This window comes from Gopherus flavomarginatus, chromosome 4 (genome assembly GCF_025201925.1).
Source record: "Gopherus flavomarginatus isolate rGopFla2 chromosome 4, rGopFla2.mat.asm, whole genome shotgun sequence".
Classification (NCBI taxonomy): Eukaryota; Metazoa; Chordata; order Testudines; family Testudinidae; genus Gopherus; species Gopherus flavomarginatus.
This window is the reverse complement of record NC_066620.1, coordinates 150,063,717-150,135,805: the sequence shown is the minus strand read 5'-3', so window position 1 is coordinate 150,135,805 and position 72,089 is coordinate 150,063,717. Positions and strand designations below refer to the sequence as shown.

General features: G+C 43.6%; 1 protein-coding gene across 1 annotated transcript; it reads left to right on the top strand.

Moving 5' to 3' along the window:
- The first annotated feature begins 24,504 nt into the window (after positions 1-24,504).
- On the top strand, positions 24,505-63,289 carry HTR1E (5-hydroxytryptamine receptor 1E). Its single transcript, XM_050950171.1, has 2 exons — positions 24,505-24,791; positions 61,828-63,289. Exon 2 carries the CDS (start codon positions 62,009-62,011, stop codon positions 63,101-63,103), a length of 1,095 nt encoding a protein of 364 aa, XP_050806128.1. The 5' UTR covers positions 24,505-24,791; positions 61,828-62,008; the 3' UTR covers positions 63,104-63,289.
- The last annotated feature ends 8,800 nt before the right edge of the window (positions 63,290-72,089 follow it).

The following is a 72,089-nucleotide window of genomic DNA, read 5'->3' as shown; positions in this document are numbered from 1 at the left end:
TCCATAAGGGAGATAGGTTATCAGCTATCAAATAATTCTTAGTACTTTTATTAAATAGTCCTGAAAATTGTCTTATAAAAGCCATAAAGAACTGATCATTCATCTTCTTGTTGCTGCTAAAATTACTATAGCAAGGTGGTGGAAGATTAGTGACACCCCTAAAGCTATTGACTGGTATCAAAAAGTGTAGGTATGATGTTATTGACATGAACTGTGACCGTATAAATCATTGTTGCAACCAAGGTCCTATAGTTGTACTAAATCTTGTACACAGAGGTCAAGTAAGGTGTCTGTAGAAAGGATGTAATTTGCTGGTTATAATTATGCTGTCTGTATGATGTATCGTTTTTGTATTTGGAGTTATGAATATTGGCTATGTACTTGTATCTCAATGTGTTTGATTCTAAGTAGCCCCAGTAAAGCATTTGGTCAGCTTCTTGAGAAAGGACTATTCTCAGTAAGTGCCCAATCGAGAAACACTTACCTGGCAATGGACTTTGGGAGATACCAATCCACATCTGAGCTTCCCTGGGAACATCCAAAGTAACATGTAAACAATGGCATTGGCCTTCAAAAAGCTGAATCATTCATGGACATGCGACTTGCCCGGGTGGCTACAAACTATATCTTGTTGCTTTGGCTTTGCACAGAAGAACAAAGAGGTTTCCACCCACAAAAGAGAAAATATAAAAGGCCCTGGAAATCTCTCCATTTTGTCTTCACCTGGCTCAAGAGATAGCCTCTCCACCCCAAAGAGATGCCTGAAAGAAACTGGAACAAAGGACAGTAACTACAGGGGTGTGAGTGGTTGCTGGACCCCAGCCATAAACTATAACATTGGTCTAAAAAGAATTGGGCCCAGACTAGGAAGGACTCTAGTCTGTGAAAGAAGCTTATCTGGACATCTCTGAGGATGATATTTATCTGTATTCAGTTTCCTACTGTATTAGGCTTAGGCTAGGTCTACACTGGGTGGGGAGTCGACCTAAAATACGCAACTTCAGCTGCGCAAATAGCGTAGCTGAAGTCAGCGTATCTTAGGTCAATTTACCTGGCTGTGAGGACGACGACGAGTCAACTGCTGCCACTCCCCCATCGACTCCGCTTCCGCCTCTTATGCATGGTGGAGTTCCAGAGTTGACAGCAGAGCAATCGGGGATCAATTTTATCTCGTCTACACTAGACTCGATAAATCGATCCCCAATAGATCGATCACTAACCGCCAATCCGGTGAGTAGTATAGACATACCCTTAGACTTGCGCATTTTGTTTTATTTTGCTTGGTACTGTCTTATTTTGTTCTGTCTGTTATTACTTGGAATCACTTAAATCCTACTTTTTATATTTAATAAAACCACTATTAATTAACCCAGAGTAAGTAATTAATACCTGGGAGAGCAAACAGCGGTGCATATCTCGCTATCTGTGTTATAGAGGGCACACAATTTATGTGTTTACCCTGTATAAGCTTTATACAGAGTAAAACGGATTTATTTGGGGTTTGGCTCTCATTGGGAGCTGGATGTGCTGGAGACAGGAGTACCTGCTGAGTGGTGTTCAGTTAAAGCCTGCAGCTTTGGGGGCGTTGGTCAGACCTTGGGTCTGTGTTGCAGCAGATTAGCATATCTGGCTCAACAAGACAGGGTTCCGGAGGCCCAAACTGGCAGAGAAAATGGGCTCAAAGGTAGACTCAACACATCAGGTGACAGTGCCAAGGGGGTCTCTGTGACCGAAACCATCACAGTGGGAAACTCTGGTACTACAAAAATTAGCTCATCAAATCAGTGAAGGCAAAAAAGATGACTGTTTAGAAGTCTGATGGAACTTTTTGGTGTTGTCTGGAAGAAGTCATCACACTCCACAAAACCTCATAGTTTGAAAACTCTTTTGAATGGTTAGGAAGGGAGAAACCCCTTCAACAATATCTGAATTAAACTAAAAATTAAGATATTAAAATAAGGAAAATATATAGGGGAGAAAAGCTTGATATTGCATAGCATTCTGACAGGACAACTAAAATACAGGTTACACAACTACATGTAAGAAAAACAGAAGTTTGGACCTAAATATGGGATGAATTGACAAGACAGGAAAAAAAGGAAGAGTAAAAAATCATCAACCATAGTATGTGATCAATAGCACAAAGTTGAAGAAAGTGACTGGTAGTGGGTCTTGTCAATACAGCTTTAGGATTTTCTTAGGCCAATTTATAATTGCATATTTGTATATATACTAAGCTTATCTCCACCTAAGTTGCAAAACAAGTTTGATAAGATTTATGTTATAAAACAGATCTGTTAACAAATAAAACCTTTCAAAAAAGCAACAGTCATTCCCTATTCATTAGCATTAGGCCAAATGTTATCTGAAAGACATTTGAATTATGCTCAACCCACATTAGCAGAGTACATCATGTTGTGGAGTCAACAAGTTCTACATGCATGTCATGGGTATACAAGTAGCTATAGCTGGCAAAATTGGCGTGGGAAGTCACTAAAATGAGTCAAGGTTTTGCAGAAGTTATTTAAAAAATACAGTTCTATAGTGCTTCCCATCCCAGAGGAGTTAAACTGTGGCCTTGCTCCTACATACACTTAATCATGTGCATAAAGTTATGCACATGAGTGTCTCATTGAGCTCTCTGTGAAAGTGATCTTGCTTTTTTACTATTCCAGTTGTCTTTCATCTGCATTTTCTGTTGCTTTCAAGCTTTAAATTCAATCACAGAAAGCAGGTACTTTAGTGTTTTCAGCTTTTTAAAATTACTTTAAAAATTACACTTAAACATTTACAATTATAAGGTTTTAATCTACTGTTCTTTAGATATTCATCTATTTGTTATCTGTGCATGTGAAAGTCACTTCAGAGAATTTCTGCTACATTCTCAGAACATCACTAAACTATTAAAAAAATACTTATAGACACTTAAAAGCTATCTGTCATTTTAATGTTTTTGGAATAGATTGCAAGGTACATTTTAATATAGATCTGTTTTGGATACTATTATTCCAAGTACTGGTCCAAAAAGGTACTGCTCTAGCTTGTACTAAGATACAGAATGAATGTATTTTGATTTTTCACATTTCCTACTGACATATCAAATACTTACTTCAGCAAATGCAAGGACTTATGGGATACTTAGCATAAGTGAATGAGATTATGTTATAGGCCAGATCATTGCTACAATACTTGTGCTTAATATTATTGGTGCTTAATGCATACTAACATATATTGTAGTGCTGTCAAATTAAATTAATGGAGATATCCTATCTCCTAGAACTGGAAGGGACCTTGAAAGATCATTGAGTTCAGCTCCCTGCCTTCACTAGCAGGACCAGGTACTGATTTTGCCCCAGATTCCTAAGTGGCCCCCTCAAGGATTGAACTCACAACCCTGGATTGAGCAGGCCAATACTCAAACCACTGAGCTATCCCTCCCCCCTTGAGTGATTAAAAGAATTAATCACACTCAAACAATAATAGACTACCATTTATTTAAATATTTTTGATGTTTTCTACATTTTCAAATATATTGATTTCAATTACAACACAGAATACAAAGTGTACAGTGCTCACTATATATATGTATTGTGACAGAGTCAGGCCAGATGGCTACAGGAGAGTGCTGGAAGGCAGATATATTAACCCCAGGTTAAGTTGGTCCCCTTTCCCTGAGTAAGGTAAGAGGGAAGGTTCCAGAACAATCAGGAACTTTTTGGAAACAATTAAGGCTGACAGGCTGATTAGAACACCTGCAGCCAATCAAGAAGGTGCTAGAATCAATTAAGGCAGGCTAATCAGGGCACCTGAGGTCTAAATTAGCTATTACCACTCAAGAAATAGATCTTGGGATCATCGTGCATAGTTCTCTGAAAACATCCACTAAATGTGCAGCAGCAGTCAAAAAAGAGAACATAATGTTGGGCATCATTAAGAAAGTGATAGATAATAGGACAGAAAATATTATATTGCCTCTATATAACTCCATGGTATGCCCACATGTTGAATACTGCGTGCAGATGTGATTGTCCCATCTAAAAAAAGATGTATTGGAATTGGAAAAGGTTCAGAAAAGGGCAACAAAAATTATTAGGGGTATGGAACGGCTTCCATATGAGATGATATTAGTAAGCCTGGAACTTTTCAGCTTGGAAAAGAGATGACTAAGGGGGGATATGATTGAGGTCTATAAAATCATGACTGTTGTGGGGAAAGTAAATAAGGAAGTGTTATTTACTCATTCTCATAACACAAGAACTAATGAAATGAATAGACAAGAGGTTTAAAACAAACAAAAGAAAGTATTTTTTCACACAACACACAGTCAACTTGTGGAACTCCTTGCCAGGGGAGGTTGTGAAGGCCAAGACTGTAAGAGGGTTCAAAAAAAAACTAAATAAGTTCATGGAGCCATTCATCAATGGCTATTAGCCAGGATGGGCAGGGATGGTGTCTCTTGCCTCTGTTTGCCAAAAGCTGGGAATGGGCGACGGGATACATCATTTGATGATTACCTGTTCTGTTCATTCCCTCTGGGGCACCTGGCATTGGCCACTGTCAGAAGAGAGGCTACTAGGCTAGATGGACCTTTGGTCTGACCCAGTAAGGCTGTTCTTATGTTCTTAAAGTCCAGATATATTGCATGTACTGCTTCCCCTGAAAACTTCATATGTTCATCATATTTAGGAAGTGGGGTACACACACAAGTCAAGGAAATTATAACATTCATTAAAATTACTATGGAATGGGTAATTTAAATATTTGTAAAAGGCAATGGAAACCAACAAAACATAACAGTAATGACTCTATGAACAATGGGCAAATGTTAATGTCTCTGCACTCTTCTCAAGTATCAGAGGGGTAGCCGTGTTAGTCTGGATCTGAAAAAGCAGCAAAGAATCCTGTGGCACCTTATAGACTAACAGACGTTTTGGAGCATGAGCTTTCGTGGGTGCATGCATCTGACGAAGTGGGTATTCACCCACGAAAGCTCATGCTCCAAAACATCTGTTAATCTATAAAGTGCCATAGGATTCTTTGCTGCTTTTACAGATCCAGACTAACACGGATACCCCTCTGATACTTGACACCATGCAAGGCACTGCATTTAGCCGTATGGAGTGGAAATCCATCCACATGCATCTGACAAAGTGGGTATTCACCCACGAAAGCTCATGCTCCAAAACATCTGTTAGTCTATAAGATGCCACAGGATTCTTTGCTGCTTTTGCACTCTTCTCCTTACCCTCCCCCTGACAAGAGGGAGGAACAGCTGCGGAAAACTGTTCTTGAGTACAACTGAGGGCATCTCCTGTGTGCCGTTTGGATGCTGGGCACTTGGTGGCTTCAGGGATTCCCATGGGTTCATTGTTCCCCTCCTGAACACTTTGGGGGGGTGGTCCTCCTGAAAGGAGCTTTGAGTTCCAATGGAAGGTGGAGGAGATCCGGCAATCTATGCCAGAGAGATGTTTCTGCTAATGGTCACTCCTCTACGTATTGCTGAATGGAGGGTTTTGGTCAGCTATGAAGGTAGACTAAGCAGATTTGTACTGCCGTTGAACCTGAAGACCTCTGTTGTGCCTGGTACACCAGAAATTCACTGAAATATGCTTACAGGACTGGGAGGTCACTCAATTGGAAACTGACTATATTCTCAGCTAGCATAGAGTTTCTGTGCAAAGGGAGATGTGAACCACAAAAACAGCACACCCCAGGCCCACGGCATCACTAGACGATCATGCCCCTGTGTCTAGCAGCGGTGAAATGGACAGGGAAAGAAAGACACCCCACAACTTTATTTCCTTCCCTGATGTGTCAGTACAGCACCACAAGCCCCTCACCTCTCCACATAAAGGGACACCACACTGTGTTTATTCAGCCTCCAGACTGGAGCCTTCTCCCACTCCTGTTTCCCCTAGCTTGTGCAACAAGTCTCATTGTGGGGAGAGGCCAAGCACTAGGGGCATGGAGAATAACAATTTTATAATCTTCCAAGGGAGAAAGGACAGCTATGATTAAACTTTCCTCAGACAACCAAAGTGTTCTCTTCCCCTTCCTGGACTTAACCTAAACTCTCCATCACTACCCCTGTTCCACATGGGTCCCATTTGTAAGAGGACAGTAAGATAAGGCATGGTGGGAAGAAGCCTGAAAATGTCTAATCTTCCAAGAGACAAAAGACAGCAGGTACTAACTTTCAACAAACAACTATACGTTTTCTACAACTGTCCCATCCGCATCAGGACCTTGCCACTCACCCCTTCCACTCTCCAAATCCGCACAGCCCTGCGACCTTTGCTACCTGTCTGCTGGCTGAAAAATGCACAGACCCCGGGACACAATGATTGTTCATTAACAGTCTGTTGTATAGCTTCTGCTACAAGCATAATAGTGGTTCATGGGAAATCAATACAATCATTGATTTATAGCAGTGTCTTGCTCAGAGATCCTTTAAAGGTTGAAGCAGAGCAGGGGCTGGGGTTAAAATCAGGGATATCGTGCCAGAGCAAGAGGGAACATTAGAGAGGAGTGTGGTAGACATTGTAATGTCTGAGCCTTGGGTTCTGGTTCCTGCCAAGGCTTGGCTCCTTCTTGGATTCAGTGGAGGGGCTTCCTTAATCAACTCCTCCAGGCAGAGGTGCAGAATCATGTACTCCTCATCCTCTGGGGCTTCCTCTGCCATCCCTGCTGTCTACTCACCCTGGCCCTCATCAGCATCCCATCAGACAATGAGGCCAGCAGGACTGAGTATGGGGTCACGAGCCACTTCAGGCTCTGTACTGGGAGCCCTTGACTTCACCTGGGCCAGCTCATGGTAGAAGGGGCATGTACAACAAGCCCTTTGGGAATGACTGTTCGAGTCTTTTTCCCTCCTGTACAGGATCTTCAAGTACTTGGTGTGTTCCTGGCACTTGGCAGGCATCTGCTCAATGCCCACCTTCTTCAGCCTCCATGAAATTTCCCAGCACTGGTAAACTTTCCTGCTGCTCTGGGCAGAGTCATGGTGGATGGTGTGCTCTGACCACACATTGATCAGCACTCAGGTGTGGTTGGTGGGTCAGGTGGCTGCTCTCAGAGCCAGATCCACATTCACCTGTACTGATCAAAAGTGCAGCAGAAAGCTGTTCTGAACGGGTCAGCTCAGCTTACTACTGCCAGTGAAAATACAGGGACGGAGATCTTTATAGAGTGGATGAGGGTCAGGAAGAAGGACTAGGAAGAAAAGATTTCAGTGTGTTGTGGGACTGAAGGACTATTGAAACCCGAGACTTGATACATGCCCTTTGCCCTCAGCCACACTGCACCCTAGCAGGAGTATAGGGCGATGCCACAGCCTGAAGCATGTATTTACCCATATTCCTCTGGCATACTTACTTATTCACCTTCTACTCACCTTCAGAGATGTGCTTCTGGGGTTTGTATGTGGGTAATAGAGAGGTAATGGCACAACCTTATGCATGAATATGTGTACAGTTGCTAGTGCAGCCGTAACCAAAGATAATTGCTAATTGTTCGTCTGTTGTTGTGTTGTAAAAAAAGCTGATGTGTGGACACAACTTAACCATGCAGATCTATCAAGAGTGTCAAACTCTTTACAAGAACACTGACTTCCTATCAAGTACCACATTCTTGATAAGTTTCAAATTTCAGCTACTTTTGCTATAACACCATTTTAAAAAAAACACTTTTCCCATTGTAAAACTAATTCTTTTTTTCCCAGTATCCCATATCTCAAAAATAAAACCATCTTTGTCAGAGACCTCCACATGGAAAATGTCAGCAAAAAGTGAGTGATTCTGAAAGGCACGCGCTTGTGAAACCTGGATATTATACTGGAATCTTACCAGGGCTAGCTCCAGGGACCAGCTCAGCAAGCAGCTGCTTGGGGCAGCCAAGGGGAAGAGGTGGCATGTCGGGCTCCTTGGCAGCAATTCGACGGTGGGTCCCTCAGCCCCTCTCGGACGGAAGGACCTGCCGCCAAATTGCCACTGAAGAAGAAAGCAGCACGGTGGAGCTGGTGCTGATTGCGATCGCAACTTTTTTTTTCTGCCACTTGGGACGGCAAAAACCCTGGAGCCAGCCCTGAATCTTCTGTGTCTGACTGTAGATGACACCAGATGCTTCTAGGGAAGGTGCAAGATACCCTGAAGCAGACATTTGAGTTAATCTCCTACTGCTGAAGAATAAGATTCTGAGTAAGAGAGTAAACCTTTGGGGATCACGTAGTATATGTACCGTATGCATGCATATGGTATGTACGTGATCACGTGCACATGCATATTACATTGAAAAAGCTATATTTTTTTGTACATTATTTCTTTATCCCCTCTTCAGCGAGTGTCTTCTTTCAGAATCTTAGTTTAACTTGCTAGCTCAACATTACTCTTATTCATTTGGAAATTGTAAAGGGGTTCAGTTTTGTTGCTAAGTTACCGACTTATTTGATATGCAGTAAAGTTCCACTGGGATCTAGTAATCTTTAATAGCTAGTGACTACAGCAATTAATTACAAGGAGGCTCCCATAGATTAATCGAATGACCTTTAAACTATAATATGTTAATCTGCAAACATATATTAAGAAATTAATAAAGGCCAACAAGAAAAAGGAGGCTGGATGAGTCAGGAGATTGGTACTTGGATGAGGAATATTAGGGCTTTCAGTTAAAGGTTATGTCTATATTGCTATTTATTTGTTTCTAGTAGTGCCCACAATGTGCTAGCCACCAAAACAGATAGAAATGAGCTGGTTGTCTCAGTGCCATTTATTGTAGAACATCACATTAACAATAGTTTGGCACCCTTGTTCGTAGAGTCAAAGGACTGAATAAGTATGGAGAACAGACTAGCCTCTTGCCCCTGGAAGTTGACTCTCCTAGTTGGGGTTTAGGCACAATGACTTGCTGGAGAAGGAGCAGCAACCTTGAACACAGAAGAGGGAGTTGACTGGGAAAGGAACAATGAAAAACTAGAAAGAGAGTGTGTGTGCGTGTAAACTAGAGCCATTGTCTCTTTGCTAGATTTTACCTGCTGAGAATGAGATGGATCTAAATCAGAGGTTGTAGCCTGAAGCTCCAGAACCTCAGTGAACAAGATTAGCATAAACCCAAGTAAAGAAGACATCACATTTTCCATCCCACTCATGTCTGCCATGGATCTGCCATGGTGGAAGCCTCTAGACAATCTATACTGAATGAATGCCTGAATCCAAGCAATCTTATCTACCAAGGAGATTTCCCTTCATAGCGAGAAACACTTTACAGTGCAGCTAAAAGAAGGTGACTCAGTTTCACCACGCTGTCCAGCACCCATGTACAAATTCACCCTGCCAAGGACTGAGTGTGCATAGAAACCAAACCAGATCAGGGTATGGGTGCATTGCTAGGGCTATGTAGGAATGGTTTGCCAATACTGCCCATCTAACATGTGCCCCCCATTACACTAGTATCTGACTGCCTCATGATAACGTCTTCATTCTCACAACAACCATTTGTGGAGGGAAGTGCTGTTATCCCTATTTTACAGCTAGAGAACAGATGCACACAGACTAAGCAGCTTGTCTAACATCACACAGGAAATCTGTGGCAGAGCAAGAACATCAAACTTGGGTCTCTGCTGTCCCAGACCAACATCTTAACCACTGGTCTATTCTTCTTCTGTTTACATGTGATGAGAATGGACATCTGATTTCAGTAACTATAGCTGTCTTTCCAGCACCTTTCATAACAATTGAAATTCATTTAATCTTTAAAATTAAGAAAAGATAATTACAAGACTTAACTGATTAATGATACTTTCTTGACAGCCACTCCACCATCGCTGTGAGAAGCTCTTACCCATACATCTCTGAGTGACTTGATATCTGTTCCTTTCACTGAGATCCCATCGTCTGGATACAATGCTTCCTTGAATACTTTATTTGCTTAATATTGTTCTTTCACAATCAAGTAAGTTGTAAATTATATTATAACTATATTTTTATCATCCAGCACTTTGAGAAGTTTGGCTTGAAGGCTCTCAGTAAGTAAATGATGGATGAATCCACCTACCATCTGTAGTAAGAGGAGGCCCTGAGATATAAACCTTGGTATCAGAGGCCTGGTGTGAGGCCTAAGGCCTAAACTAAAGTAATGGCCAAGACTTTGTTAACATAAAGCAAAGTGAAGCTGTGAGCCAGAGGCAGGCCCTGCTCACAGAAGCTGGCAAGGAAAGGGCTGATGCTGCAAAAAGAGACAAAGCTAAAAGGTACTGGACACAAGATTTCAGAACATTCACATACTTGTACACTCCACACAGATAACAAGGAACAGACTAACCCATCCCAATGACAGGCGCAAAAGGGTAATACGATGGATAGAGTTGTTTTGTTCGAACCAACATGTACAAGGTGAGCGGCGGCACCTTACTACGAGAGGGGTTGTACCTTGCTGCACAGAGGGGTTGCACCTCATACGTCAGGAGTGATGTGTAACTTGTTTGTACCTGTGTATAAGAATGCATCCCTGGGGCGGTGTCTTTGTCCACCCGAGTGGGCAGTGGAAAGTCCCGCCACTGACTAAGCTGAGTCCATTGACCGGGGGCACATATTTGTAGTATGCCCTGAAATAGACTAAAAATCTACAAGGAACTATTATTGTGCTCAATACGGCAATAAACCTGGCCGACGTGCCTTCATACCTGTCATAAACAGATAGTTAAGGGTTAATAAAACAGGAGTAATTCATGTCTCTTTTGACTGTAAAGGGTTAACAAGTTCAGTAAGCCTGGCTGTCACCTGACCAGAGGACCAATCAGGGGACAGGATACTTTCAAATCTTGAGGGAGGGAAGTTTTTGTGTGTGCTGTTAGTTTTTGGTTGTTGTTCACTTTGGGGGCTCAGAGGGACCAGACATGCAACCAGGTTTCTCTCCAGTCTCTTTGATACAGTCTCTTATATGTCCAGAATAGTGAATACTAGGTAGATAAGGCGAGTTAGGCTTATGTTTGTTTTCTTTATTTGGAAATGTGTATTTGGCTGGGAAGAGTTCAAATGTGTATTTGGCTGGAAGGAGTTCAAATTTGTATTTTGCTGAAAGGATTTTAATTTGTACTTGTATACTTAGGCTGGGAGGGTACTCCCAATGTCTATAGCTGAAAGACCCTGTAACATATTCCATCTTAAATTTACAAAGATAATTTTTACTGTTTTTCCCTCTTTAATTAAAAGCTTTTCTTGTTTAAGAACCTGATTGTTTTTTTATTCTGGTGAAACCCCAGGGAACTGGTGGGGAGAAAGGAGGGAAGGGGGAGAGAAAGGTTATTTCTCTCTGTGTTAGGATTACTTTCTCTCTCACGGAGAGTCTGGGAGGGGGAGAGAGAAGGAGGGGGGAAGGTGGATTTTCCTCTCTGTTTCAAGATTCAAGCAGTTTGAATCACAGTGATCTTCCAGGGTAACCCAGGGAGGGGAAGCCTGGGAGAGACAATGGTGAGGGAAAGGGTTTACTTTCCTTGTGTTAAGATCCAGAGGGTCTGGGTCTTGGGGGTCCCCGGGCAAGGTTTTGGGGAAACCAGAGTGTACCAGGCACTGGAATTCCTGGTTGGTGGCAGCACTACAAGTACTAAGCTGGTAATTGAGCTTAGAGGAATTCATGCTGGTAGCCCATCTTTTGGACGCTAAAATTCAGAGTGGGGAATTATACCATGACATGGTGTGCAGCGTGTAGGATAGATAGATAAGATAGAATCCAAAAGCCAGTGAGGCTTTTATTTCTCTCCCTGCTAGCTATCTGCAGGCAGACTGAGGTTTGGGTTTAGAAGCAAAAGCCAGTAGGATTTTTTCTTTCTCTTTCCCTGCTAGCTGTGTGTAAAGCAGGCTAGAGGAGACTGTTTTTAAAAGCAAAGGTCTGCAAGTTTTTTGGTCTCTCCCTTCTGAGTACTCTAAAGGCAAAGGCATTAGGGTTTAACAAGGATCTTTGTTAAACAAAGGGACTCCAGCTGTGAGTCACCATACACCAGCAAAACACATTTGCAAATGAATGGGTTTTTTTCTTTCTAACTCTGTCGGGATAGCTAGGTAGAAGGAGTTAAAAGATAAAAGACTCTTTTGCTAAGCAACCCAAAGAAGGCAACAGAAAAGCAGCATTTCAGGCAGTAAACACTAGAGGGCGCCCCAACACAAGAAAGCAGAAACCATGACTACCAAGGACACCCTGAAACAGGAACGGGCAAAACTGGAGGCAGAAGAACAAATCAAAGACGCAGACCACAAGCGAGACATGGAAAAGAAACAAAAAGAACTAGAAATAAAACAAAAAGAGATGGAACCGAGAGAAAAAGAAATGGAGCTGAGAGAAAGAGAAAGAGAGGCTACCCACAGGAAAGAGCTGGAGATAAAAGAAAAAGAGAGGGAAAGAGAGAAGGAAGAGAGGGAAAGAGAGAAGGAAAGAGAGAGGGAAGAGACAGAAAAAGAGATGGAACTGAAAGAAAAAGAGATGGAGCTGAGAGAAAGAGAAAAAGAGGCTGCCCACAGGAGAGAACTGGAGAAAAGAAAGAGAGAGAAAGCATGAACTGGAATTGGCGCAGGCTAGGCAGCATGCTCCAGCCAACCCTAACTACCCTTCTCCAGTTATTGTTCCACATCCCAAGAAATTTCCCACCTACAAGGCAGGTGATGACACTGAGGCCTTCCTAGAAAATTTTGAAAGGACCTGCCATGGGTACAGCATCACTGAAGACCAGTACATGACAGAGCTGAGGCCACTGCTCAGTGGACCCCTAGCAGAGGTGGCGGCTGAAATGCCTAAGGAGAACATGAACGATTATAAACTTTTTCAAACCAAGGCCAGAATCAGAATGAGGCTAACACCTGAGCATGCCCGTCGGAGGTTCAGAGCCCTAAGGTGGAAACCAGATGTGTCATTCACCCGACACACCTACCACATTGGAAAGAATTATAATGCCTGGATATCAGGAGCCAATGTTAATTCTCTGGACGACATGCACCTCCTAATACAATTGGAGCAGTTCTTACAGGGTGTTCCTGAGGAAATAGAAAGGTACATTCTAGATGGGAAGCCCAAAACTGTAACTGAGGCGGGGGAGATTGGAGTCAGATGGGTGGAAGTGGCAGAAAAGAAAAAAGCTACTATCAGGGGAGCAAATATCACAGGAGTCACACCAACAATAAACCCTATACCCGAGGGCAACCCAAGACCCCACCTACAACCCAAGGAAAGCTGCCAACACCCTGTTCTCTCACCTCATTAATCTCCAGTAACCCACCTCGGCCCAGTGACCTGTCAGCTGGGCGATGCTTTAAGTGTAATGAACTGGGACATATAAAGGCCAACTGCCCCAAGAACCCCAACCGAGTGCAGTTCATTACATCACCATCACACCAAAGATCCCCAGGCCCAGATGCCTCTCAAATACCCTTGGAGCAAAGGGAAATTTTGAGAGTGGGCGGAAAGAAGGTTACCGCGTGGAGAGACACGGGGCACAAGTGTCAGCTATCCACCAATCCTTAATGGACCCCAAATTCATCAACCCAAAGGTCCAAGTAACAATTTACTCCTTCATGTCACAAGCTGTAGACTTGCCTACAGCTGAACTGCCTGTCCAGTACAAAGGCTGGTCAGGAATGTGGACTTCTGCAGCCAATGACAATTATTCCATCCCCATGCTACTGGGGGAAGACTTGGCCAACCAGGTAAAGCGGGCCAAGAGGGTGGGAATGGTTACACGCAGCCAAGCCAGGCAAGCCTCCAGACCCATCCCTGTTCCTGAACCGTCCACAGAGGCCCCGTTTGTGTTAGCAGAGACCCAGAGAGAGGTAGTGGACCCGGATCCCCTGCCTACGACTACAACAGCCACAGTACCTCCAGTCCCAGACTCAAACCTGGAAACGCAAGCAGCACCAGAACCATTGCCAGCACTAACGCCAGCGCTTGCAAATGCATCTTCAACCCCAACGCCAGGGGGCGCCAGCAAACCTGAACTGGCAGAAGCAGCAAACAACCATTCCCAAGAGGCTCATCCAGAGCCTGAAATACCACCTGGTGCACCAGCGGAGAGCGGTTCATCAGCCACAAAAACAACCCCATCACCTACATCGCTTCCCGAAGGACCAAGCCCAAGTCCACAGTCTAAGGAAGAACTGGTGTCTCCAGCCTCCAGGAAACAGTTCCAGACTGAGCAGGAAGCAGATGACAGCCTTCAGAAAGCTTGGGCGGCGGCACGGAGCACGCCACCACCTCTCAGCTCTTCTAACCGATCCCGGTTTGTTATAGAACAAGGGCTTTTATATAAGGAGACTCTTTCTGGTGGACACCGGGAAGACTGGCATCCACAAAAACAGTTGGTGGTTCCAACTAAGTACCAGGGGAAGCCCTTAAGCTTAGCCCATGATCATCCCAGTGGCCATGCTGGGGTGAACAGAATCAAAGACTCCCAGAGGAAAGCAGTACATACTGACTTTGATGGACTTTGCTACCCGATGGCCAGAAGCAGTAGCTCTAGGCAACACTAAGGCTAAAACTGTGTGCCAGGCCCTAATAGACATTTTTGCCAGGGTAGGTTGGCCCTCCGAAATCCTTACGGATTCAGGGACTAATTTCCTGGCCGGGACCATGAAAGAACTGTGGGAGACTCATGGGGTGAATCACTTGGTTGCCACCTCGTACCACCCATCAAACCAATTGCCTAGTCGAAAGGTTTAATGGAACTTTGGGGGCCATGATACGTAAATTAGTGAACCAACACTCCAACAACTGGGACCTAGTGTTGCAGCAGTTGCTCTTTGCCTACAGGGCTGTATCACATCCCAGTTTAGGGTTTTCATCATTTGAGCTTGTGTATGGCCACAAGGTTAAAGGGCCACTACAGTTGGTGAAGCAGCAATGGGAGGGGTTTACACCCTTTCCAGGAACTAACATTCTGGACTTTGTAAGCAACCTACAAAACACCCTCTGACATTCTTTAGCCCTCGCTAAAGAAAACCTAAAGGATGCTCAGAAAGAGCAAAAGGCCTGGTATGACAAACATACCAGAGAACATTCCTTCAAGGTAGGAGACCAGGTTATGGTCTTGAAGGCGCAACAGGCCCATAAGATGGAAGCATCATGGGAAGGGCCATTCACGGTCCAAGAGCACCTGGGAGCTTTTAACTACCTCATAGCATTTCCCAATTCCTCCCTAAAACCCAGAGTGTACCACGTTAATTCTCTCATGCCCTTTTATTCCAGAGACTTACAGGTTTGTCAGTTTACAGCTGTCATAAACAGATAGTTAAGGGTTAATGTCTCTTTTACCTGTAAAGGGTTAACAAACAGGGAACCAAACACCTGACCAGAGGACCAATCAGGAAACAAGATACTTTCAAATCTCGGTGGATGGAAGCCTTTGTTTGTGTTTTTTGGGTTTGGCTTTGTTCTCTCTGGGTCCTGGAAGGACTAGATGTGCAACCAGGTTTCTTGCCAATCTCCCTGCTACAGTCTCTTATATATTCAGAATAGTGAGTATTTAGTAAGAAAGGCGGTTATAGTCTTTTGATTGTTTTCTTATTTGCAAATGTGTATTTGGCTGGAAGTATTTTAAATTGTATTTCTGCTGAAGGAGGCTTTTTCTCCAGTTTCTATAAGCTGACAGACCCTGTAACTTTTACCATCTAAATTACAAAGATGACTTTTACCTTTTTCTTTCTTTTTTTTATTAAAAGTTTTGTTTTTAAGACTTGTTTGATTTTTTCCCCTTGTTGAGGCTCAAGGGAATTGAGTCTGTACTTAACAGGGAAGGGGAAGGGAGGGGAGAAGGGGGAATCCCTTTGTTTTAAGATTCAAGGAGTTTGAATCACGGTAATTTTCCAGGGTAACCCAGGGAGGGGAGGTCTGGGAGAGGCAACGGTGAGGAGAGGAGTTTACTTTCCTTGTGTTAAGATCCAGGGGGTCTGGGTCTTGGGGGTCCCCAGGGAAGGTTTTGGGGGGACCAGAGTGTATCAGGCACTGGAATTCCTGATTGGTGGCAGTTTATCAGATCTAAGCAGGTAATTAAGCTTAGAGGAATTCATGCTGGTACCCCAACTTTTGGACTCTAAGGTTCAGATTGGGGAAAGATACCATGACAACAGCCCAGGGAGGAGATGATGCTGAGTGGCCTGACAGTGTCTACCATGAAGGAAAAAGTGATGGTGGTGTGGAAGAGGGGAACCTCTCCATAACCCAGGAACGTCTGCAGCAGCAACAAATCAAGGAGTTGATGCACTCTCCCGTGAAAGTTTCCCAAAATCAACTGGTTAAAAATTGTCCTTACAATGTGAAGAATCTTGTAGTTGTACATAATTAGTAGCATATGTAAGGGTGCATGTGTTTATTGATCTGTTTATTCTAGAGTTCTAGGGAGAAATCACTGCCAGTGTGATTCCACACTGTCAGCGATTTGGGGGGCATGTCATAAACAGATAAGTAAGAGTTAATAGAACAGAAGTACTTCATATCTCTTTTGCCTGTAAAGGGTTAATAAGATCAGTGAGCCTGGCTGTCACCTAACCAGAGGACCAATCAGGGGACAGGATACTTTCAAATCTTCAGGGAAGGAAGTTTTTGTGTGTGCTGTTAGTTTTTGGTTGTTGTTTTCTCTGGGTTCTGAGAGTGACCAGACGTGCAACCAGGTTTCTCTCCAGTCTCCCTGATACCGGTTCTTATAGATTCAAATAGTAAGTACTAGGTGAAAAGGTGAGTTAGGCTTATGTTTGTTTTCTTTATTTGCAAATGTGTATTTGGCTGGGAGGAGTTCAAATGTGTATTTGGCTGGAAGGAGTTCAAATTTGTATTTTGCTGAAAGGATTTTAATTTGTACTTGTATACTTAGGCTGGGAGGGTATTCCCAATGTCTATAGCTGAAAGACCCTGTAACATATTCCATCTTAAATTTACAAAGATAATTTTTACTGTTTTTTCTTTCTTTAATTAAAAGCTTTTCTTGTTTAAGAACCTGATTGTTTTTTTATTCTGGTGAGACCCCAGGGGACTGCGTCTGGATTCACCAGGGAATTGGTGGGGAGAAAGGAGGGAAGGGGGAGAGAGAGGTTAATTTTCTCTCTGTGTTAGGATCACTTTCTCTCTCAGGGAGAGTCTGGGAGAGGGAGAGAGAAGGAGGGGGAAGGTGGATTTTCCTCTCTGTTTTAAGATTCAAGGAGTTTGAATCACAGTAATCTTCCAGGGTAACCCAGGGAGGAGAAGCCTGGGACAGGCAACGGTGAGGGAAAGGGTTTACTTTCCTTGTGTTAAGATCCAGAAAGACTGGGTCTTGGGGGTCCCTGGGCTAGGTTTTGTGGGGACCAGAGTGTACCAGGCACTGGAATTCCTGGTTGGTGTCAGCGCTACAAGTACTAAGCTGGTAATTGAGCTTAGAGGAATTCATGCTGGTACCCCATCTTTTGGACGCTAAGATTCAGAGTGGGGAATTATACCGTGAAACAGAGCATCAAAAAGTGAATGATTCTTGTATTCTCTTGCAGGTTGCTTGCTGAGAAGAGTCTAAAAGGATCTACTACAGCTCTCTCTTCCTGGGCACATTTCCTAGCAACCCTGAATTAACTCAATAGGGGCATATGGTAAGCACCACAAGAACCCAGTTACAGTATCCATCTACCATTACAGGCCACTTCAACGCCATCACAAAGGGACCTGCTACCTTCCTGCCTCTGTTCTGGATCCCTGAGAACAGAGCTTCAAAAGTACCTCTACATTTTCAGCTTGAGCAGACATACCCAGGGCAGCTCTGATGGAGCTAAAGCTCTCAAAACCGCGGTGTAGCCATGGTGGTATAAGGAGCAGGAGGGTCTAGCCACCCGAGGAGGATCCCGTGTGAAATCCTTGGTGCATATTTGGGTGGCTAGCCCCACCTGCTGCTGTGGCTACATTTCTACTTTTAGCATGTTAGCTCAATCAGCGCTAACATGCAGATGCCTACCTGAGCTGGGAATTGCACCTCCAAGCTCCAACACAGAGGAACCTTAGAGCAGCCAGGCTAGCTTACTGCTACCCTTGGTTGAGTGTCTGGCACCCTAGCAGGAGCACAGAGTGTCCAGCAGAGACTGACCTCGCCAGGACTGGACTTGCTTTCACCACCGCCTAGGTACATTTAACCCCCATGAAGGTTACAAGTGACGGAGCAATAAAGATTCCAATTGCCAAATGGCATTCTCAAAAGAAAACTGAGTTCATAGTTTGACCAGCTATCCCCACGGTCTGTAACTGTCACAGATTTCTCTACTTCTCCCACTCCTTCCATGCTTACTGGCCATATTTGGCTATTATTTGAGCAAGTTTCATCCCATCCATCCCTCACAGTGGAGAGAAGGCTATGGTCTCATATCTTCTGTTTGAACTAAGCATGACATTTCCAAACATTACTATGTATATAAAGAGCAGAACATCTCTAATGCTGTTTCAGCTTTCCCCTGACTTCACTTGGCAGTATACCACTGAGAGATGTTTAAATTTCAGACAATATGGGTGTGAAACAGAACAAGTTGAACCCTGGGCTGTTTATCAAAGGACAAATTCTGTCCATAGCTACAAAAATGTTGTTCCCCCTGATGTCAATAGGAATTGCACGAGTACCCATCGGCTGACTACCATCCTAAAGTGTTGTTCTAAAACACTTTGACAATTTAATCCTTTATATCCATCAAAACATGATAATTTCATCACAAATTCAGGTACATCAACTTGAAACAGATCCTGTAATGAAATGGTAGAAAAAACAATGGGTAAGCAAGGTTAAGCGGAAATGTCTAGACACATACAAGTAATAAGAAATTGATCAAACTACAAATACAACAGGGGTGAAATAAATTAAAATAGCTCCAAATCATTTTTTAGAAAACTGGACAGGCACAAAAAAATATGCTGAGTAAAACAAAGCAGGCATTACTCATTTGTTCAATTACAAAGTAAAGGGGCATTTTTGTTCCAGGTACAGTTTTTATTCTTATCAAACATGAATACAAAGTTATTTTCTTATAAAAAAACTTATTATTTTTGTAGCTATTATAAGTATAGCTATGTTACCTAATGTTCTTATTAATTTGATCTTTCCTATCTACTTTTTTAAAAATTATAGCAGATGCTAGTCCAGGAAGGGGTCTAACAATGTTGTTTAGGTGCTTTAGCCTGGTTTACACACTGACTCTAGAAATCTTGTTTAGTCTGTGCTAGAACACATTTTTTTAAAAAATGGGTCATATTCTCAAATACATATCAGCTTCCACTGATTTCACTTCAGCTGAGCACAATTCAGCCTCTGAGTCCTGTTTCTGTTCTTCACTCTTCACTCACTCACTCTGCCACTCTTCACTCACTCACCCTTCAACTGAACTGTTGTTTTTGCCAGTGATATCATTCCCTACCTAGACACACCCTATCTGGAGGATTAGGAACAGCGGCATAGATACTAAGTTTAGGGCTTGGCTACACTTGAGAGTTGCAGCACTGTAAACCCACCACCAGCGCTGCAACTTACTCACTGTCCGCACTTGGAAGGCACATACAGCGCTGCATCTCCCTGGCTGCAGTGCTGGCCATACTCCTGCTCTGCCTCGGGTATAAGGATTGCAGCGCTGGTGATGCAGCGCTGCTCCACAAGTGTGGCCACCAAAAGCGCTGTAATTGGCCTCCGGGGTATTCGGAGGTATCCCAGAATGCCTGTTCAGCCACTCTGCTCATCAGTTCGCACTCTACTGTCCTGGTCTCAGGTGACCCGCCCTTTAAATGCCCCGGGAATTTTAAAAATCCCCTTCCTGTTTGCTCAGCCAGGTGTGGAGTGCAATCAATCAGTGAATCTTTCCAGGTGATCATGCCTCCACGCGCCAAACAAGCCCCAGCATGGAGCAATGGTGAGTTGATGGACCTCATCAGTGTTTGGGGGGAGGAAGCTGTGCAATCACAGCTGCGCTCCAGCCGTAGGAATTACGATACCTATGGGCAGATCTCAAAGGCCATGCTGGAAAGGGGCCATGACCGGGACGCGGTGCAGTGCAGGGTTAAAGTAAAGGAGCTGCGGAGTGCCTATTGCAAAGCCCGCAAGGGAAACCGCCGCTCGGGTGCTGCCCCCACGACCTGCCGTTTTTACAAGGAGCTGGACGCGATACTTGGGGGTGACCCCACTGCCAATCCAAAGACCACGATGGACAGTTCAGAGCGGGGAAAGGAGAGGGAGGGAGAGAGGGAGAGGGGGGAGGAAACCAAGAGTGAGGGTACTGGTGTGGGGGGAGACACCCCAGAGTCCCAAGAGGCATGCAGCCAGGCGCTCTTCTCAAGCCAGGAGGAAGGTAGCCAGTCACAACAGCTGGAACTTGTTGGTGAAGGAGAAACAGAGGAGCGGGTCCCCGGTAAGCAGCTTTTATTTTCAGGATGGAAATGTTTCGGGAGAGGAGGGAGGGTTATGGCTGCACGCATGCACGCATAGATGTGGAATAGCCCATTGATGTGGTCTATCACGTTGCGGTAATCGGCCTCGGTAATCTCTTCAAAAGTTTCTGTCAGAGCGTGGGCAATGCGCTTGTGCAAGATTATAGGGAGAGCCACTGTGGTCCTTGTCCCAGTCAGGCTAACGCGTCCGCGCCACTGTGCCGCAAGGGGTGGGGGGACCATTGCTGCACACAGGCAAGCTGCATAGGGGCCAGGGCGGAATCCGCATTGCTGTAGAAGACCCTCCCGCTCTTCCCAGGTGACCCCGCAGCAGCGAGATATCTTCCAGGATTAACTCCTGTGGAAAATGTTGGGATAGTGTTCAGTGTAGGTCCCCCTGCAGCACTTTGCTTTCCTCAATGCAATGAAACCCCAGTACAGCCCTGACCCAATCAGTCCCCCTTCCCAGGTGACCCGCAGCAGCGAGATATCTTCCAGGATTAATTAACTCCTGCACTCATTCCCCGTTACTCACCATTTCTTCGCTGCTGTGTGTTCTCTGTGCTCTGGTTGGTACGTGGAAAGTATGCTAAAGTGATACTGTAAACTCCTTCACTGTGATTATACACAATGGTGCCTCTCTGTTAAATGTTTCAATTTTTGTCTTTCTAATAACAGTGTCCTTGAATACCCCACTGGCTGGATCAGAGACTGCTGAAAGGCTACAAAACCTGAGAAAGAAGCCACGGAAAAGCAAAGAAGATATGGTGAAAGCAGTTATGAATCAGTCTGCCAGAGAGAGTAAAAAACTCCAGGAGTGAAGGGAAAAAATGCAGCACTGGAGGGAAAGAGAAAGGCAGTAGCTAAGAAGAAAAGCACCAAGCAGCTGATAAGCATCCCGGCGCGCCAAACGGACTGTATCCAGTCACTCGTAGCCATGCAGGCAGAGCACTACCGTGCGCCCCACCCCCACCTCCGAGTCCCAAAGCTCTTTCCCTTGTGCCCCAATGTCAGCTCAAAACTCCCTTCTCCAGCATCCAGGTTATTACCACCAGCAGCTGCTCCCAACACCTGTACGTTCACCTACCAGCCCTGAGAACTACAACCCTTACCCAATGCACTCAACCCCCATCACCATGCAGCATTTTCATCCTGAAGTGCAGCAGTCATTGCACAGCACTCCAGGCAGGACATATTCAAACCTCTGACTGTACAGTTCACCACCCCACCCCCCTGCCCTTTTAATTATTTTCTTTTCAACAAATGAATTCGTGGCTTTCAAGACAGTGTTCTTCATTGCAGAAAGTGTAAGATACCGTAGCCCAGTAAAAAAAACAGGCACTGCAAATCATTGTAACCACTGCACTTCACTCCTGTGCAAGGCACCAAACATTACTGTTGGCTTTCAGCCTCAAATTCCTCCCTCAAGGCATCCCTAATCCTTGTAGCCCTGTGCTGGGCCTCTCTAGTAGCCCTGCTCTCTGGCTGTGCAAATTCAGTCTCCAGGCGTTGAACCTCGGAGGTCCATTCCTGACTGAATGTTTCACCCTTCCCTTCACAAATATTATGGAGGGTACAGCACGCGGATATAACAGCAGGGATGCTGCTTTCCCCCAAGTCTAGCTTCCCATAAAGAGAATGCCAGCGCCCTTTTAAACGGCCAAAAACACACTCCACAGTCATTCTGCACCGACTCAGCCTATAGTTGAACCGATCCTTGCTCCTGTCAAGCTTCCCTGTATACGGTTTCATGAGCCAAGGCATTAACGGATAAGCGGGGTCTCCAAGGATCACAGTGGGCATTTCGATGTCCTCTACTGTGATCTTCTGGTCTGGGAAAAAAGTCCCGGCCTGCAGCTTCCTGAACAGGCTACTGTTCCGAAAGGTGCATGCATCATGCACCTTTCCAGGCCAGCCTGTGTAAATGTCAATGAAATGCCCACGGTGATCCACAAGCGCCTGGAGAACCATAGAGAAATACCCCTTCCGATTAATGTACTCAGATGCTAGGTGGGTGGTGTCAGAATAGGAATATGCGTCCCATCTGTTGCCCCTCCACCGTTAGGGAAACCCATTTGTGCAAAGCATCCAGAATGTCCTGCATGTTCCCCAGAGTCACCGTTCTTAGCAGGATGCGATTAATGGCCCTGCAAACTTGCATCAACATGATTTCAACGGTCGACTTTCCCACTCCAAACTGGTTCGCAACCAATCGATAGCTGTCTGGAGTTGCCATCTTCCAGATTGCAATAGCCACCCGCTTCTCCACTGACAGGGAAGCTCTCAATCTCGTGTCCTTGCGCGGCAGGGTGGGGGCGAGCTCCTCACACAGTCCCATGAAAGTGGCTTTCCTCATCCGAAAGTTCTGCAGCCACTGCTCGTCATCCCAGGCTTCCATGATGATGTGATCCCACCACTCAGTGCTTGTTTCCCGAGCCCAAAAGCGGCGTTCCGCGGTGCTGAGCATTTCCGTTAATGCCAAAAGCAATTTATTGTCACGCGCATCAGGTGATTCGATATCATCGTCGGACTCCTCACTGTCATTTTGGAGCTGAAGGAATAGCTCAACTGCCAACCGTGATGTGCTGGCGACACTCATCAGCAAAGTCCTCAGCAGCTCGGGCTCCATTTCCCACAGAAATCATGCTGCACAGAAACCGTTGGGAGACTCACAATGGCGCCAAATGTGGACAGAAAAACAGTGACTGCTGGGATGTGAAGCGATGCACCACGGGGCATTGGGATAGGAAGCAGAATGACCCGCACCCTTCCGTCCCCTTCCCACAACCCACGGCGCCAAAATGGGATGAGGTGCTCTGTGGGATAGCTGCCCACAATGCCCCACTCCCAACAGCGCTGCAAATGCTGCAAATGTGGCCACACTGCAGCGCTTTCCCTACACAGCTGTAGGAAGACAGCTGTAACTCCAAGAGCTGTACAGCTGTAAATGTTGCCATACCCTGAGTCCTGTTTCTGCTCTTCACTCTTCACTCACTCACTCTGCCAACCCTTCAACTGAACTGTTTTTGCCAGTGACATCATTCCCTACCTAGACACGACCTGTCTGGAGGATTCGGAACAGCAGCATAGATACTAAGTTTAGATGGGAAAACTGGGGAGCATGCAGCCAAAAATCAGCTGAATTTGCAGGATACAGGTGCCAAATCAAAGTTTCTAGGATGTGTCAGGGTCCAGTTTTCTGTTTCTTTTGTTTAATAGTAAAAGCAACACTTGTTCTCATTTTGATGGTTCCCAATTTACAGTTTCCGGGTTTAGGACCAAAATTTGGCAGGATCCAGATGCCAGAGCCGAGTTCTTGTAGTACTGCTGTGAGGAGGGGGTCCAAGTTTTTAAGAGGCAGTAGGAATGGCTAGAGACAGTCTGTGGCTTAGGCATGCCAATTTGCGGGAGGGAGTCAAAATCTAGCAGGACCCAGATAATGCATTTGTGTGCAGCTCATGTAGCTGGACCAAGAGTGGCTAAACTCGTTCCCCGTTGAAGCAGTGGATTTGGGGAGAGGGGATCCCCAAAGTGGTCAGGATCCTGCTGTCACTCAACCATGGATTTGCATAGGGGGACTGGAGTTGTTGGGTGCACTCAGAGCAGCTGGGCTGTTACTGACTTAAGCAATGGAATTGGGGGGGCTGGGGTAGGGGCTGGCAGGACCCTGCTTTTATCTTCTCCTCCAACCAAAAACCTGCCTCCCTGTCTGCGCTGCTCAAAGATTCAAGCGGGAGCTTTGCATTCTCTGCCCTGGGCAGCTCGGCTCTGTGCAGGCATCAGCGATTAACCCGGGACCGGCCCTGCCGCTCTCCTCCCACCCGTATTGGACGGGAAGCGCTGCCCCCTAGTGCCCACGGTGGGACTGGCAGCAGCCGGTACAGGCTGCCCTGGCAGAGTTCTCCTCGCAGCCTGAGCAGCTAGAGAGAAGTCAGACCAGCAGCGCCCCAGCTCGCTGCTCCTCTCCTCGCTGGCACTCACATACCCGCACTACCTCTCCCTTTCCTCCTCCCGCTCCTTTGCCTTTTTGCGCCCCTCGGTCCCCTCCCCTTTGGCAGCTGGCTCCCTTTTCCAGCAGAGACTGGGATCAGATTACACTGCGGTTCCTGGACCCATTGCTACTTCCCAAGTGGATGTAAAAGGCTTCCAAAAACCTAACTCGCTATAGGAAGCTCCATCAGCTGCTGGGCTGCACCCGCTGCTGCTGCAATGCCCCGCTCCTAGGGCTGCTACAGAACTAGAAGATCCTGGGAGGTTCTGCTTGGAGGTATCTGGCTTTGGGAGACTTCAGCTGAAATCAGCAAGGAGAGGACATGTCACTTTAACAGCAAAACAAATCGTGGGGTTGTGATGAAAGCAGCGCGACTCAAGCCAGCGGGAGCCTTGAAGAGCCTTGGTTTTCGAAGGTGAGTAACACGCAGGGTGTGTAATATTAAGCAGGTTACTGTAAAAAAATGTCTCTCGGATCGTGGCTTAAACAGTTAATACAGCAGCACTGTGTAATCAGGCAGCGTTGGGGGGTGTGCTGATTGTCTGACAGCTGGAGAGCCTTCAGCACAAGACATTTCACTTGCTATAAAGTTCCTTATGTTCTTAGCCTTATGCTTTGATTTGTGAGGCGGGATTCGTGGAATTAATGTGGCATCTAAAACTCAACCGAGAAAATGCTACTGAAAGTGTGAAAGCTCCTCACTGGCAGGGGGGGAGGCTCCATGAGCTAATAGGTTTTGTCCTTTCCATCTCCAAAGTCGGTGGTCCTGTGAGATGGGAGGTGTGAGGAGACTGCACTTCGATCATGCTGAATTTGTAACACCCGTAGCCGAAAAGAGTCGGCTAACTCCAAGTTAAGGGGAACACTGAGATCCTCTTAATTGAGTCACCCAGCCATGAAGCAATGGAATGTCATGTCAGTTTTACCTTGCAAGAACACTCAAGGGCACATGTGTTAAGGACGGCTTGCCAGCCTGGATAATTATAGTTGAACAGCGCCACTGTCATCTTGCTGCATTTTGAGAGAATGGTTAGAAGATTGTTGAATATAAGGTTGCTAGAAGTTGTAAAAATAATGTGTTGGATCCGTATTTAGAAAGAGAACAATGAATAACTATATCTGAATTCTAAACTAACACATGCATTTCTCACATTGTACTCATACTATATATTTATCGAATATAGTTTATACATAGGGTTTCAGAGACAACATAGACACTTCTGTATGGAATGGGCACAAAACTAGATAATAGCTAAAAGTAATACAAGGTGGAAAGACACACAAAAAGTCCTGCATATTGAATTTTGCTCCAAGCAGTACAAATGGCTTTATTATTCTCACCAAGGGGTTCGGAACGAGACATCAGGAGAGGATAATAATGGCATAGCTAATGGCCACCCCTTTGAAAGCACTGTGAAATTCTCTAGCTTTGCATCCATTCAGCTGCTGCAAAATACTACTTTGGTCACAAACTACAGGGGACAAGCCATCAGTCCACAGTTAGCCAGCAGGCTGCATTGCAATTTCCTTTGAGCTGTTTTTATTCCATTTTGTTTTCCAGTGGTGGCTTGCCTATTCTTATACCTAGATGAAGTGATTATTCAATATGAAAAATAAGTGGCAGTTTTCCTTTAATTGAGCATCCCTACCAGCATAGGGGCCAAGACAACAAAAGTGAAATAGCTGAATGGTGTGCCGCAGGTGAAAATACTGATACCATTGCTCTAAGTACACCTCTACCTCGATATAACACTGTCCTCAGGAGCCAAAAAATCTTACCGTGTTATAGGTGAAACTGCATTATATCGAACTTGATTTGATCCGCCAGGGCACGCAGCCCCGCCTCCCCAGAGCGCTGCTTTACCGCATTATATCCAAATTCCTGTTATATCGGCTAGTGTTATATCAGGGTAGACATGTACTTTCTGAGCCCTATCATCCACTTGAGCCATGAAGGAATATGTAGATGAAGAATGACATGCAAAAATGGTCCAAAATCTGTTAAGTCCAAAGGCCCAAAATGAACATCATCCCCCACTTCCTCAGACACTCTGGGGATCATTTCATGGTAGCACAGAATGGGGCAGAAGGGAATCTATGGATTTAGTGGGACATGGATATATACGGCAGAATCTGGACTGGCAACTATTTGTTTTACATTCAATATTGCCACTCCTGTATTCACAAATCATGAGTCAGACTCCAAAAATCATGAGTTTTTTAAGGTAAAATACATTTTGGTTTCTTTTTATTCACCTTCTGGTTTTTGAGCCCCTAGGGTTCACATTTTCAATCTTTTCTGACACATTTTAAAAAGAAAGCTGAGATTATCATGTAGTCACATGACTCCAGGAGCTGGGGCTTTAAAAAAAAACCACATATCACAAGACTGACAATGAAATCATGAGAACTGGCAACACTACACATCATCCTATGACAAATCCACAGAGAAATACTTCATGCCTCAATATGTATCTTAGTACATGCTTAACATTAAGCACGTGCTTAAGTCCCATTGACCTCAGTAGGTCTGCTCATGTGCCTGAAGTTGAGCATACACTTAAGTGCTTTGCCTAACCAGGTCCTGAATCCTAATCCTATAAGCATTAATTTCTACTCCACACATTCAGAAGCTCTTGACAAACTAAAGACCAGGCACATATGGGACAGTATTGCCAGCCTGGCTGCATACAGAGCAGTACTGACCGAGGTTCTAGGAACTGTCATGAAGCAGCAAACCATCAACATAGACACTGGATTTTCCTTGCAGATCTTAGGACACATGAGGGTGTGGAGGACCATGCTCCTGACCGCTCCCTGGGAAGGAAAACATTATCTCCATCCCCACTACTACAGGATTTCTTGCTGTCAACAAGCAAAGCCAGTAAATTGTCTCCTGCAGTTTTTCCTACATGATCTATCCCAGGAGATCTCTTATTTTGTAAAATTAATCTTCACTGTATACAAATACCAGTCATAAATTAATGTCAACAATCTAAATACCTGACAGCTAATTTTAAAGGGACACTGTAGTGGGGCAGACTGCCCCACTCCCTGGGAGGATGGGCTGTGGCAGGCCAGGGAGCGTGCACAGCCCGGGAGCCAATCAGAAAAGGGCTTATGGGGAGCCAATCAGGGCCCAGATTGGAGGGAACCAATCAGGGCCAGGCTCACCCATATATAAAGGCTGCCCAGAGCAGGAGTGGTCAGTCTGTCCCAGGCCTTTGACAGGGGGAGGTCAGTCTCCAAGGGGGAGACTAGCACGCAGGGCAGGGCAGGGCAGGGCAGGGCAGGGCAGGGCACGGCAGGGCCGGCTCGGCTCGGCTCGGCTCGGCTCGGCTCGGCTCGAGCCCATAGCTGCCAGGCTGCAGGCCCTGAAGAGAAGGGCCTAGTGGGTGCAAGGGGCCATAGGGGAAGCGGCCCAGGGGAGCAGACAGAGGAGGGGAAAGAAAGAGGACAGCGAGGCTGATGCCAGAGGGTCCCTGGGCTCGGACCCAGAGTAGAGGGTGGGCCTGGGTCCTTCCCCCTTCCTCCTTGCAGTACACCCAGCCATTAGCTGTAGGGAGTGGCCATTATAGACTATGCCCAATCCCTGACAAGAGGGATTAGACTTTGGGGTGTGTGGTTGCACATGGTGGCTGGAGTGGAGGACTGCTGATCACTGATCTCCGGAAGGGGGTCCCGATGGACTAAGGGACACTGCCAGAGGGCAGTGGCCTTAAAGAGGACGCTGCTGAGCAAGGAGCAATGCGGGTCCAGCAACAGCAGTGGAGAGCAGAGGGCAGAACAATGGATGGGACACCACCAGGAGGGGGCGCTCCACTGGAATTGAGCTAATTCCTGAAATCACCAGCAGAAGGTGCTGTGGGTGGTGAGTCCCAACCTGTTTAGACACTATCAAAGCTGACAGGTCCAAAAGGTAACATTTATTTCTAAATCTCCTGATTCTGAAAAGGAAGCTATGAGCCCCTCTAAAATTAAAATTGGAACATTATTAAGCTGACTTCTATTTTCCACTCACCAACAATATATCTGGGATCCAGAATATATCTGTGATCCCTTTCAAGTCTCACCCCACTTTTCCCAGCTGCTCTGTTTTGGGGAGTGGACAAGATATTAAAAATCAGAAATACTGCTGACTGAAACAAAAAAATCTAATTTAAAGCATTTCACAGAGTTAAAAAAAAATCCAAGTTAGAAATAAAAGCAGTTCAGCCATATAGAAATGTCATCTGTATAAAAATTCCCCTCTTAGAAGGGATTTGGACATTTTAAATGGTCAAGATACTCACTGAAACAAATTCACTATTGGAATTAGTGTGTGCAACTTTTTCATTCAGGGACCACATCTTCTTAATGTCTGTAAGGGTCTCACACACCTTTGGGTACTTGTAACAGGATAGTCTTCTGCTGTCCTACCCTGTTAACACATGTCAGAAGAAACCTGCATAAAGCTGTCGAAATGTTGATGACTGACTTGTGGCAAGTGCAGCTCCATCCTCTCACAGAGAAGAGGAAGTCCCAGATGGAAATCCTAGGGCCAGCTCAGAGAGGAAGTTCAGGCTGAGGTTTATATTGTGTTATTATTCTTGCATTCCCGATGAAGCAGCCAAAATCCAGGAAGGGAGCAAGTTCAGACACTGACTCGGGACAGACTAGGGACTCAGTCCATTCACAGCAGTATATTAATAACAAGAAATATTTTATTATGCCAATAGTGAATTTGGCCAACTACGTCCCTCCTACCCACTTCACAGCTGCCATATGTGATTCTAGGTTTGCTCCTGCATGCTTGTGCATTCAGAATGTCCACTGGAGCCAATAAGTATTTTGGCAGCTCTAAAAATACTGAGGCAAACTATTAATGTATCTTTAAAGGCAGCTCTAAAAATACTAGATTGAATTATTAGTGCATCACTGGAAGAGGAATATGCTATTGCTAATTATATCTTCCCTAACTCTAATTGCTTAGCTTTCCTTACGTAGCTACTTTTATAGATCTAATGGTAAGATTATTAACTTGGCTTTTTTAATACACTGTACATCTTTTCTTATTTGGGGAGTTTAGATGTATGTGGGCCCAAGCTCCTTCAGGTCTATTCAGATTTGAAGATCTTGTTGCACACACTTTCATTGACAAGCTCATTTTCCCTGGATTGCGAAGATCTGATACAAACTACATGTCCTGACAATTAATAGGCCAATATACATCCCTCGCATGTACCTTCACTGACCTGATATATTTTAGACCAGGTGACATCAATCCTGCCTCCCCCTGCCCTACATCTGTGAGCATAGAGGCCCACAACCACTTCTTGTTCCACTGAGCAACATGATGTTGAGATTCAAAACAGGGAGCCCACAAACCCTCTTTTTCACAGAGTGCCAGAGGGTTTGCATGTACTCATGTACTTATAGGGAACTAGAAAGGAAGGTAAGTGGAAGAAGTAGGAGGGGCCAGCACACCTGTGATTGTGGCATTGCAGTTTATACTCCAAACCCTATTGTAAAGAGAGTTTAAAATGAGTTTATCTCATTTTTTTAACGTGCAATGCAGCTTCATTTTACCTGTTCTCCTTTGGTTTCTAGTGAAATGCATGTTCTAACCAGCTATTTTATACGAGGTTCCTGTAAGATTAAGAGCCAAGGTAAAATATTCCTATCAGAGCTAGACTTGTAGCCAAGAGTCTTCTCAGCAACACTGTAGCAGGGAATGATTTTAATACAAGGGTGGCATTTACAGTAAAAAAATTTCCATAATTTCATATCTGAGCTTTTGTTTTGCAGCTAGGCACACAATGGGCATTATACTAGGAAAACCAAAAGATATTAAGATGTCACCTTAAAACCATTATATATTGTGTGCATGTGATATCTGTTCTTAAAGAAAGGCTGTGTATATTTAACCCCAAGCAGATGTCGCTACCAAAGCCCGTCTTCAGTCTATTATATATGTTCTCTTGGAAATTGAATTTTACATTGATAAGCACTACCGTCAATAAGCAAATCATGCAAGTAATTTTTATTTTGGGCATCTTAAGCAGATAGTGCATAAGCTGTCAGTGCAAGAAAGTCATATTTTATGTATTGGCCTTTGAAGAACCTTACTAGCTAGTACAGCTATAGCAACAAGTTTTCATTCTGGGCTAGATACTAGATACTATCTTAAGCTATTGGCAGGAAGAAGAAAGCTTCTATGTACGTTATGGCTATATATGTATCACAGGATAAATTAATGCAGCATGAACTTTAAAGTGATGCTGAAAATGTATAGGCTTAAAGTTTCATTTACTTTGGAATTGCTAGAGTCTGATAGGGAAAGGCCACTGGATTTTAGGGGTCAGTTGATTTCAAAAGAGATTTGGGATGTGCAAGGAATGCAGGATTGGACCCTAAATAGCTAGGGCCAGATTCTCCCAGGATCCATGGAAGCCTAAGTCCATTATTTTGGAGGCTCTGTATGCTGGCAGCCTCCTCTTTCCCAGCAGTGTAGATCCATTAAGCCATGCTGCCAAGAACTCCTCCTTAGCTGTGATGGCTCTGAGGGACCAGAAGAGAACTCAATGGAAAAGCTAATACAGCCTTCTGCCTGAAAGAACATGAAGCTGGAGGTGGGACAATGTGCATGTCCCCTCTCCTCTGACCTGACTCTACCCCTTTCTCTGATGGAGCCTGAACCTTACCGAAAGCTGTCTGCAGGGAGTGAGGGGGATGAGAGGAGGAGTGGATGGGACCTTAGCAGCCTCTTCTGCAGAGAGGAGGCAGGGTACACACATAGAGGACCCCTTCCTGCAGAGATCAGAATGAGCACAAAAGTGCTGCTTTCATGGATTTCCATGCCATTTCAGAGAAGCTGCCAAAACTGCCACTAGATTTAGGGGGGAGGCCTTAAACACACTTCTTTGTACCCCTTCTTCTAGCTCCTTAGCAGTTCAATGCTATTCACTGCAGAATTTAGACAGGCATTTTCACAAGTTTCTCCGAAGTGCTCGCTCTTCTGAAAATGGGTTATCCAGCTATTCAGAGCTACTGTAGGACTGGTAGTTAACAGTTCTCCCTCAGGAAGTGATGTCTGGAGGAGACCACAAACAGGTAGGAGCCTCCAGAGGAGCAGTGGAGGGCACAACTACCAGCTGCAGAGGGCACTTCTCCAAAAACAGCTCTGTAATCACCTCCCATTGCTCAGTGGGGCAGGGAGAAACAAGGCCACTTTTTCCCACTACCCAGACACCCCCACGAGTTCACTGAGCAGTGCTGGCAGCACCTTCCTTGTGCTCAGGTTGTTCATGCTATGGGTGACCATGACAATAGCCCACTCAGGCCAGCATCAGCTAAGGCACTTGATACTTCAGTCAAGGTAAGGTGGGCTCCACTACTTCTTGTCAATAGTTGGCTTTTTGACATGATCATGGAATTCAACTAAAACCTCCCTCACTGAAACAGTGGGAAGCACTCCTTGTAAACAGGTACCCATAAGAAATGACCAGAATTAATTCCCTTTCCTGTGGCCACACTCTCTCCTTAAAACCCATTGTAACATAGTCCCATGACCTGTGAATGCTAACTCCAATTCGTATGCTAGTTTTTGCTCTAGAAATATTGCCACTGTTTCCCTTAACTCCCACCAGGAGAGAAACAAACACTGAAAACACAGACACTTGAGAGATGAATGGAATCATTCAGGTGCTGAAGTGATGACAAAATGAAGACTTGTTCCTAACCACAAAAACAAACAAAAAAACCCAACTAATGAGCAGTTTTCAGATGTTCCATTTGGTAGCAGCATTAGTATCAATTATCCTCCTTTGGTAATATTACATCCTTTAAGGTTCAGTAATGTTGTCATTTCTAAATACTAATCTGACAAGCAAAGGCCTCTTCAAAAGCACTGTCTTACTGCATCAATTTCTAACATTTTAGGCTGTCAATTACTGACTGATATGTCGTACAGACTTCAGCACCTGACAATTCCACTAATCTCAAGTGTCTGTATGTCAACAATTTCTCTTTTGGTGGGAGTCTGGGATAAAAGCAACAATGTTTCCAGAGCTAAAAGGTATCATAAAGTCCTCAGGTCAGAGGAACATGTCAAAGTGTGCCGGGTAAACTGTCATGTTGAGTTTTAAGGAGCAAGCATAGCTGCAGGCAATTTAATTCATTTTCAGTAAGGAATTAACACTGCATCTGCATCAACACTGCTACTGCTTCAGGTCAGAGCCACTGTTCTAAACAATGAACTGCCATCCTCTGTATTTCCAAAGGTGTAAGATTGTCATTTCGGTATACTATGGTGCAAAGCTTGCTGGCTTTATAAGATCTGAGTTGTAATCCTAGCACAAACTTCTTTGGACATTTAACAAGACGTAACACTTTCTGGGTCATTTGGTTTTCCCTTTGCCGAAACAGGCTCTTGCCAGCTTCTTCATGGTGCCCTTCATGGTATGAGCTCACAACTTCTGATGCCCTTGATCAGGTATTAAAACCCTTGCTTCGCTTCTGATTCAGCCTCTTCTGAGCTCCAAGTTCAGTTCCTTAATGGATCCTCACAACTGAATTGTGCCCAGTTTAATAGCCTCCAGCTGAGATTTACAAGCTGACTAGAGGTTTAGACACAAACGTGTCTAAATCTCTGAAATGGCTTTGAAAATCCAGTCTCCACACGCAACTCTAGTGATTTTAAATAAATTCATAGAATGACAGGACTGGAAGGGACCTTGAGAGGTCATCTAGTCCAGTCCTCTGCACTCATGGCATAAAATAAAAGCAGATTTTTAGTGGCACATTGCAGATGAGAACAGGAACAGAACAAAATGAAGTCTGAGTAAACATAACTATATTTACTCAGTGGGTCTTTATGTAGCCCTCTCCTGGAGCAGCCCTCCTCTCCAAGCTTGGTAGTCTACTTGCTCCTTTGTGGCTCTGTGCCCCATCCTGGCAGCAGTGGGCTTTGGGCTCATTGTTCTCCTGAGGCTGATGGCAGGTGTTACTATTTGCTTACTGGCAATTGGAACTAAACAGGATTTTTAGTGTGTGCTGCCTCCATCTAGTGGCCAGATTTACAAAGGTATTTATGTGCCTGAAGAGACTGTACATAGATTCCTGGTGGGATTTTCAAAAGTGCCCAAATGAGATAGGCACTCAACTCCCATTGATTTCAATGGGAGTTAGGCACCTTAACTACTTAGGTGATTTTCTAAATCCCTACAGGCACCATCTGCAGGTCTAGGCATCTAAATATCTTTGTAAATCTGGCCCTTTCTTCTGTCTCAGGCAACTGAGCAGACAGATCTTTGAGGCCTTTCTCTTCTTTGGTATCTCCAAAGTACCAGGCACTACACTACTACCCCTTACTCAGATGAAAATATGGAGGCTAAATTATGTTGCTCCTATTGAAATTAACCATTTATTTCAATGGGAGCAGAATCAGGTTGACGATAAGCACTTTTGAATCTCCCACCAAATGGGTATAATGTGCATCATCTTAAAATTCACTCCACCTACGCGCTCCTTCTAAATGACTTGTGATGGACAGCACCAGTGCAGATTGCCAGTTCTTAAGCCAAATAATGCCCTGCTGTACGATGCAGTACAGAGCCTGTATGGGTTCTGTGGTTAATGGAATTGAAAAACTGTGCTACCTGGTAAAGTTCTCAGGACTGTATAACATATATTTTAAAAGGTTACAAAATCCTGCATTTTTGCAGAAAGTCTGGATGATTGAAAGCCTAGCAGGCTGGCACTGTAATCCTGCAGGAGACATACATCTGATGTAACATCATCGTCACATGATGTCTACAAAACCTGTAGGAGAGCACTTCAACCTCCCTGGCCACACTATAGCAGACCTTAAGGTGGCCATCCTGCAGCAAAAAAACTTCAGGACCAGACTTCAAAGAGAAACTGCTGAGCTTCAGTTCATCTGCAAATTTGACACCATCAGCTCAGGATTGAACAAAGACTGTGAATGGCTTGCCAATTACAGAACCAGTTTCTCCTCTCTTGGTTTTCACACCTCAACTGCTAGAACAGGGCCTCATCCTCCCTGATTGAACTGACCTCGTTATCTCTAGCTTGCTTGCTAGCACACATATATATACCTGCCCCTGGATATTTCCATTACATGCATCTGAGGAAGTGGGTATTCACCCACGAAAGCTCATGCTCCAAAACCTCTGTTAGTCTATAAGGTGCCACAGGATTCTTTGCTGCTTTTATCATCGTCACACTACATGTCGGAGTCATTCAAAGTGTGAGCTGCTGCTACACAATGGTCTTGAATGGCACAGAAAGAAATAGAAAGATGCATTTAAAATCAATTACGTGCTGAATGCCCCTTCTGATCTGGAGCATCCAGAATGTAATTTTGAGCTTGGTAAGGTTTGTGCGGGGGAGTTACTGAAACATTTTCAGGTCACCTTTAAGAGGCTGAAATACCCTGCAATTTACTTTACAAGCTTTTCAGAGTAATCTGCGTCTCCTTTATCCTGTCACACCGATCATTTGGTGTGATGATGGGCAATGGAAAAATGTCAGATGCTCCCAATAAAAACCAGTTTTCATGTGATGTACAAAGATGAAATTCAATTCATTTAAGATGCAATTCAAAATACCTATTGAAAAATAAGTTCAGGGTGTCTGATCATCGGGAATCTACCAGTACATCTCCTGAAAGACATACAAACAAGATTGTAAGGTGTTTGGGGAAGGGATCATTTTTTTGTGTCTTTATGCAACACATTTCCTTGCTGAATGAGTAGTTCCATTGACCACCTGGAATTACCTGCACACTAAAAGTTGAGTACCTGCTTAAGTGCTTGCTGAATTGGGGCCACAGTGTAGCAAAGCTCTGACCCAAAACTCAGTGAAGTCAGGGGGAGTCTTTCCATTGACATCTATGGGCTTTGGACCAGAGTCCAAGAGAATATATTAGGGCAGGAGTTGGCAACCTGCAGCACGCGTGCCAAAGGCAGCACGCTGCTGCCAGCCGGGGTCCCAGCAGCCGCCCCCACTCAGCCTGCTGCTAGCCTGAGTGAACGGAACCCCAGGCCAGCAGCGGGCTGAGCGGGGCCAGCAGCCAGGAACCCAGCTGGCAGGAGCCAGCAGATGGAACATTACACCCAGGTAGGGAAGGCTGTGCGTCCCCAAACAGCCTGCCCCCTATCTTCCCCCTCTCACTTCCCAGCCCCTGATTGCCCCCCTCAGAACCCTTCACCCATCCAATCCCCCCCTGCTCCTTGTCCCCTGACCGGCCCCTTCTCGGAGCCTCCATCCCTATCCTCCCCTCTGGCACCCCACCTCCCCCATCCAAGCCCCCCCTCTCCCTGTCCCAACTGCCCTGACCCCTATCCACAGGCCCCCCGGGACTCCCACACCTATCCAACCACCTATGTTCCCTGTCCCCTTACCATGCCACTCAGAGCATCAGGACTGGCAGCCATAAGTAGTCACTGTAAGTAGCACATTCCTATGGGGAGCAACTTAATACACTACAGTGATGCTGTATCCAATGTACTGTGGTTTTCAACAGTGTTGCTGTGGACGTTCGTTGCATTTTTTCCTACAGTTACAATTGGGATGCTAGATACCAGTTGTTTTAGATCACCTTCAATGGAGATTTAATATAAGGTTTGGAACAACACCCATTAATGTAATACAACATAGGAATGGCCAAAGCTATGGCGAGACATAATAAAATGAGAATCTGAGCAGTGTAATGGCAAAATTTGTTCTCTTTTATGTTTTGTCCCTGTACTAATTTCCCAAGTGCAACTGCACTGATAATTTTTGCTTTGATTGAGGAGAGGTATCATTCACTCACAAGATAAGAGAGCAGACAGGAAAATCCAACAGGCACTTGAATGAATCACAAAAAGGAAACCTTTCAGAATGATGTAGTCATTGATGACACCACAGTTCACGTACACAGAAACAAGAAAATATGCTTTAGGAGGTTCTCAAACTGTGGTCCGCAGACACGAGCTCCATTCAGGTGATCTGCGGATAGTTCCCTCTAAGGTGCGTGCCTGGGAGGAGGCACCCAAGAGAATGAAGAGCCACCCACCTAATTAGTGGAACCACGCAAGTGTGGCTCCACTAATTAGGTCCCTGGGGAAAACACACATGTAAGGTGAGGCGGTGGCCTTGGGGGGCATAGGTGGTAGGTGCGAGGGGACAGTGGGGTGAGAAGAGGGGGTGGGGGAAATGTAGGATGTGCAGGGCTGTGACAGCCAGAGAAAAAGGCACCTTTCCCCAGGTCCAGAGCTGCAGCTGCCGGGGAGAGACAGCCCTCATTCCCAGCCCCAGCTTGGGGGCTGCCACGGGTGGGGGAAAGAGGGAGAGACCCTCCTACTTCCCAGCCCCGGGGCTGCCATGGCAGGGGAGAGACCTGCCTCATTCCCAGCTCCATCTTGAGGGCTTCCATGGCTGGGGAGAAAGGGGGAGACCCCTGTTCTCCTGACTCAGCCATCCACTCAGATCATGCTTAGTCCCACCCCAATGGGGGTAAACAAAGAGTCCACTAAACTAAACTCAACAAAACATAACTTTTCACCCCTAGCCAGACTCACTCCTCTGCTGTCTATTCATCCGTTCCCAGGCTCTGCAGGATTGTCCTCCTGCTCTTGCACAGAGCAACACCTCTCAGGGCTTTCTCCCAGGTGGCCCAGCTTCAAATTCAGCAGTCCTTCTTCTCCCCCTGGTGTCAGCGTCACTTTTCCCAATGGCCAGTAGGGGAATCCACCCCCTTCCTCTCCTCTGGGTGGCCTGTGGTGAACAGCTAAGGTCTGCTCCCCCTGACTTCTCACTGCTTCCCTGGACTTCTTCCTATCTTGGCTTTCTTTCAGGCCCTTTCCCACAGCTCCTCCCAGGGCTTACTGTACCTCTGCCTCTCTCTAGGCCTTTCCTCCACTCTGTAGCAGTCAAGGAGGAACGGAACAGAACTTCACTTTACTTCTCTCCCTGAAGCCCCCTTTTCATCAAGGCTTCCTTCCCTTATGTTCACCACTCAGCTCCTCCCCCAGCTGGGCACTGTCTTCACTTGGGTCTGGCCCATCCTCCAGATACACGCACGTGCCTTCATTAAGCTCTCTAGCTCCAGCTAAGCCTTTTAGTGCCACTGTGCAGTATATACTCCTCATACACCAGTACATCTGTAGCAGCTGGAATTCACACCTTAAGTTAAGCTGAAAGAACTACTCAGTGTAGACAAGGCAAAACACTTGGTTTCAAAATAAGACAGGGATGGGGGCAGTCAATTTGAGAACTCAGCAACTTATATATTTTCTCATGTGACAGTGACTGTAATGATTATTTCTCTGTAAGCTCAGAGGCGAGCATATGAACTGAGACACACACCCTGAGCTTGTAGTGTATACATAACCATAGAGGGCACTGCAGAACCTCTCATATCCATTTTCCCATGTAAGCTAATCAGTTATTACAAGTACCATACAAAATAGTCCTAAAACTTCAGCCTGGTTAATCCATGTTAGTCCAATCAATATTTCCCCAGTGGTGTGTCCCATAGCCTACTATTATGTGACTAACATAATCAAAGACCCTCTGCCACCCTTGCATATAAGAATTCTGTGCAGGGGAGTGGCAAGAGCTACCCAGCAAGGGAGAGGAGGACAGCAAATAGGGAGGGATTAGAGAAGCACAGAGTGAGGTGATCTTATCTCTGCATTTCCTGAGCCTTGTGGATTTACAACTTTAGTGCTGTAGATTGCAGGATTGATTTCAGTGCTGGAGTGGGTGTCTGGCACCGAAGGCACTCTATGTTCCAGGGCAACTTTTCTACACCCCAAAGCCTTTTTATTCCTATTCCTGAGCTCTACCCAGGGCCGACTCCAGCGTCTGTGCTGCGCTGGTGCCTGGAGCCGGCCCTGGCTTTACCTTTTCAAGGGTTACCCAATTTACACCAGTATTGCAACCAAGTTTCAGCTATTGTATGTTGGAAAGTAATATTGTGTGAAAGCGGGTCTGTCTCAGCAACAGCTAAGTGCACTCAGGATTTTTATTGCAGTAAGTAGCATCCAACAATAAACAAATGTATTTGCTTGTTTACTGGTATGCTCATTATTATTATAGCATGTAACAACTACACTGCATATAGTTTCTCAGTATTTTACTTACTAGGCTTATGGCAAAAGGTGATTGAAGCAGGGGTTTCAAACATGCTTTTTAGAATGACATGTCTGTGAAAAGGACTGTGTAAAAATGGTAGCTTCTTACTCCAACCCATCTGCACCCTGAGGGTATTCCAAGGGATATGTGTAAACTTTTGAAAACAAAATAAATGTTTGTTTTTAATTCTTCTTGCATTGCAGAGATAACATAGCTAAGAGAGAATGTGCTGGATTCTTGCCCTTCTTATTCATCAATAGAATTGTTTTCTCAATTCTAATCAGTTACACCTGTGTAAACCCACTGCTGGCAAACAGGGTTGTACAGGTGTCACTGAGAGCACACTGATGTATGATTTTCAGATCCCAGGTACAGTTTGCTGGGTAGATAGTAAGAAAAAACCTCTGCCTGTGAGCTGAGCACATTTGATATGGAAATCAGTGAAAGACAAATATAGCACCTGGGGTGCCACTCTTATCAGTTAGTCAAATAGAAAATTGAGGCACAAAATTATCCAGAAAAAAAAAGTCAACATTTGCAATAAATTATTCAGCTGGCTCTTATCATTATAGTTACTTTCCAGAGCAAGAGTACTCTTTCAGTGTTTAAAAAACTGAATGAAAGTAATGTATTTCTATCAGTTTAGAAATCTAAATAATCACCTGATGCCCATCTCGTGCTCTTATAAAATTTAAAATTCACATCATATACAAAACATAATATATGTAGGTAAGAATGAATCATACAGACACTCTGCAGGGGTGTGATTTCTAAGGCACACTAAGGTGTTGTGCATTAATTGGTCTGTGCAGACCCTGCCGGTGTGCTTCAATGTTGTGCTGTTTAAACCACAACTACGTTAAAGCTTTACTGCGCACCAGCAGGGTCTGCACAAACCAATCAAGGCACAACTCATTTGTGTGCTTTAGAACTCAGACCCCAATAAAGCACATTACCTCAAGCATTAAGGCAACCCCACTATTATGACATTCTCATTCTTTTTAGTGCCACTATTTATTTTCTGTATTCTTTTGTTTTTCAGTATTAAATACATTGTTAAATCAGAGTCAATATTGCCAGTTGTTTATTTACTTCAGGAATAGCCCAGGTTGCTATTATGGAAGTCTTGGATTTGTAGAAAAAACATTTCTCTCTGTTCTAAATCCCTTTATATGTGGTTCTACACAGATGGGGTGAGATCCTGTGCTGTACCTCTAAGAAGCACAGCACGAAACTTGCACCCCCAGAGGCGGGGCGGCTCCAGGCACCAACAGGCCAAGCACATGTCTGGGGCGGCAAGCCACGGGGGGCACTCGGCTGGTCGCCGTGAGGGCGGCAGGCAGATTGCCTTCGGCAGCATGCCTGCAGAGGGTCTGCTGGTCCTGCGGCTTCGGCGCACCTCCCGCAGGCGTGCCGCTGAATCAGCGGGACCGGGGACCTTCCGCAGGCAAGCCGCCGAGGGCAGCCTGCCTGCCATGCTTAGGGCGCCAAAATACCTAGAGCCGCCCCTGCCCAGAGGAATAGGCCACAGTGGCTTTAAGCCCCCTTGCAGCCTCCTGATCCTGGGCTGTTCTGTCGAGTGGCCCCCTGTGAAACTTAAGACAGCCCTGTGGGCCAGGGTAAGTTACAGCAGCTGCTCCAGGACTGGCTATTAGGCAACAACGTTGTCCAGAATGTCCACAGTGCTACATGCTGCTCTCCAGTCCCCAACATTCCCCCCCATACCAGGGCTTGCAAAGGGCTCCTCATAAGACAGCTTTATCATTGTCTTCTAGAGTGTATCTGCCAGGAGAATTTTCCCCTAGCTGGAATTTGGAGCTTTAAGGACCCTTTGCATGGCTCCAGCCCCTTTACCCAGCATAACCAAATGCATAATGATGCATTTCTAACCATCGGGAGAGTGAAGTCTTCCAGGAGGAGCAGTGCAGGCACAAAATCTAACTGGCTTCGAACCTGAGCTTGATAAGTTTATGGAGGGGATGGGCTGATGAGATTGCCTGCAATGCCGTGTAGCTGATCTGAGACTGCCAGCAGCAAATATCTCCTACCACTGGTGATGGGTCACTAGATGGGGAGAGCTCCGAGTTACTACAGAGAATTCTTTCCCAGGTGTCTGGCTGGGGGGTCTTGCTCACATGCTCAGGGTCTAACTGATCACCATAATTGGGGTTTAGAAGGTATTTCCCCCCAGGTCAGATTGGCAGAGACATGCAGGTTTTTTGCCTTCCTCTGTGGCGTGGGGCACAGGTCACTTGCAGGTTTAAACTAGTGTAAATGGTGGAGTCTCTGTAAGGTGAAGTCTTTAACTTTAGTAACTCAGCCAGAGGTCAGGGATCTATTGCAGGAGTGGCTGGGTGAGGTTCTGTGGCGTGCAACGTGCAGGAGTTCAGAAAATATGATCCTTTCTGACCTTAAAGTCTATGAGTCTAAAGGGGGTGGAGTGGGGGGTGAGGATCTCACCCTTACTTATCATGGCTCTGATCCTGCAAACATTTGTGCATGTGTTCACAGTTAAATATTTGCATAAATATTTGCAGCGTCAGAGCCTATATGGATGCATGATAAAGTTAAGTGGAGTTAATCCAGATATACACAAGTTAAGTGATATTAGTATCGGGCCCAAAGCGTCTGCTAGTAACTTACCCTGTCCAGAGGGCTTGCCCAAAGCCTATTATTACCACAGGAGACCCACTTAAGCCCCAATATGAGGATGTAACACTTGCTCTAAAACCAAAAACAACTTCAGTATATGGAACATTGCATCCATGGCAGTATGCCATTCAACTTTTAGTATTACAATACTCGGTGTTGCCATTCTCATCATTTTCTTGTGAGTTTTGCAATATTTGTTGTCTTTTTTTAAAGCCATAGCACCTCAAGTCATAATTTTGTGGGACTCTGATAGGGTGACCAGATGTCCCGATTTTATAGGGACAGTCCCGATTTTGGGGTCTTTTTCTTATATAGGCTCCTATTACCCCCACTCCCGTCCCAATTTTTCACACTTGCTGTCTGGTCACCCTAGGCTCTGAGCTTTCATTTTTTTAAAAAAAGTAAGTTTCTAGCCTTTGTGGCTGTGGAAAAAACAGGAACCAAGTGCCCCTCCAGGCTCAGAACCCGGAAGGCAATGAAGAATCCAACCTGTATTTTTTTTTAAATCTCATTTTTTAAATTCAATCGCATAATTTTGGGGACTGGATTCATGATTTCTGAATGGTCAAGGTTGGCACTGTGGAATACATTAAGCATAATTCATTTTGATATTTCTTTATGGTTTATAGGTTCACTGTGTAAAATAGTAATAATGATCTCGGGCTCTTCCTGATAGGCTTGGAAGGAGTTGATTTTTATTGGCGTACATCAGTAAACATTGATTTCACACCCACACACACACAAACCGACAAACCTATTTCCAGCAATAATGACCAAAATTAGACAGACAAAGTAAGAAAGATGCTGTTTGAGAACGGATTACAGTTTGATTAAAGGATATTTACTTTGTACATTTTGACATGATGTTGACAATTCGTGTTTTAAGTTATAAAGCTTTCACTTTTTGAATCTCAACATCTACCGTCATTAAATAATTTATTTAATTTCCTGCAACTGTGAAAACTTATATTGATAAAAATGGGGAAAAAAGGCTTACAAATATTGATATGATCTGTAAAAATTATGAAAGAATAAAAATTGAATTCTGCCATGCCTGCTGCTGGACTAAAGGCACAGAGCTTTAGTTCTCCCAATTGGTCATTAATTGCTGGGAAATGCCCTTCCTATCAGTTTTTATTGATGAATCTGGTTTTCATTTCAGACTATTTCCTTGTCTTGGTGTCACCACCTCATTGCTACATCATTAGTGTCCCAAAGCTAAATTGCTCTGGCCCTCCGCAGACATATGGGGCCTTGATTTACAGAATTCAGGCCTGTCTGCATTTTGTGCATCTGTTTGACGTGTGTTGTTGAATGTGCATGTGCAAACTTAGTATTTTGCATGCACATGTGACTGTCTAGCCCTGTGCATCTTCTGCAAGCGCTTTATGCAATACATCCACCTAATAGTCTACGCAGGGCTGGAGTCTGAAAATTAGGTGCCCCATGAACATTTTTGGAGAGAGAAGAGAGCATGTAACTGCATCCCAGGTTATTTTAGGACAGTACTTAGCACAATAGGACCTCACTCTTGACTGGGGCTTCTCTATGCTACTACAATACTAATTATTACCAGTAATAATAAAAAATATAAACAGTTATACCAATGTTTAAATTGGATTTGGCAAAGAAAAAGAAGTGAAGGGGGTTTCATATAGAGTCTGATCTTGGGTCAGCTCAAACAACATATCAGTTTTATGGTTATTTCATGGGGGTAGTGGTGTTAATGGTAGTATGGTCACACAAAAATCTGATTGTACTGCAAGTTAACTTTCCCATGATGGCAGCAATGTTCAGGATAATGTAGCCCAGCCCAGCATCTCGTGAGAAACTAGATAAGATGGCAACGAGTACACAGCATACATGAAACCAAGGTATTTGTGGGCATCTGCAAAATGTAATTTACTTGAAATCACTATTGTAAAATGAGCTGGGACAAGATGTCTTGTATGTTCTGTAGATTCAAATGTGTTTCTGCGCCACTGATTTTCAGTGCGAAAGATGACAAAACTAATAACGCTTGAATATAACAAAAGGGTTTCTGTTTTAAGCCAAAGCTGCATGAAGCACTTCCTTTGAATTTCACAGCATGATGCAACTCATAGACAGTGTTTTAAAGCTGTAATTCATAAATGCAATACATTTCTACATGGAGCTGGGAAATCTCTTTCTGATGGTTATGGTCAGAAGAAAAAAGTAGAAATCCAAAATAAAGTCACTCTCCTTTGTGTGTCTCCTATATAAATATTAATTGTGTACTATACTGAATCTTAGGCATCGTACAGGGGCTAGGTCATTTTGTAGAGGTTACAACAGAGGTAGGCAACCTATGGCATGCACGCCGAAGGCAGCACACGAGCTGATTTTCAGTGGTACTCACATTGCCCGGGACCTGGCCACTGGTCCGGGGGCTCTGTATTTTAATTTAATTTTAAATGAAGCTTCTTAAACATTTTAAAAACGTTATTTACTTTACATACAACAATAGTTTAGTTATATATTATAGATGTAGAAAGAGACCTTCTAAAAACGTTAAAATGTATTACTGGCGCACGAAACCTTAAATTAGCGTGAATAAATGAAGACTTGGCACACCACTTCTGAAAGGTTGCCGACCCTTGGCTTGCAACTTAATGATATCAAGCAAGTAAGGACATTAAGGAAAATATTAGTTCATTTTTACTTTTTCAAGCATATTGAGTGACTCAACTTTTTTAGAACAAATGTGCTGCAAACTTTTGAGAACAGAGACTTGCATTTGATTAGAAAGGTTATTATGGTTGAGATGTGATTTCTAATCTAACTTCTCTCCCTACAACTCTTCAGCTGCTTAAAACATTCTGAAACAGACTCTTTTGGGGGCTGGAATTTCCCATGTTTGGTTTCAGCACAAAAGCATTAATTTTTTTTTAAGTTTGAACAAATATTTCAGCTCCTTCAGTTATATGAACATGGAAAAAATGCACTTCTCCCAGATGTTACAAGTTAAAATGTTGGGCTTGCATAGCTCCAAAGTGTCTGAAGCTAGAATCTTCAAACTTACTGCATTTTATACTCCCTACTGAGGAAGGACAAACAAGGAAAGCTGAAAGAAATCAATTCTGTAAGAAGATTTTTAAAATGAAAATCCTAATACAACAAAATATGCCTGTGTCTTTCTGCAAGGTTATTATTCTATTCTGGATTCTATTTATTAGACATTTGACACTGTAGAACACATTTTTTTTTCCACTGAGAGTAGTTTGATTTCAAGAAGGAGTCAAACCGTTCCTTGTTGGGTGCTGGGATTGTGGGCCAGTTTTTCAAAACATGGCCTCCATTTTGGCAACATCCGTCTGTGGGCACAAAAAACTGTGGGTGCAGTTAATGTCACTTGGCTGTGGAGGTACTTGATTTGAGGTTGCTTTCATCCACCACGGCCCTGGGGAACCTTGGTGATCAGTGTCCATACTTGAAAGTTGTATGGACGTTCGGCCTGGTAAACTGCCTCCTAAGGAGTCTCAGGACCATTGTTCAGATAATGCACAGCATGGGATCCACTACTGTATACCCCACTAAGTTATCTCTGGCTGCAAAGCTGAGCAACTTGGGACTCAATGCTCATCAGTGTATGTTATATGGGGGAGTCACACAAATTTCAAAGTTATTAAATTCAGCCCTTGTTGGGGGTTCTTCAGTACGGGGGCAGGGGGTTGTTTTGTTTTTAAAGACTTCCTCATATGTTTGATCAACTCAAGGTCAAATGGGGTAGTACAGTTTTAACAGTTATCAAACATACTCTGCATTTATCAAAAATTATTTAAGGAACTGTTTGGTCAAGAAGAAAAATCATAATAATCACCATATTTTTATGATATTTTGGAGGCATTTACTGGTAGATGTTGGCATGAACTTATTAAGATGGGAAAGCACCCAGCACTAATTTAAACATGAATTCCTTTATTACGTCCAAAGGCCAAATAGTATTTTATACCAGTGGTTTTCAACCAGGAATCCAGGGGTCCAGGGGGCTCCGAGCACATTTCAGGGAGTCCACCAAGCATGGCCGGCATTAGACTCTCTAGGGCCTACGGCAGAAAGCCAAAGCCCCGCTATGCAGGACTGCAGCCCAAGTCCCCAAACCTCACCAACTGGGGCTGAAGCTGAAGCCTGAGCAACTTAGCTTTGTGATGCCCCCTGTGGCATGGAGCCCTGGGCAATTACCTTGCTTGCTACCCCTTAATGTTGGTCCTGGCTGTTATATGCAGAAAATCAGTTGTTCTGGCAGAGGCGAGCCATGGAGTTTTTATAGCATGTTGGGGGAACCTCAGAAAGAGAGGTTAAGAACCCGTTTTATACATTTGCGCTAAACATGGCTAACAGCTTGAAAATAAGCAGTCACTACCCCTAATTCAATAACAAAGTATTCATAAGCATGTGATCAGTACACTTACAAATAGGCCAGGCCTAGGGAAAACTGTCTCATCATAGCATGCTCGGGCATGATCAAGTAGGATCTAACAAAGAACTTTCACATTCACGGCTCTCTTTGTACCCTGCAGTTAGCTTGCTCGCTTTAGCAAAAAACTCAATTTGAAGCAGTTCTTCCTTGCTGTTTTCCTTTCTCCAAGGCCTTTCTTTCTTATCTCCTCCTTGCTTACCAGTAGAACAGTGGGAAAGTTTGTGCTTGTTTTTTTTAAGACAGTTTTCCTTTGTCTTATTACTGTAGCTTTTCACTTTTATCAGTTACTTTTTGAACCATTTATCCTTCCTACTACAAATAAGTAATACTCACAACCTTCTTTACTTGCTGATTACAGTCTTTTTCAGCTTACTAGCCACAAACTATAAAGCAAATATATTATTTTTAACCACTCTTAATATCACTTTAATTCTTTGATTTCCTACCTATCTCTACAAAACTAGAGCATGCACTTTATAAATTTTTTAAATCATGTTCAATATTATAGTGCATTAATGAAAAATACAGCTTTGTTAACTTTGGCCGTGATCCTGCAATAAGTTCTATGCAAGTGAGCCCCTGTATCCATGTAGAGTTCATTGCAAGATCAAGGCCTATCAGCAGATTGGTGTAAAAGAGGATGCATGCCCTGACCACTCCTTTCCTTCCTGTCTTCAGGGCCGGCTCCAGGCACCAGCCAACCAAGCACGTGCTTGGGGCGGCACCTTGGGGCGGCGCAGCACTCGGGGTTGTTGGGGGGGGGTTGGTTCGGCGAGGCAACGCTGGAGCGTGTGTTTTTTCATCCGGGCGGTGCTCGGGGGGGCGTGTTTCAGCAGCATGTCACTTGGGGGAACTGGGGCTTCAGGGGGGTTCTGTGGTGCGGCACTAGGGGTGTTTGGCAGCATGGCGCTCGCGGGGGGGTGTTACAGCGGGGCAGCTCTCTTTTTTTTTTTTTTCCTTTTGCTTGGGGCGTCAAAAAAGTTAGAGCCGGCCCTGCCTGTCTTGTACCTCATGCCCCTCCTTATTTGCTTTCTGAGGTCAAGTAAGCTTTGTTTGCACGTGATTAAAAATACTCATTCCAAAAACTATTAAGAACAAGAAATGTATAACAACCATAAACATTACATGCACACTACATACATTTAACATGTCTTGTGTTCTCAAATTTAGTGTCCCACATGCAGAGACAAGGCATAGGTTTATTAAGATTATTTATTTGTTAACATAACACAGCTCTAACTCTGAGTTTCTCTGGCAAAACAAGAAGATTAACATCCATACTAGCCTCTCGAGTTGAGTACAGTGGTAACTATGGTCTCAAATTCAGCCTAGTAGCAGGATGTCATGTGTTCAACATATAGTCTTCTTTGTTCAGTACAAATAATACACTGTGAACAAGTATAAAATGTTTTGTATTGTCTCCACTGTGATTCATGGCTATACCTAAACAATACGTTAACTGAGATGTATAGCGGCAAAAGCTATACACTGAATTTCAGTTGGTCCATCTTTCAGCGCATGGGAGAACAGTTTTCCCTTTTTACCAAAAACAATTAGGCTGTGGGCCAAATACTGTCCTCTGATATACATACACTGCTCCCTCACATCAACGCATATAACAGAAGGCAAAACTTGGTTCACTGAGTTTTATTATATCCTTTAAAATGCTGCTTAATCTTTATAATACAGTGCCTGTACACCTGTCACTACACTATAGCTACACTGGAACAAAGGTTATCCTTATCGGATGGGGGACTTTGTCCTGGGAAGCAAAGTCCATGAAAAAGATTTGGGGGTTGTGGTGGATAATCAGCTGAACACACGCTCCCACTGGGATGCTGTGGCCAAAAGAGCTAACGTGATGATGGGATGCATAAGGAGAGGAATTCTGAGTAGGAGTAGAAAGGTTATTTTACTTCTGTATTCAGCACTGGTGTGACTGCTGCTGGAATACTGTGTCCAGTTCTGCTGCCCAAAATTCAAGAATGATCTAGATAAAGTAGTGAGGGTTTTGAGAAGAGTCATGAGAACGATGAAAGAATTAGAAAACATGCCTTGTAGTGATAGACTCAAGGAGCTCAATCTACAGGTTAATAAAGAGGTTAAGGGGTGACATGATTACAGTCCATAAGTACCTACCTGGGGAATATCTAATAATGGACTCTTCAGTCTAGTAGAGAAAGGTATAACATGATCCAAATTGAAGATAGACAAATTCAGCCTGGAAATAAGACGTACATTTTTTTAACAGTGAGAGTAATTAACCAGTGGAACAGTTTACCAAGAGTCACGGTGGATTCTCCATCACTAACAATTTTTAAATCACAATTGGATATTTTTCTAAAAGAAAAGCTCCAAGAAGTATTTGGTGGAAGTTCTGTGGTCTGCATTATAGAGGAGGTCAGGCTGGGTGATCACAGGGGTCCCTTCTAGCCTTAGAGTCTCTGAATCTACTAATGCATTTATGCTGTAATTATATTGTGCTTTTGGATAACAAATTACCACTAATTCATATAACTGGCTGGTTAACAACATGTCTGAATTATTTATTTTTTTATTTGCTTTGATAATATCACGTATTTTTAGATTTCAGGTTCACTAACTACATTGTGTTTACACTGAAATTACTGCAGTCACGTGGGCACCCTAGCAGTTTTCTGAGTGTAGTAGCAATTAAAAGAATCAAAAAGTGTGAATATCATTTAATTACACTGGAGAATGGGCACTTGTAAAAAGTTTATTTTTGTTTTAGAGATAAAGGTTTCAGCGATATTCCCTATATTTACATGTGGACTATCACTAGAACTAGTAATCTCTAGCACCAAAATTAATTTTAAATTATTCGACTATAACTGCAGTGTCATTATAGTCATTGTATTATAACCAAAATATCTTTGTGTGTAGCCAACTTCAATTATGCTCTGATGAGGGTCCAAAGGATTAGGTGACCTTTGCTATTAAATAGCAAAAATAGCAGCTGCTATTTTCGATATATTTTTACATTTATAAAAACTTTAATTTACAGAGCTTCCCATTTATTTTACAACTTTGTTTTTATTAAGAATGTTGTTGGGCACTGCACTGAGGAGAGGATTGTAAAGCCTTTTCCACATTGCTACATCAGTGTGAGCTGATGTAACTCCACTAATGTCAGAGTTCTAGCAGCTTTACAACAGAGGAGAGAATCAGATCCTTCCAAAAGAGCAGTAGCATATGAAGGCGGAAATGTGTTGCATTCCACAGAGTATGGAATAAGGTCTACATGCAAGTTCTTGCAGCCCAATATGAACTGCATCATCAGTCTTTTGCCTGTGTTCATGTGACAAACTGTGTTTGCATATAGACATCTATCTTAGCACTTTTGTATCAACCGTGACAGTATCTGAATGCCTGGGATTGGCACCTTTGGCAATGAGAGCACAAGTCTTTAATATTTAAGCTAAAGGTAAACTCATTAGTAACAAATCTGTCTCAATCTTTTTTTTTTAAAGGGTATTTGCTCCTCCTTTGGGTTGTCAGTAACTTTATGACCAGAAAGGTCATACTGCAAACTGAGAGGGGAAATATCACCTTACTCTTCACCTAGCACCATTGGCTTCACTGGCATATGGTGGTATTCAGTGTGAGTAGGGCATCACTATGTGACCCTTTACCATTACAATAGAGTCAGCAATGAAACTATTTTTATTTGCAATAGTCACTTCTCCTCTTTCAATCCAACCTAAAGCCATTCCATGAGTTAGCTATGTTGTTTTCTCCAACCAAAATTGGACAGAGATTTGCTAAGGTTTAATCCAACACTCAAGTCTTTCCATTGATTTCAATGGGTTTTGATTCAAATTCTAGCACAGTGAAACTCAGACAGGCTCGCGAGCCGCAAGTGGCTCTTTAATATGTCTTCTGTGACTCTTGGCAGCACATAATATTAAAACACTGATTTAATTAACAACCAGTCAGGATGCTTTTACTGTGTTAACCAATTGTAACTAATAAAATAATAATACTTGGACATTTTTCTCTGTGAATCATAGGCACCGACTCCGTGGGTGCTCTGGGGCTGGAGCACCCATGGGGAAAAATTAGTGGGTGCTCTGCACCCACTGGCAGCCAAGCTCCCCTCAGCCCCCACCCTCCTCCTCATCCCCCGCTGAGCTTGCCGCGTCCCCACTCCTCTGCCTACCTACCAGCGCTTCCCTCCCACTGCTGCCAAACAACTGTTTGACGGTGTTAGCACGCTTCGGGGGTGGGGGAGAGGGAGGTGCAGGAACGTCGCCTACTCAGGGGAGGAGGCAGGGAGGAGGTGGGGCTGGGGCGGGGATTTGGGGAAGGAGTTGGAATAGGGGCAAGGAGGGGATGGAGTTGGGGCATGGATTTTGGGAAGGGGTTGGAATGGGGGCACGCAAGGGGTGAGAAGAGGCAGGGCAGGGGCAGGGCCTCATGGAAGCGGGGGGGCGTCATGAACCCAGGGGATAGAGGGGAAGTCAGCACCTATGCTGTGAATTATATATATTTTTTGTGTGTGTGTGTGTGTGTGTGTGTGGAGGGGAAGTCAGCACCTATGCTGTGAATTATATATATATATATATATATTGTGTGTGTGTGGAGGGGAAGTCAGCACCTATGCTGTGAATTATATATATTGTGTGTGTGTGGAGGGGAAGTCAGCACCTATGCTGTGAATTATATATATTGTGTGTGTGTGGAGGGGAAGTCAGCACCTATGCTGTGAATTATATATATTGTCTGTGTGTGTGTGTGTGGAGGGGAAGTCAGCACCTATGCTGTGAATTATATATATATTGTGTGTGTGTGTAGAGGGGAAGTCAGCACCTATGCTGTGAATTATATATTGTGTGTGTGTGTGTGTGTGTGTGCGCGCGTAAACTCTGGCTCTTTTGGGCAATGTGGATCACTAATTTGGCTCCTGAACCACTGAGGTCTATGTATCACTGTTCTAGCACATTTTATATATAGGCTTAGCAGAATTTGATTTTTTGTTAAAATTTTGATTGATAATCATGTTTATTTTAAGCACTTTATTTGTATCTATTTAAATTTTCAGTAGCAGGGAATTATGGGGGGGTCAGACAGTGAGGGGAAGGGTCAGACAATTGTTTAATGACTGACAGTAGATTTTAAGATTAGAAAAAAGTTAAAGCTTTAGAACCCTTAAAACACAAACTGTCAACATCCTATGTCAAAATATACAAAGTAAATATTCTCAAATGAAACCCTAATTAGTTCTCAAGCAGCATTTTTCTTACCTTGCCTATCCATAAATGTCTATTATTGAGAGAAATAATTTTTCTTTGGCTTGCGTGTGTATGATGAAATCAACATTTGTCAACATTTACCAATAAAAATCTAATCCTTCTAAACCTAATAAGAAGGTTTAACCTTTCTAATTTATACAGTTGGAGCTTTTAAGAATTACAGAACCAGAGTTGTGTATTGAACAGCATGTGTAGGTCTAATAAATCATGTGTTAAAATAGTCCTTCAACCTCCTGACACAGAACAGTAAAGCTATCATAAAGAAACAAACATTGACTTTAAAAACAAGGCATACACAGTGACATTTAGCTGGTACAAAATGTAAATCCAAGCAGGACCATTTCCCCAGAGCTGAATAAATGACATTCACTGGTTCTGAGGTAAATATTTATGTGTTCACCATATCTCTAACCAGCAGATAAGAAGTGAAGTGGAAAATGAATTCACAAGAGAAGGTTCCCACATTAAAAATGTATATGTCATTACCATTTTGCCCACAAAAGCTAAAAGCATCTGGGGGATTTAGGATAGCAGACTAGGATACATTTCTTTTAGTAGTTGGTGGTAGGGTGATCACCAATCCCAAATTGGATGGGACAGTCCCAAAATGCAGAGTTCAAGTCCCAAACCTAGGCTGAATGACTCCAAAACAGCCCCCCTTCCCCACGAGGCCCGACCCCTGCTCCTCCTCTTCTCCCCAAGTACCCGACCCCTGGCCAGGCTAGAAGCTGAAGCTGGGCCATAGTAAGAGCCGCCCAGGTCGCTGTGGAGAGCCATGGACCCTCCACCTGCCTTGGGTGGCATAAACTGGGGGGTGGGGACATGGGCCAGAGGTTGCTCTTGGGCACCTTGGAACCCTATCCACAGCAAGTGGAGGGTCCGAGGGTCTCCATAGTGGGCCAGTCTCTCTGGACAGGCTGACCAGGAGGCTTGGCTTTGGGGAGGGGATTGAAAGGGGGGGCATGGAGGCTTGGGTGGAAGAGGAGGAGCGAGGGCCTTGGAAGGGGTGGGGCTTCTGCATGTGTCCTGCTTTTGCCTTTTCAAAGGTGGTCACCTTAGTTGGTAGCTTAAATTGAAAATAGCTCACATGACTAGTTCTCACTCCTGGTGTCATGATCCTAACACACAAGCTCAGCTATAGTGTAAGGACTCAATCCTGAAAACACTTGTGTTAAAGTTTTCAAAGGTTCCTGAGTGACTTAGGAGCCTAGGCCACAGTGACTTTCCATGAGACTTAGGCTCCTCAGTGCCTAAATTACTTTTGAAAATGGGACTTAGGACCTTTTTAAAATTTCACCATTAGTACTGGGAGCAGTGCTTACCAATGGGAGTCAGTCAACCACACTAGTAAGCAGTACATCTGTAGCAAGTGGCTGAAGGACTGAGCCATCAGCTGGTGCCACAAGTCGTCATCATCATCATCAGGTTCCTATTATGCCTCTGGCATTTAGGGCAGTGATGAAGGTCCTCCATTCCTTTCAATCATTTCCCAGCTGTACCCCAGGTTTTTCATCTCTGCTTCCACAGCTCTTCACCATGTTTTTGGGCAGCATCATTTTTCACTTGCCTTCAGATGTCCATCTTATTGCTACTCTGGTGATGGAATCAGTTACCACCGAAGCACATGACTGATCCATCTCCAACGCCTCCTGGCATTGATGGTGCTCAGATCCTCTAGGCTGCACTGTGTCAATAAATCTTGGTTTGAGATTGTTCTGGGCCAAAAGATACCAAAGAAAGGAAATCTCAGTGATTGTAATAACTGGTGTGTATCACACTTTATGCCAAGCAAAGTATTGTGTAAGATCATAGTCCAGCGTATATCAGAGGCAGTTGGTAGCATTCTCAGAAAAGATCAAGCTGGTTTTTGGAAAGGGCGTGGATGCACAGGCCAGATTGTCACTCTATGAAACATAATAGAACAGTGCTTAGAATGGCAATGGCAACTCTACATAAATTTCATAGACTTTGAGAATGCTTTGGATAGCATTCACAGGACCAGCCTACGGCACATTCTGCAGGCATATGGAATGCCTTTCTGTATAATCGTCATAAAAAGCTTCTATTTCAACTTTACATGCAGTGTTGATCACAGTGGTGCCCCAAGTGTGTGAGGCTTAATTCATTTCTGTAAAGTGCTTTGAGAACTTTGGATGGAATGATATATAAGAGAAGACTATTATTAGTGACAGAAACTCGTTCCACCTAGTAACTCTTGCTAGAGATGATTTGGCTTCCAGAAAGTTTAATTTGATGGCTGCCTTTCAAAGAACTAGAGGAGAAAACTAGGTTTTTAAAGATGCTCCACTGATGTGGCTTAATCATTTGCTTTTAGAAGAGAAGAATAACCCTTTAATATGTTTCCTTCCACTATCCATGATTGCACTTCCACCGTCTCTCTCTCGCATCCCAGCACGTATTGGTTTAGGCCCACGCAGGTGCTTTGCTCAGCAAATAGAAAGCACCTGGATCTCTTCATTCCATCAGAAAGGCTCCCAAAAGTAGGGAAACAAACCTAAAAATTGTATGATTCTATTCTGTATAGGTTCTTGTATCATTCTCCTCACCATAGTATCTGAGTGTTTTCCAGGAGTGTATTAAGTGAAGTGACTCACACCTATCATGAGTGGTTTGATTGCACTAAAGTTGTCATACAGATTCAGCCTCTTCCTCACCTCCAGAATCATCCTCTCTAACTGAAGGAGGAGAAATGTTGGCCTCAAAGTCCAAAAAGTTGGAAACAGAACCCCAGCATAGATTATTTCCTCTTATTTATTTAGACAACAGGTTATGCAAAAATAGTAAATATTTTTCATTTATGTTTTCCTGAAATCTTCAAGAAATAGTGGGATCTGCATCAAAGCATGCATTTGTGTATACTTTTCAAATCTTCGTTCAACAATAGGACCATTAATGAGTGGAAATGAGTCCTTGTCACTCAAAATTGTCCCTATTATTGACCCTAGAGAGGTCCACTGAATCGTTCTTGGATTGATCTGTTTACATCATGAACAAGAGCACTTCTCCAGAGAACAAAGCAGAGGCAAAGTTGGCAACACACAGACTGTGTGTGGCTAAACATAAGAACATGTGTGACTGGGCAGTTTCTTTTTTCTATGCATAAATATCTGCTGCCAAAGGATGTCATCTGTATATAGAAGCTCCTCTGTTATTTCTGAAGGCACAAATGTTTGTAATATCCTTAATTTTGGGAGAATGCTCTCTGAGGCAGGTAACTGATGGTAACCTCCTTCACCCTGTATCTGGTTGACTGACAGATTCAGTCGCATCCAGATACTGCAGTGAAGGGACTCAGACTCCCCTCGCAAACACACACTTCAATTGAGGATCAATAGATGTCAATTTCCTTTAATAAGAAAAGAAATGTAATCTTGCCTCTGGGTGCATGGAGCGAGAATGCACATTGACAGTGATGTGAGTTATATGTGCATACTGAAGAGAAAATAAACCCTTTAATGTTTGCATCCTCACTCTGCAATTTAAATATATTAGCAAACTGTCCCTTAACCACTGTGCTCCAGACCCATCAGTCAAATATAGTCTCCTCTGATCAGCTCTGTACGTAATGAAGATGATACTCCCTCTATGAACTACACGAAGGGAGTTCAGAACTTAGCTGTCAAACTCTAATATGCTCATTATTTGAGCTGTCCTCCCACCAATATTTCATCTGATTGCCGAGCTTAGTCAAATATTCAATGAATAATCTGAATGGAATTTTGAACAGGAGGAGGAAACATTATGGAAGGCCCTGAGGACCTGCCAATCCTCAATATATTGTCTGTCTTTATTGGCTCTATGAGGGGGAAAGTGTTTTTCTTTTCTTTGTGCTTCTAGAATCAAATAAAAAAAGTGAAAAATGTAATGTCAGGACATTGGAAAACAACAAGGCAAAAATAACTGCAGCTCTCATATTTTGAAATGTCAGACTTTCAACAAAAGCTCTGCTTCATTTCTTCACATCTGAGCACCTGCACTACCCAAAGCAGAGATTCTCTTCCCCCATCAACATCTTCTACGTTCACAAGTTTTCCCGGAGGAAGGTTTCCTTTCATTTGTTTTTAGACCGCCATCAGCATTACAAACATACAATCTGACACAAACTTTGGAAATTCCAAGGCAAAAAAAATATTGTTAAACCAAAGTTAAGCTTTTAAGTAAATAAAACCTTAAGGAATGCACGTTAATAATACAGTATAGCTAAACACACAAATATCTGCAAGGTAGGAAGTTAAAAAAAGATGATACTTCAATAATAAAAAACTTGGCCGTATTGAAATGCAGTTAGGGTAACACAACCACCTTAACTTTGGGTTTTGTTTAAAAAGATATTAACAGTGTAACAAATCCATGGCTAACTAGCCACTTGACAACTGTCACTACTGCACACAACAACCATTCAGTACTTCATGGAAGAAGCTGGATAGAAACAACATCTTCCTGCTCAGAAAAATCAAAGGCCTCCACCATTTGAGCTGAAAGAGCAGCACTCATAGGTTTCAGTAGTATAGGACCTATTGCACAATTGATCTGTGTTAATTCTGTCCAGCAGATGCCATACACTTCATCAGTGTATTACAAAAGAAGAGATTACATGGAACCAGTTTTTTTCTTTTGATCTGAACATTCCTCTTCAGTGTTCACAGCCTAACCACTACAGCAGTGTGGGTTCATGAGAGATGACATTACTTTTCGTATTTCATTTAGTCAAACAAAATATTTTGTATGGTGGAAAACAAGTTAGAATTTTAAATGTTTAAAGTCAGTAGTCTAAGGTGTTATCAACAGAAGTACAGAATTATTTTTAAATGATTTTTAATCTGACAGTCTTTCTAGCTAATCATTAATAATGGGGCATCTGCTGTACTTATCTACTGGCAAGGTGGATATTTTATCATCTGTGAAGAATTGTATCTGTTACATACAACATGAAATCTGTGGTGAATGTTTGTCAAATTGCAGCTCATCACTGTCTGACAGGCTTGCCTGAGATTTACTGACATTTTCTTAATAGAAGCAGGTAAAAATGAATACTTATCTGTGAATGATAATTGTGCTGCTGCCCATGGGGGAAAGTATAGTTTGAAGAGCAATAATAGTTATTGTTTCTCATTTGTATGTGAAGACCTGCCTAGGAAAAGTTTAACTTTTACAGTGGAGTTCTTTAAACAACGCTCTAAAACTGGTGTTGTGGACTTCCTTGTATATTGTCTTTCAGTGACTCCAGATCAGATTTATTCAGGCCTGCACCAGTCTAATTACAGGTGCTTTTTTATACCGATTTAGTTAAGCCAATGCAATATTCTGTGTGGATATTCCTGAATCAGTTTAAACCTTGCTTACATCAATTTAGCTTACACTGATTCTTTAGGAAATGCAGCCACATTGATAGAAGCCTGGTTTAAATTGACTTAAAGGTCTCCATGTAGGGATTTTATATCAGTTTACATGAATCAATTTTTAAACAGCAGCTTACATGTAGACTGGCCCTCTGTTTTTAAATTTTCTAATTTCCAGCCCAGTGGATGCACTTGGGATCTCAGTTCTTTGTGTCTTGTGCATCATCTCCAAAAAGGATTCTGTTAGCTGTAAAGATTCATAATTTTGTTCATGATGGAAAAAAAATCCAGCCCACGTTCTCACAGCTGTGTTAGCGCTGCAGGGCTAACAGGAGTTACACATTAAAAATGTTGACTTTTGTCAGAAAAGTAAGCAAATATAAGCTTGAATATGCATGTGTTTGACTACAAGGGGGCAATTTTACATAGTCAATTTTCTCAACATAATTTCTGTTTAAAGTTTTTTGTTTCAATACTTAAAATTCAATGGATGCACATACAGACCTGTATAAAGCAGGTGAATATTGTTTTAAAAGGTTTGCACATGTGACAAACTGTGGCTGCATGCATATACTGCCTTTGTCAGCAAAGATGGAAGCCAAGACTTTCACTGCTAAAGTCTCAGAAAACTCCTTGGCTGTGCAGTCAGAGATCAACCACTAGAGGGAGACATGCTCACAAGGCCAGTGTGTTAAATACTCCTGCTAGACAATCTTGCCCAAGCATCTGAGGTCAACGGAAGTTCAAACTCTGATTGGGGTGCTTTTTTTTTTTTTTTTTTTAAAGAACCATAGCCACATACATACATATCCCATGCTTGTCAGTAGGTTTAAACCTGGAGCCTTCAGCACCAGAAATACAGGCCTGCTACTTCGGCACCATAGCGGGACTTTGTTTTTTTAATGTTGAAGGTCCAGGCTCAGCTCCCATTGACAACCAGGCTATCTGTGCGTTTGGCCACAGTTTGCTACATATGTACCCTGGGTCCATGTAAACAGTGCTTTGTATCCATCTAAAACAGATATAAACAATTAAAATCATATTTTAAAATAGAGAGGGACAGACAGAGCATGGCAAATGACTACACGTAACAGTTCAAATTCAAGGAACAAATTAAAATATGGTAAGGATTTCATTTTAGAAATGGGGCTTGTCATAAGATCAGCAGTGAAGGACCATAGACAGAAACCAAGCGTATATTTAGGATGCTAGCTCTGTGGAATAGTAGTGACAAAAATAGGGCAGCACATTGCCACTCAATAATGAAATTTTGTAAATTCTGCAAAAAGTGCCTAGGCTCCAGTAGGTATTCCATAAGTCATTACAATTAAAATATAAATGATCTGCATTAACGTAATGTGTTGTGATGATACCAAACCCAATTGCTTCTGTCTTTTACAGATGATAGTCAGTACGTCCTCATCATTATATAAACACACAGTAGCAGGCCGCACGAATTATTATGTACTGCATTGCAGCAATTTGTGTACAAAGAGTGAATATATTGGTGATAGTCAAACCCCAAAGTATACAGCCCTTCAGTATAGATAACCAGCCGGAAGGCCAGATGTTCCTCCAAACTGCTTTATTAAGCCTGTGCCCCAAGGCTTTGGATTTGCACGGTGTTGGTTCAGTTCGCCAGTTTGTACCCTAAAAAATTTAATGTGAAGGCTAGGACCCGACGTTCACTATGGTTTGTGCAAACTCAGTGTGTTTTGCCACTGACTTCAATAAAAGCAGGTTCAAGCCTTCGTTGCAAAAGATTCATGCTGCCCTAACCTGGAGTCTCCATAACTGAGTTAGACAGCTCATGAAGACAGGCTCTTGTGAAATTTCTGATACATTTCATTGATCTAGCACAAAAATAGCCTCTCTATTTATTATGCTCCTGCAGTTTTACTCTACAGTAACGTAAACCACACCAGACCGTCTCACAGCTTGTTTTCATTTTCTCTACAGAACAGTAGGCCCCAAAAATCTCCCACTATAAGGAAGGTGAGAATAAGATGCAAATTTACCTGGTTAGCTTGCTTTACACCCTTACTATCCCCATTATCCTAGCTGCTGCACAAAACTTTTCCAATACTATTTGTTCAATATGAGGGGAAAATACTCTATACTGTGCAGTCAATTAAAAAGGCTATTGTAGCATGACTCCTGTAGCTTTCAACTTTATGGGAGTCTAAAGAAGGACTAATGCCCTAGAATATAATATATTTTAAAAATCAACTGCTTTCAATTAGGCTAAGCAATATGACTGGCAACTAAAAAGCAAACTGAGAAGACCAGCATGGGGTTTTCTGAAACAGAAGTGTCTCTGAATTTCTGGTTCACCAGAAAAAAAAAAACGTTTTTAATGGTTTTGTTCCGATTTGGAGTGAAACCAAATTTCAAAATATCATTTCTCGTAAACTGGAAATTCCATGTTTTGGCCAGTGCCAATACTGAGATTTAGTTAACATGTTATATCACTTTGAACAATAGAGTGTTATATAGGTGCTAAGCATTATTTTCCACAAGATAAAATCACATTTAAATAAAGCAGCAATATTTCCTTCCCATTCACAGGTTCAGTCACAAAAGGGTCAGCGGGATAAAGTACTCAAACCAAGTCATGTTGTAAGGGAGATGCTTACACTTCAGATTGATCCAGTACTGCCAAGGGAACAGAGATGTATTATTTGTGTACTGTGGACTCATAACCTAGAGGCAATTTTAAAACAAACTTCAAGGGAATCTGGACTGTCACTCTGGACAGATCCAAGACAAAAATTGCTCATCTGAGAAGATGACAACTTTGGGGCGCTTTGAGTATGTGAACCACTTTGAGACAAGATAGTGGGCTAGATTCTCCATTTTAAGTGGCACCCCAGGCAGCACAACAATAGCGCAAAGTGGGTGTACAATGCTACCAAATCAGAATGGTAACGATTTACATGCACTTCGCACTGCTGTAGATGAATCCAAGGTGCAGGGCCATGGAGAATCTGGCCCACTGTATCAAAGCAAGTAAAGAATTTTAGAAAACTTTAGACTGGCTCCAATCTAAGAACCACTGGGGGTGGAAAGAGGGATGAGTGGGACGGGATACATATCTGGCAAGGAGCTGGGGCTCAGGGGGAGAACTGAGGCTGGTTTGGCAAAGAGACTGGGACTTGGAACATGGAGACTGGAACAGGGAGCCAGGGGGCAGAAGGGAAAACAGACTGGACAAGGAGCCAGGAAAGGAGAACTGAGATTGGTTGTGCAAGGCAACTTGGGACAAGGAGTTTGGTGGAAGGTTCAAACTGGGACTGGCTGTGCAAGGAGACTGGGACTGGGCTGAGACGACTGAGGAGTGGAGACTGGGACTGGGTAGGTGAGGAGAATGGGACAGAGTCAGGGCAGGGAAGAGACAGGACTGGGACAGGTTGGAATGGAGGGAGCAGAAGGAGTCAAGATTGGGGTCCAGGCATCTGTGTCTGTCTTTGTGATGGGGTTTTCACCCCACACATGCTGGGAAAGGGCCTGAGATGTCCATTAACCTGCCTTTTCACCCCTGGAGGGTGGGCCAGGCCTAATTTGAAATAAAGCTGAGCTCAGGGAGAGCTAGGTTTGTCTCCACATAGAGCAGCGTGAGCCCAGTACAATGGGGTGGGTGAAGGCTCTTTGCATTATCCCTCTCTTGCACAGAGAGGGCAGCCACATTCTGGCCTCAAACGAGCACAATCAGTTATCTCCAAAGACTTGTCTTTTGGCTTACTGCAGCTAACAATCATTTTAACCCAACCACACCACGAATCTGCTATGTGAGCTTCTATGACTCTTGTCACACTTGTTTTTAATGAAGAGAACTGACTTTTTATCCAGGAGTAGTTATATGACAGAAGACTTAGCTTTCGGGAGATCTCTTTTTTGCTTTCATTTAGACCAGTGGTTCTTAAACCTTTACTGCAGCCTGCATCCCTTTGGTTCTCAAACTATGTTCTCGCACCCCTTATCAAAAATCAAAATATGTTCTCGTACCCCTTAAACCTAGATATATTTTTGTTTGTACATTACAGTAATCGTTAAATGTATAATGTTAATAAATACATAGGTTTGATGAGACAAAGTAGTTATACTTACATGCCTGTGCTTAATTTGTGTTTTTGATGATTTACCTTCTAAAAAAATCTGGCATGTCCCGCACCCCCAGAAAGGGCAACTCACGCACGCCCACGGGGTGCATGCACCCCAGGTTAAGAACCATTAATTTAGACCAAACATTTTAAAACTCTTCCTACTTTGTTTATGTACAATACATGATATTATAGATCTGCTTTCCACCATTAGGGTCAGCTGCAGGTCCTGCTGATGTCAGTGAGAGTCTTTCCATTGACTTGATTTAATGGAGCAGGCCTTACATTTGCCATGTCCTCTGTATTCAGCTTAATTATAACTGGTACAACAAAGCCTTTTAAAAAGCCTTCCTGGGAATTTAGAGCTGCCTACTGCAGCTGTTACTAATGTAACCCACATACCTTCTGGGTGTGGTGCTGTGTCCCATCTAGTGGCACTGAGACCGCTTAGGGATTAATGAATCTGCTATAGCTTTAGCTAAGGGCCACATGACTTTTAACTCATTCAGTGGAGACTCATAAACTAAGCTCCAGAGATCCCAGGTTTGATCCCGATGACCGGGGTCTGTCAGTGTTATACTAACAGCAAATTCAGTCCTGCACATTATGAGTACACGGAATTTTCACTGACACCAGTGGGCTTGAGATGTAAAAGGAATATGGCATAAGGTCTGCAATCTGTAATTGTCATTTGAACTTTTTCAAAATAAAATAAATACTAAAAAAAAAAAATTTTCGAAGTAGGATCTTGAGATTTCTTGGTGCTTGTCATCTCACTGGCTTGTGTGACAGTGAGAAGAAGTTGATGTAAACCTCAAAGCAAAGGCTATGCTTTTTGTCTCTCCTCCAAAGGCATACACAGTAAGATGTGTCAAATATCAGCAGTAATTACACAAAAATGCTTAGCCTCTTAGCAACACTAATGTGCTGTGTGAAGCTCAATACTTGTTATGAAACTTTAAACATTTGTTTGAAGGCTGCTTGTTATAAAACAATCTGGGTTTCTTTTTAAACATGCTGTTTCCAGAATATTAAAGACAGACATGAATATGAAAAATGAATTGAAATCTATGAAAAGCCAGTAAGTATTAGTTGAAATGGGCTTTTGTTTTAAAAAAAGATATGCAGGAGTAATGCATTTTAAGACAGCAATTAAAGTAACAGGATAGATTTTCTCTACTCATAATGTTTTGGAGTATGATTTGCAAGTAAAGAAAAGAACCAGATTCTAAGAGGGTGTAAACTGGCATAGAGCTACTGATGCCACTGGAGATACACCAGTTTATACCAGCTGAGTATCTAGCCCAAAAGTGTTCTTTGGGACTAAGCAGTAGCAGGAAAAGTGAACAGCAACGAGGGATAAATGGGGGGGGAGAAAGATGAGGGGAGAAGGAAATTACCGACATTCTTGTTTGAGGCAATAACATTAAAAGACTAGGGTTTTTACAGAAGAAAAGTTGGATTTTTCTACATTGATTAACTGATAATTTTTATCTTATAGGAACACTGGATGTTCTGAGCAGAAGGAAAACTGGATGTTTTGAGCTGATCTAGTGAAAATTGGTCATAAGTAATTTCACGTCTGAAGCTTTTCTCAAATGGAGGAATTTTGAATGAGACCCATTATCATCTAGAAGTGGCAGCCTTTTTCTCTGTGTATCCTGGGGCGGGGGGAGGGGGGAATGAATTTCACTAACTGCACAACAGAAGCCAACGTGGCTGTCAAACCCAAAACAGTCACCGAAAAGATGCTTATTACCCTGACCTTGGCCATAATCACAATTTTGACTATGCTACTGAACTCTGCTGTAATTACAGCGATTGGCACTACCAAGAAACTACACCAGCCTGCAAATTACTTAATATGTTCATTAGCTGTGACAGATCTGCTTGTTGCTCTTCTAGTCATGCCCTTAAGTATTACATACATAGTGATGGATACATGGACACTGGGATACTTCATCTGTGAGATATGGCTTAGCGTTGACATGACCTGTTGCACATGTTCAATTCTTCATCTTTGCGTCATTGCACTGGATAGATACTGGGCGATCACAGATGCTATCGAATACGCCAGGAAAAGAACGGCAAAAAGGGCCGGACTTATGATAGTCACTGTGTGGACTATATCCATTTTCATTTCGATGCCACCTTTGTTTTGGAGAAATCACCACAGCGTCACAATTCCCAGCGAGTGTCGCATTCAACACGATCACGTGATCTACACTATTTACTCCACTTTTGGGGCATTTTATATCCCCTTGACGCTAATACTGATCCTCTATTACAGAATTTACCATGCTGCAAAAAGCCTATACCAAAAACGGGGGTCAAGCCGCCACCTAAGCAACAGGAGCACCGACAGCCAAAATTCTTTTGCCAGTTGTAAGCTCACGCAGACGTTCTGTGTGTCAGACTTCTCGACATCTGACCCAATCACGGAATTTGATAAAATACACGCATCAGTGAGATTTCCACCTATTGATAATGACCTGGAGCTGGCTGGTGACCGTCAGCAGATTTCCAGTACACGGGAACGAAAGGCTGCTCGCATCCTGGGACTGATCTTAGGGGCTTTCATCTTGTCATGGTTGCCATTTTTCATTAAGGAGCTTATTGTGGGCCTGAGTGTTCGCAAGGTGTCTGCAGAAGTAGCTGACTTTTTGACATGGCTTGGCTATGTCAACTCCCTTATCAACCCTCTGCTATACACTAGTTTTAATGAAGATTTTAAGATGGCCTTTAAAAAGCTTATTAGGTGCTGGGAAAATTCTTAAAAGCACCTAAAGGTAGATATGACGTGACGCCCTGGCCTTAAGAATGAGTAAAATGCGCTGAATTTGGTAACATTTTGCTTGGAAAAGGGGATTTTTGTGTTTGTCTCTATGCTTGACTTCTCTTTGGCCTGTAACTTGTTTTGCTGTTTTCTACCTCTCGTGTTATTATGGTACATAGTTTCAAATAAATTTTATTATATTGAGGCACAGAATTCTTGAGAAAATAAACTAAAAACCCCAATTATCCATTCATTTTTAAAATCTTATTTAAGCAACAATTTAAAAAATACATATTTATAAAACAAATGGTTGAATTAAGTTGCACTATGACATGGAGGCTTATAATCTATATCCACATATGAGTTTATTCTTTACCAGATAAGTACTTATCACTAAATGAGCGCAAAGTGAGCTATAAACCTGTAATGTGGCATTCAGAGAAAACTGGTTATTTTCCTTCTGAATGAATGGTAATTTTCAGCTTAGTTTATTCCCAAATAAACCTGCTCAGAACACGTTTGGCTCTCCTCACACAGCTGCTAATCTGGAGTGAATCCAGATAACAGAGCAATACTTGGCTCATTCCTTCTAAAAAAAAGGAGCCTGGCATATACTCAAAGAAAACGTCTTGTTTTAGTTGGTGCCTCTTTAAAGTCACACAACTAGATTCACACAGCTAGGGAATCCAGCTAGAGAACTGGTCCTTATTACTGAAGATCCTTCCTGTGTGGGGAAAAAGAGTGGAGGTGCTGACTGCCATCTATTTTATTGTCAGAAGCCCTGGTCTTGTGGGCCAGGGCCCCCAACATGGAGACACCAGAACAACATCTGCATTCTCTTTCCTCTCCTGAATCACTTTAGACATTGTGGGGAACAGGAGACTTGTATATAGCAATCCTCTAAGCCATGGTTGCAAGACCACATCTGTGGCTCCTGTTCCCAATTCCCTCCATTGGGAATAGAACCCTGGAACCCTTGTATTGTGCCCAGAAACAAAGAGACCAAAACAGCCAATAATCTACTCAAATACCTTGACAGGTTTCAGAGAGGTAGCCGTGTTAGTCTGTATCAGCAAAAACAACGAAGAGTCCATGTGGCACCTTAGAGACTAAGAAATTTATTTGGGCATAAGCTTTCGTGGGCTAGAGCCCACTTCATTAGATGCATGAAGTGAAAAATACAGGAGCAGGTATAAATACGTGAAAGGATGGGGGTTGCTTTACCAAGTGTTAGGTCAGTCTGAGATAAATCAATTAACAGCAGAATATCAAGGGAGGAAAAATAACTTTTGAAGTTACAATTAACAGCTAGTCTGCTGTTAATTAATTTATCTCAGACTGACCTCACCCTTGGTAAAGCAACCCCCATCCTTTCACGTATTTATACCTGCTCCTGTATTTTTCACTTCATGCATCTAATGAAGTGGGCTCTAGCCCACGAAAGCTTATGCTCAAATAAATTTCTTAGTCTGTAAGGTGCCACAAGATCGTCTCATTTTTCAAATACTTCGCAATACAGACAACACTATCACTGGTCTGCTCAGCTAGCCTGTTCAGACATCCATCTTCCCTTTTACATGCAGGGCTCAAAAGGACAATAGGCTCTTCTCTACCCATAAGCAGAGAATATTTGAGTTCCCTCAAGAAGTGGGGAGGGTCTGGTACTTCCCTGTTGGTTGATACAAACCACTGCCAAGCTATTGTGGCCATAGCTAGCACAGTCCAGCTAACAAGGCTGGGCACCAATGCCATTAAGGCATATCTGACTGCTCTGAACTTGAAACAATCGATACTTTGCTGGAACTCCCTTCTTGTCCTATATGGACTTGGTCCCCTTGAGGATGGCACTGGTTGTCATCACAATGCTTTCTGACTCTGAAACTTCTCCTGCAGCTGCCAAAGCAGGGATCTTAAAACTTTTTGGCACTGGCACCAGGGAGTCAGACAACTGTTCCTGGGCTTGACTCCCTCCTGGCAGGGCAGGGGTGCTAATCAGATGACCCTATGCTAAGGGGGCCACTGTGTCCACTGTTTGTCCCTAGGGCTCACACATCAAAGAAGGGTGCCCCACAGAATAGAATCATAGAATATTAGGGTTGGAAGGGACATCAAGAGGTCATCTTGTCCAACCCCCTGCTCACAGCAGGACTAATCCCTAGACAGATTTTTACCCCAGATCCCTAAATGGCCCCCTCAAGGATTGAACTCACAACCCTGGGTTTAACAGGCCAATGCTCAAAACACTGAGCTATCCCTCCCCACTTCTGACAGCACCTAGCCAACAGACCTAACACACCCCTAATGGCATGTTGCTCTCAGTGCCTGGGTGAAGGTAGGGTCAGATTCTCCCTGTGAAGGGCTAGCAATGGGGTCCTAAAGGGATGAGAACCTTGGCTGGGAGAGGGATTAAAACATTTGGCTTCTCCCTCCCCACTGCCTGCCTCAACTGCAGCATCCATCCCTCCCTGGTGCACGCTGCGTGCAAAAGCCACATTCCAGAGGAGAGCGTGCTTGGTAGCTACAGGGGGAAGAGCTGAGTCTCTTGGGTTCTATCCCCTGGACAGTGCCTGCACCAATTCTTTCCTGTGCCAAGAGGGCCAAGTGCAGCCACCTCACACTGCTGCAGGGCTCGGCTGCCCAGTCTGGAGGCACTAGAGAAGAACAATGGCCTATCACAGCAGTGCTGGCACCACGACTTACCCCTTGGTTGCTGGCATTTTCCTGAAGGAACCGAGGAATTTGTTTACATGCAGATAGACTCTAGAGGTGTCCTTTTGACAGAGGCTCATGCCTTGGCCATTGTGTCCATACTCCCTCCTCAGATGCTGCTTAGAGCTGCACTCGCTGGCTGAAGGGCTCCAGCTGGGTGGGGGTTGCGAGCAGCCTACACAGCCATACCCCTCCAGTTATACTTCCTACTAGAGGGAACCTTTCCAACACTGTAATGCAGGGACACAAACACACACACACACACCCGCTCTGACATGAGAAGGAGACGGGAAAGGGACTGAAGTGGCTGCACTGGGGAGAGGTGTTTCAAAAGTAATTTCTTGATTTAAAGTATTAGGTGGCCTGTACTGATACTTGTCTAAAGAGACAAGTAGTGCTGGAGGATAGAAAATTTGCTAATCATTCTTTTACAGCAGCTGTTGTAGGTATGCAGAAGGCTTCCGAAACAGATACAAAAGCTGTAAAATTCAAGAGCTGCACAACATTAATTTCTTTTTATTGCATCCTCTTCCCTCCAGCAACTTACTGCGGCAACCACTCAACTACCAGTTAGTGTTAGGTTTAAGATTTTATTTAATTTTAATATTCTGAGATAATTAATAGTAAAAACAGATGGAAACATAACTTCCACATTTTCCTGTTAAATAATGACTTAACATTCATTGCCAGCTGACTTGAGATTTCCTAATTAAGTGATCGGCTAAACACAGAGCTACATTTTCTAACAAATGATGAAGACACCACATTGATGAAGACATCCTGTACGGGGGTTGTACCGTGTGACTGGAGAATTGCTAACATAGTTCCTATTTTTAAGAAAGGTGGGGAAAAAGGTGATCCGGGTAACTACAGGCCTGTTGGTTTGACGTCTGTAGTATGCAACATCTTGGAAAAAAAATTGAAAGAGAAAGTAGTTAAGGTCTTAAGGACATTGAGGTCAATGGCTATTGGGACAAAATACAACATGGTTTTACAAAAGGTAGATTGTGCCAAACCAACCTGATCTCCTTCTTTGAGAAGGTAACTGATTTTTTAGACAAAGGAAACACAGTGGATCTAATTTACCTTGATTTCAGTAAGGCATTTGATATGGTTCCACAGGGGAAATTATTAGCTAACTTGGAAAAGATGGGGATCAATATGAAAATTGAAAGATAGATAAGGAACTGATTAAAGGGAAGACAACAATGGGTCATACTGAAAGGTGAACTGTCAGGTTGGAGGGAGGTTACTAGTGGAGTTCCTCAGGGATTGGTTTTGGGACCAAAAGTGGGAATGTGCTAATAAAGTTTGCAGATAACACAAAGCTGGGAGGTATTGCCAATACAGAGAAGGACTGGGATATCATACAGGAAGATCTGGATTACTGTGTAAACTGGAGTAATAGTTATAGGATGAAATTTAATAGTGAAAAGTGCAAGGTCATGCATTTAGGGATTAACAAGAATTTTTGTTATAAACTGGGGACGCATCAGTTGGAAGTAACAGAGGAGGAGAAGGACCTCGGAGTATTGGTTGATCACAGGATGACTATGAGCCGCCAATGTGATATGGCCATGAAAAAAGCTAATGTGGTCTTCGGCAGCATCAGGCAAGGTATTTCCAGTAGAGATAAGGAGGTGTTACTACCATTATACAAGGCACTGGTGAGACCTCATCTGGAATACTGTGTGCAGTTCTGGTCTCCCATATTTAAGAAGGATGAATTCAAATTGGAACAGGTACAGAGGGCTACTAGGATGAGCCAAGGAATGGAAAACCTGTCTTATAAAAGGAGACTCAAAGAGCTTAGTTTGTTTGACCTAACCAAAAGAAGGCTGACAGGGAGATATGATTGCTCTCTATAAATATATCAGAGGAATAAATACCAGGGAGGGAGAGGAATTATTTACGCTCAGTACCAATGTGGACACAAGAACAAATGGATATAAACTGGCCATCGGAAAGTTTAGACTTGAAATTAGACAAAGATTTCTAACCATCAGAGGAGTGAAGTTCTGGAACAGCCTTCCAAGGGGAGCAGTGGGGACAAAAGACATATCTGGCTTCAAGACGAAGCTTGATAAGTTTATGGAGGGGATAGTGTGATGGGATAGCCTAATTTTGGCAATTAATTGATCTGTGACTATTAGCGGTCAATATGCCCAATGGCCTGTGATGGGATGTTAGATGGGGTAGGATCTGAGTTACTACAGAGAATTCTTTCCTGGATTTTTGGCTCGTAAGCCTTGTCCACATGCTCAAGGTTTATCTGATTACCATATTGGGGGTCGGGAAGGAATTTTCCTCCAGGGCAGATTAGCAGGAGGCCCTGGGGGGTTTTCGCCTTTCTCTGCAGCTTGGGGCACGGGTCACTTGCTGGAGGATTCTCTGCACCTTGAAGTCTTTAAACCATGATTTGAAGACTTCAATAACTCAGACATAGGTTAGAGGTTTGATACAGAAGTGGGTGGGTGGGTGAGACTGTGGCCTGCGTTGTGCAGGAGGTCAGACTAGACGATCATAATGGTCCCTTCTGACCTTAAAGTCTATGATTCTCTGATTTTCCCCACAAACACACACACACACATACCCCAACCAAAGTTGAAAACAGTTCTATGGACTGTTTATTTACAACAGTTAAACTAAGCATTTAACTTGATTGGAACTAACTGATGCAAATAAAAAACCATTCATTAACATGGCACCACTGTTTTGTAACTTCATTTTATTGGTTTCAATCACCGTTGATTTATAAAGGGGTGGAGAAGAATTGAGAAGTTTTTGCTTTGATTGCTGCAACCATTGCTTCAGATACCTCCCTCCAGTTCCATCCTGGATGCTCTCCAGTTAGGCTTCCAGCCATTCCACACCACTGAAACTGCTCTTATCAAGACCTGTAATGACCACTTCATCATCAAATCCCAGGGCCCTCACTTTATCTCCATTCTCCCTGACCTCTGTGCTGCTTTTCACACTGTTAATCACATCCATCTTCCATCAAAATCATGTCCTTCTGTTTTCATTATACTGTTCTTGGCTGCTTCTCTTCCTACCTCTAGTGTGATTCTTTCTGAATCTATTTGGTCGGATCCTCTCCCATTTGTCATTCCTACTCTCTGAGGGGATCACACAGATCTGTTCTTGACCCCTTCCTCTTCACTGCCTACACTTTTCTTTCGGTGATCGCTATTTACACAGCTTCAACCACCATCTTTACACCACCAACTCACAAATCTACTTTTCCACGACTGACTCTTTCTAACCAGTCCTATTTCTCAGCCCATCTCTCTCACATCTCCTCCTGGATGTCTCTCTGCCATCCTAAGTTTAATCTGGGCCAAACAATGCCTCTCTTTTCCTCCCAGACCTTCCCAATGCCCCCAGTATCTTCCATTGTTAACAGTATTACAGTATAACTGTAAGCAGAGTCAGGATAAGCTCTACCCTGACATCTGGTGGAAAGAATTTCAGAGAGTGTATTTGCATAGGCACGCCTACCCTGTCCCAGACTGCCAAGCTGTGGGACTGCTTGGTGACAAATGACTCACCCTCAGTTGGGTGGTACTTGCTAGACAAGGGACATGGGTTCCAAAACCCAGTGAATTGAGAGAGGCTGGGGACAGGTATCTGTGCCTGGTGGTGCAGTCTCCTTGTGGAGCCAGAAGCACCAGTTCCACCCCCGTCCTCTCTCCACTGTGGAATGTCAGAGTTGATTTTTTTATTCCCTCAAGAATCTAAATACAGGTTACTGAGCTGAACTCACTTTGGGCTAATGGTGCACTAGCACTGGGGCTCCCCTACTAAGAGTTGAAATCACTAAAGAGCTGAAATTACTGAGCTGAGAGCACTGAGTACTGTGCTAACTAGTGGGGGAGCCTGAAGATATACTGTGGGACAGAGCAGTTGTGGGGACGGCTGGAGCGGATCACGGGACAGCTGGTGGCAGCGGAGCGGCTGGCAGAGCGGAGTAGCTGTGGGATGGGTGGAGTGGCCCACAGAGCGAGCGGAGCTGAGCAGTTTGCAGGGAGAACTGGAGCAGCTCATGGAGCAGAGCAGCTGGTGGAGCGGAGCAGTTTCTGAGGACGGCTGGAGGAGCAGAGTGGAGCGGCTGGTAAAGCGGAGCAGTTCGTGGAGAAGGCGGAAGCAGAACCCACGGAGAGGCAGGGCAGTTGGCCCCGGACCACGTAAGGTGCCCCTTTCTACCCAGGCTGGGGGGAGGGACCTCTACAGATAAACTCTCGGACTCTGGGGTGGCATTGACCAGAGACTTTTGGGTTGTTGGACTTTGGGGTGATTGGACTTAAAACCCTAAGGGGAAAAAGGACAGTGCCAAACGTACTTGGAGGTGGGTTTTTGTTTATGGTTTGTGTTATAACCCTGTTTGTGGTGTTTCTCCAATGGGATGCCGCATTGATTCCTTCCTTTATTAAATAGATTTTGCTACACTCAGACTCCGTGCTTGCGAGAGGGGAAGTATTGCCTCCTAGAGGCGGCCAGGGGGGTGTGGTATGTGAGTGTCCCAGGTCACTGGGTGGGGGCTCGAGCCGGTTATGCCTTGTGTTACTGAAACGGAACCCCTGGATACTGAACCCGGCCCTTGTTGCTGCCAACTCAGAGGGGCAGAAGGGTTACATAACAGTCATTCAAGCCTGGTCAGGCATACAGAAGAAAGCAAATTCATGATGAACCTCAAAGTAGCCAACTGGGCCTTATAGTCCATAACAAAACAATATTTCTCTTGATTTTAGGCCCCTGACTGGATCAGGATAGGACAAGGTTCTAGCTTCACGCAAAGCTAGCCCCTAGCCTAGTAGAAGCAGCCAGCCCTTTTTATCTGGCCTGCTGGATTCTGATTGGCCTCTTTCTGCTCCCAGCCCTTCTAGGCACTGGAGGACAGGCTCTCGCTGTTCTGCCTATAGCGGATTATGGGAGGCCTCTCTAGACAACCTCTGGAGATCCAAACTCACTATTCTTCCCTTCCAGCAGGACCCCTTTTTCTGGAGGAGTGCACCAAGAGGGCAGAGCCTCTGGCAGGGGCAGCAAACACATGGGTACATCCCATCACACAATAGTACACTGAAGATTATCCTGCTGATCTTCAAGGAGACGGAAATGATAATAAGCCTGCACCTTTAAGAGGCAGTTAAAAAGAAAATCCCTGCCCGAAAAAGCTTCAAGTATAAAAGGCTAATTGTTAATATCTTATTACTAAGCCCCTGAGTCACCCAGCCCCCCACAGTTGTCATATACTATTTTTCCACCTACGTGCAGCCTTTTTCCTATACATTTAACAAGGAGTGAAGCAAACTACTGCCAAAATCACCTGGTTCATTTTGACAGTAGTTGTTAAAAGAACAAGTATTTTTAGTAATTCTATTTCCTGCTTTTACAGACCATTCCATTTTATCTGTATTTAGTTTCCATTATCAGAAAACAAACAGTACTATAGTACTGAGGGGAAATATAATCTTCCAGTACAAGCGGAGAGATTGCTTGTGTGCTTTGTGTAGTCTGTTTAATCACTTCAAATGTCAATATCAGATATGCTGTTTTAGTTCACATTTTACACATCTAAGTGATCTGTGGGAAGAACTATCTTAAATGCTTTATTGCTTCAGTGGACATAGTAGATATAGTGTTATCTTTTATTAGACTAGCCAATAATTTACAGGCATGCATTACATAAGAATCCAGCTGAAAACAATATTCCCTTTGTAATTACTATCTGTTTTACTCCTGAGGCCCACTCCTTTTTTAAAAATGTATTTAGTTGGCTAAATCCTAGTTTATCAGCTGGAAAGTTATTCTTTAAGGTGCCTATATATTACCCTGAAGATGAACATGTTACACTGGCAATATCTACTTGTTTTTCCACAGGAACTTTTTCACTTCTTTATAAATTACACGATTGTCCGATGTGCTAAAAATATTTGTTCCCCGTCTCCCTACAATCTAATATCGCACTTGCAAAACTCATTTCAAAATGAATTAGGATTGAGGTGTCTGATCATATCAACAAGATCTTGTGACTAAATCAGTAAGATTTAACATAATTTAACTTGGGTTCTAGCCTGACTATGTAATTCACAAGGACCACTACTTAGTCATTGTGGATCTGATCCAATGCTCACCGAAGTGACCAGAAAGAATCCCCTTGACTTCAGTGAGCATTATCAAGACTTGGAAGCATAATTTCCTCCCAATTATGCCATCTCTCATCCTATATTTTTCATGGCCAAGATCTTCAGACGGCATAGCTGCATTGAATCAGTTGA

Coding starts and splice junctions, on each gene's coding strand:
- HTR1E (XM_050950171.1), top strand. CDS start 62,009: ATGAATTTCACTAACTGCACAACAGAAGCCAACGTGGCTGTCAAACCC.